Here is a 72,089-nt window from a genome sequence, read left to right as displayed (position 1 = left end):
TATTATTTACGTACGAACAAACCAAACATTACAATTATAAATTTATATTTTGTGTACAGAAAAAAATGAATATACTAAATCTGTGACAGATTTTTAATGAATTGGACTAATTTTATGTGCAGTGAAAATGTACACAATTTTCCTAATAATGTTAATTTACATTTTATGAGACATTGAAAATAAAATAAATATAGCAAAACTTTTAATAAGCAAATAACCAGATTTATTTAAACTCTGTTATATCAATTTAATAAGTCAACTACTTGCTTCATATTTTTTTGATAATTTAACAACACACATTTCGCTTTAATAGGTTCGTTAAATTCAGAAACGTTAGAAAATCTCATTATGAAGAGAAGTAGTTTGTGGAAAGTTAAATCGTCTGTTCATATTTAATTTTACATAACTTTGAGAACGTCTTTTTATATTCAAATTATATATATACATATATGATATTTTTTAGTAATTAGTTGTTATTAAAGTAAAACAACAAATTACTAACTGAAAATATAAAAATAAATATTCAGAAAAATATCTTTTATTATAAATGTTATTTAAATAATACATGTTATTAGTACTAAGTTTATTATGTAATGATTAAGATATTAAATTCAAATTATTATATACAAAATACAAATATAATTTATTATATGAATAAATCAATACTAATGTACCAATAGCTATAAATTTTATTTGATTTGAGTTATAATAATGTAGACATAATGTAGGTATTAATACTTAATAACTTCAAACGAATATTTTAATAATAAATTATAATAATATAGGCTTTGTCTGGTTGCATTGATGTATTTTATTATAATAATCGTATCCCGATGAATTATCAAATTCGATAATCGGGATCATTGACTCTTAAGTATTTTAGTGGTATCACGATTTCTAAAAAGAGTATTAGTAGTGATGACAAACGATTATGATGGAGAATGAAAAATTGTATTTTCAACGATTTTAAAAGCTCGTGATAAGACTTTTACAATCAATGGCTAATTCATACGTATAATCCATTAACTAAGATATCATTAATTTCGTCTAACATCACGTTATAAAGTGAAATATTAGTCGTAAATGTGTACGATATATCCGTTTTGATGAGTAAATATGTCCCCGACATGTTAGTGTTTGAGTGGAAAATAAAATAAAATATAACGTCTGACTAATCTCATCGAAAGTGTTCAACACATTAACAAATCATCTAGACAACTGCAATTTCATACATATACACTGTAACACAATACGCGTGATATGTGATATGATTCTACACATATAGAATTTAAAGTTTTAACCATCATTTTTTTTTTTTTTTTGTAAGTTAACAAATTGCTATATTGTTACGATCATTAAAATGAAAACAGATTATGTTCGGTTTCAAAATTCATCGTATGATGATATACTGAGCTAAAAGCATAATAATAGGTTATAGGTACCTATATAAGTACTTAAATTAAAAGCTTAAAACTAAAAATGTTTGGCTTAAGTAAGCAGAAAATCTCAACGCATAAATTATAAATTTTCTAAATTTCTGAAATGTTTAAGAAAAAATATACAGATATTTAAAATATTTATGATACATATTTTTAGTTTCAAAACTATTGAATTTTTTAAAAACTAAATTTCTGAATTGTACATCAATATAGATTTACTATAAGATGGTTGGCTAAAATTTTGATTTTGATCGAATTTTTCCGTCCTTCTAATTAAAAGTTCAAATTTTGCATTACCCTTCTAAATCAACGTTGAAGTTACCTATACCCTTTTGAGAAAGTGTATTAATATTATAAATTATAATATTATGCATTACAATTTTAATTAAAACGATAATATAATTAATAGAGTTTATCAGAAAAATAATAGAGATCACAGAACTACAGAATCGATAATTTTATCATCGTATTATATACTTTATAAATAATACGTAATTATTTTTTAGCTAAAAACATCAATATATATAACTGTCAAATAAATAACTTGTTATTAAGATTTCGATAATACTGAATGTTTAAACATGGTTGAAGCAGGTAAAAGGTAACTATTATGTTTATTTGATGTAATATAATATTTAATCGGTTTACCAGTATTATACTCACGGACCATGGAGGTACGTGTTCCGTAAAAAATGCAGACAAACAGTAAACATGTACGGGGTTAGGGGTTAATAACACGGCCGTTTAAAACTAAATAAGTAAGTATATGACGTGTCCAGCGATATTTTCTACACAGTTCAAAATCTTTTAATAAATTACATTTAAAAATTAAATAATAAGTGAATTTGGTAAATATATGTTCCGTGATAATAATATGTTGCCGATCTATATAATCGTTTTGTGTAGATCACACGCGCTTGCGTATACGGCTGTATAACAGCGGTGCTGTACACCTTAAAGCTTATAACTCACAATATCACCACGGTTTAGAATGTTTTTAATTTATTTTTTACTTGAAAAAGTACACCCGTTTATTCTTCTATCTTCAGGACGTACCTGCATTGCGAATAAGTTTAATCCTTAATAATAGTGACTTGAAGTAAGGCCTTGGGGAATGGTGTGCCGAAAAGTCAAAAAGTTAATGGGAAGTTTCTTTTTCGTGTTATAGGGTCTAGTGATACACGCGTAATATAAGATCACTTTATTTTTTAATTAAAATCATTACAAAAACCTCAATCTGTTCAGTCGTCGAACAATACGATTGTTTTGTGAATCGTTTTCATTAATCATAAACACAGATTAAACTGTAAATATTGTAATAATGGGCGCCTATATTGTATTGTAGACGTATACAGTATACACCCTATAGGGGGTGCAATGTAAATACTGAATTACACGGCCCGACTGTTAAAAACATACATACACAAGACGACGGCAAATTGAATTTACCTGTAAAATCGAGTCGGTTTTGCCGTGATTATATTAACGAATAGTATATTTACTCGGATGCAGCGTGTGTGTGTGCGTACAGTCTCCGAGTTTACAAGATTTGTGTGAATATAACACGCACTATGTGCGAATTAAATGCACCGCAATAAAGTAGAGTAAATCTCAACTACAGCAGACACGTCTAAATTCACACGTGAAATGTATTCGAATAACGTTTAAGTGCAGAGTACGGTTCACAATCTAACCTGTGGGGCTGAGTGTGCGTCGTAGTACACTTTTATTTTTTAAGCGTGTTAAACGTTTAGCATAGAAATGTCGTCTACGTTCGACATGATAATATTACATAATACTATATACCTAATACATCAGAAGAATAAAACCTTCGTCGCGCTATTGGTGTTTTATTTAAAAATATACGATAACTTAAATTTCTATAAGCGTAATATTGAAAATGATAATTTAAAAATTTATTTGTTTTTCTTTAGATGTACGAGATTTATATATTAAAAGTAAAATAAAAAGAATATGTTAATAACATAATATTCAATTACGCATGTTTATGATGATTAATTACAGTAATAATGTATTATTGTTGATAAGATAATATTTACCAATCGATTTGAACATGCTGTCTTTGAAACTAAAATATAATTTAAATTTGTAATATTGAGAATATTCTATTCCTACATAATAGTATGTATTGACATTAACTTAAATATAATTATTCTAATGCTAACATTTGTTTTAAATGTTTAAAGAAATAATATTACCATTATTTATACATCAATAACTTCATAATTGTATTATATAACGGTACATTTTTACAAAGTATGATTGTCATTAACTAATATTAAATATTGAGTTATTCGTGTTAAATATTTCAAATTTGTTATAATTATTGTAATACTTATTTTTATAAATTTTTGAGCTGCAGATAATAGTGATTCTTGATTCTCTGCAGCTAGAAGATACGGATTATACAGGTCAACTAGATAATACTTGTTATTTATAAGAGCCATAGGGGCAGTAAGGAACGATTTGAAACATTATATTTTATAATGGTGAGGGGTGCTCCAAAACATTTAGTGATTTAGTGTAGGCAGCTGCCCACATTGTCTATATACTAGAATCGCCAAGGGCAATAATTCTGAAAAACAAAAAGCTTTTTTTAAATAGTAATAATAATAATAAAAAAAAATGATTATCTTTCAGAAAGTTACTACTATTTTTTTTTCGTAAGCATTTATCTATATGTTTACCTACGGCTGAATATAAAACTAAATATTTTTTCCTTACTGTTGAAAAAATAACTCATAAACCAACCAATTAAAAATACCAACTTCCTACACTAATTTATAATTATTTTAAAGTTTTTCTTAATAATTAACATTTTTTAGTTCTTATTTATTATTATTTATTTTGTACTTAAAAATGGACACCTACACTGTTTGCATTGATCAATATTAAATTATGTTATACATGAATGCATCATACTATATTCAAATAATATTATAGTATCTATATTCTACAGTGTATAACTTTAAGCAATAAACCTCATATTCTATGCAAACAACATAAACTTATAAACTTAATACGTCTTAATCTATAAATATGTAATATATTTATATACATTGTGTTAACGAAAACCTCCAGGTGTTATACTATCGTGGGATAAAATTAAATTAAAAGCAAAAGTGGAAAGGGCTAGTTTTGGAAATGAGTCGTATAAAGCCAGAGAAAACTAAGATATTCTATAGAAAAACAAATTCTTGTTTGGATAAATTATAGTAGCTTAAGACACTCGTACATAATTACTGATCTCTCATTGTTGTTTATTTACGAACCACATTTCTTATAAAATTTAAGACAATAATATACAATTAAAAAATACTAACTTCAATTATAAATCATTTTTTATCTACATAAACCCTAATATAGATAATAATTATATGAGTAATTACATTTTCTATCCAGAAATGTATCTATATATATTTTAATGTTGTTGATTTTAATCAAACTTCATCTATTCATTAATATTTATTGAGGCTAAATTATAAAAATGCACCATAAACTAATAAATTCTATATTGATTATATAAGTCTCAAACTATTATTTAGAATCACAAACATTTTCAAAAATCTTATAAAAATGATTAATCGAACAAATGGACTGGTAGGATTGTGTGTAATAATAAAACATACTCTAAATAATAGTTATTATTATACACATCGATTTATATCATTAACGTGATGGCAATGTCGATGTATGAAAAAAGTGTCTGTCAGTCTTTCATAGTTTGCTGAGATAACCATTAATGACGATGATAACGATTACGAATATGTTGTCAATGGTTGGCCGTATGATTACTAATTTGTTTCAATAGGTTTTTAGGCACTTTCAACTTTTTTTTTTTTTTTTATCTAATATTAGTTACATAATATAAAACCTAATTTTAGAAATTTAAAATTTTAATTTTGTAAATTTTATTTGAATTAGTGATAACTTATAATATTATAAAATGTAAACTTATTTATTATTATATATTTTTTTAATCTAAAAACTTAATTAAAAATTACTCTTATAAATAATAATACATATTGTATACACTCTATAAATATATAAGGTAGTTTCAATATATACAGTATCAAAGTGTTCTTAGTACTAAATAATATATTTGCCAATCAGTGACGGAACAAGAAGGATTTCGTGAGGAAATTACTTCTCAGATATCATAGGACAGATGGTTAGTAAGACAGTGGGTAGGTCTTATATTATGGTATTACAGTACATTATAATGATTCATCAGGCAATTAGAATGATTCGAATCGAGTCAATGAAGAATACCAAGAAACAATATAATGTCTACTCATAATAATATTGATATATTGTGGTTTTGCAAAAACTTCTGGTTGAAATAAAAAATTACTTTTAATATTTTAAATTTATTCATGTTTTGTCGAATTTTAACAAACCATAAAATAATATGGTTAGGTTAGCATGTATATGTTACGGTTCGTTAATATTATAAAAACCTCATAATATTATATAATTAATGATTTATAAAACACAATTTGAATATACTTTTATTGTGACGGGTTTGAAATCGAATTCAAATTACTAGAATACCACTCTGCATCTATATATTATTTGGATACGCAATTATTGTATAATTTAAATACAGCTTTTACATTTTTACCTGTATGCTATGATAAATTAATTAAATTTATCTGAGCTTTGTTTCGATTATAAAATATTTAGACGTTAATCTCGCTACATATAAAATACATTTCATGAATTTAAGTTATTCAGGTTTAATGTAAAAACAGTAATGTTAAAAGGCTTAATAGTTCATTTAGAAATCCAATTTTATACTTTACTTTGCTTAATAACAAAACTAGACAACCTATTGAATGGATACTAGTAAGTGTTTTGATTATATCTTATGCTGTAAAATAGTGGAAAAATGTGCTTTCCCGTTTTATTTGATCAGCTTTGTAGAAAAGCAGAAAATATTGTAGCACATACTGCATACACATAGTTGATATACCTACTACTACATCATCTTGTCTGCAATTATTATAGTTAATATTTTTTGTATTTAATTTATTAGCACAATGAGTTATATTAGATACATTTAAACGGTATTAATTATATCAAATAATTCACAGTTTAAATTAAAACTAAAATGCCAAAAGTTGATTTATTTGTGATCTTATACAATTACAGTTGGCTTAATTACCTATGGAGAATGTGAGTAATTATACATTGTGCGCAGTGATAATAGTTTAATCAGGTTATTTTACCTCACAGTAAAAGCGGCAATTATTTACTAATTAAATTCAAATGTTAATGTAAATGCAACAATTAAACAATTTAACAAATAATATTTATTAGAATAAGTTTATGTGTTATTATAAACTTTAGTTCATAACAATGAATATTATTATTTGTTAGTAAAATCACACATAATAGTTAATGTGTTTTAAAAAAACAACATTGTTTTTAGCAAAACGAATACAATATATTTTGTGCATAGAAATATATATATATATTAAAATGCGATATATTTGTACTTACAGCTGGTATAGTTGTATAAAATAATTAATTGATTGATAATATAAAAAATATATTTACAAAGCTTAAATATTTGGTTACCCCTTCAAATTGTTATAATACTAACTGATGTTCAATTTATTAAAGGCCGTTATTATTATTATTATTACAATTAGGTACTATTTAGAAGAACATGTTTTCATCAACGTTTATCCTTATTGATGAGAGATAAAAAAATGAAAAATCTGTGTCGACATCGAAAACTGATAAATCATTTTTTTTAATGCACTAAACGAAGTACTTTGTATTTGTCGCCAAATGGTTACACTAAAAAGTCGATAAACTACATAATAATAACATCAAATCAATGATATATAATATAAAAATACCAGTGAATGTTGTGATTTTATTTAAGAACTCTGTAAACTTATAAAAGTGTGATATGTTAATGATAATATTCTCACATTTGAAGAATGTATAACGAAATTCAGATTTTAAATTGATCAGGAAATATTATTTAATAATATAATTATTTATACATGATTATTATAGATATAGTTAGTATTAAAAAACATACATAACAGAATTCTAAATTTTAAACTTTTACTTTTTTCCTTAAAAGAAAATAATGATAAACTAAAATGTGATTTTTAGAAATTACAACAACGGTAAATATTTCATAATTTTCGATATTTTTACTGTCGGCATTTTAATCTGACCTTTTTATTGTCAACGTTTCTTACCACATCCATAATTAATTTCATGGAGTTATTTACTATTAAGTAATAGTAAAAAAAAAAACAACGGCAATTATGCAATCATAGCTTCAGTTTTGTTCGGAAAAAATGCTTATTACGGTTATTTTTTGAATAATATGGCCTAAGCAGGAAATGCTTAATGGGATTTTTTGCAGTTCTCACGTTCCGGATTTTCAGTATTTATATATATAATATATATTTTTTATCTGAATGATATATACATTTTTTGTTTGCTAATTTTAGAATAACACGCATGAACCATATAAATATTATTTTTTTGGAGAAGTGTATTCTGTTTAAAATGTCTCATCTTTTTTTTAAAACTTTTTATCCTGAAACAGATACATACTTACTTGAACGCCATTTTGAATTAAACAATTTATAAAGGTACCTAAAAAGTAAATTTAATGTTTTATGTTAAATTAATAATTTATTATGAGTACAATTACACAAATATTATTTTAAATATTAAAAAAAAAAAATTGTGTATAAAGTAAGTATGATTAACGATATCTCTATAAAAAGATGTGATTAGGAAAAATATAGAAAGCAGTTTAAAATAATAACTAATGGATTATTACAATGGTAGTGTATTTAAGGTTTGAGATCAATAAAATATGTACTTGTATTTAAATAACTAAAAATTACTTTAAACATTAAGAAATAATCTAAAGTAGTTTTACTAAAACTTTTAAAATTTCATATTTTATTAAAATCTAAATTTAATTTGACAAATAACTAATCGATGTCTTATTTTATAATAATGTAGAAGTACAATAAAGTTATTGTTAACAATAAAATCATCAACAAATTTCGGGCCAGTAACTCTGCTTTATAGTAGGTAAGTTTAGAGTATACCTCGTTATAGATGAACTAGGTATATGGATGAGCTAAATTTTGATTCCATGATAAATCATTTCACACTTATAAAAAACAAAATCTTTACAAGTCAATACCACATATCTTAAAACGGTGTGAATAATATGCAACATTAAATTAGTCTAAATATTTTTTAAATTCCTTTGTGTAAATATAGAAAAAAAATATAATTTACAAAATGTTAAAAAGTTTCAAGTCCCTACTAACATTAATAATTGTGCAGTTAGAGTATAATTGGTAGTGTAAAACCTAATAAAACTTCAATAAAGAAAATAAAGTAAAAAAATATTGGAATTGCTTTAACAACGACCAACAAGATGAATTGGACATTCTTTATTCCGGAAATAATTTACTAACATAAAGTAGTAGGTACTGTTAGCAACACAAACTTAAAAAATCTCTATCAGTGAAAACATATATTGAACCATAGTTCAACAAAAATTGGGAGTGCTTCAAAAATATTCAATACAACAAATTTACAATTTTATAACGTGGAAAAAAATTATAACATCAAATTGTGCTATTAGAGTATAATTGGCTGCGAAAAACTTATAAAACAAGCTCTACCGGTGAAATTAAGTTCAACGAAATCACGGAGAAATTTTACAATGTCCAACAAGTTAACCTAACTAACGGATTTTTCACATTTATTTCATATCAAGACATGTTTTGATTGGTGATGACGCAATTTTAACAGTGAAAAACTTTAAAATTTTATCATAAACGTAATTTGTGATTTTATTTTTATTTACATTATACCGTAACAAGTTCTAATAATAAATATATATATTTTTTTTAAAAAACCTGTATTTTGTTAGATATTTAAAACCTTATGATATAAAATTAATGCCTTTATTTAAAAAGGGATAAGGAAGATGAACTCAGACGATCATTATAACTTGAATATTAATATATATTATATATATTTTTCTTATTTTCAGTATTGTTAATTATTATTATAATGATGTGAATAGTAAATTGAAAATTGTTATATTGCTTACACTGCGGTTTATTCGATATAATATATCCACAGTAATTATTATTCATGTTTATAACGAAGTTCCTGAAAATGACTCAAGTATAATAAACAATAATACACAGACATAATGTCTAGAAAACTTAATCTATAGCAAGAGGTAAGAATATAATATTGTTATATTATGAAAACAGTGTTATTCGTAACATTGATTTGTTATCAATATTATATCATAATATTATAGACGGTACCTATTATTATAATATTATTCATCGGCGTTAAATTATTGTATATAATACTATTGTCATGTATAGCGATAGCCGGCGGTGGTCTGTACTGTTATGATTACGATCCACAAGCCTCGCGCGTTATCCGTGGAGACATCAAAACAACTTTATAAGACTTTCTCGAGAGGAAAAATATTTTACTAGCTGACTTAAATGTACGAATTTGTGTTTATAACACCGGTGGGTTCGGTGTGATATATATTGGACCCCGGGTATTATTCGTGGCACCTGCTACCTCAAAATTATAAAGTCGTCTGCCACGATATTTGCGGGAAAATATTATACATTTTTTTATAAAAATATAATCAACTTTAGTGCGGAGAAGAATTCATGACTCCACTACGCTTCGTAAGATATTATTTAAAAATAATATATTTTTACTTTTTCAGGGATATTGATAAATCATCTAAAATTGCGTTGCTAATATAATATTATACATAACAATATAAAAAATAATTTTAGGGAAACCACCTCAATGGTAACTGAAATCGTTTTTCATATATTTCACCTTATTTTATTGAATGCTGTTTTTGTTCGATATTAAACTGTTTAAATCTAGTTGAAACATTTCTTCATAAAACGACAATAATGAACTTTAGTAAAACTTTACAAGTGTCACAACCAACCATTGTGATAGTTGCCTTTTCAACGATTAATGTTACATTTTAATTTCATTCGTCACTTCATTGTATATTAATTGTATACACTGACTCTTTGTATATTGTTCATATTACACATAGCATACATTTCAATTAAAACTAAAAAAAATATATTCTAAAATTTACATATTTTGCACACAATAATAGTAACAATAATGATAATATAACAATAAATAATAGTTGTAAAAATAGGGCAAAATTAAAATTATTTATATTTTTTATTTCGTATATTTTTATTTAAATGTGATTTTCAGTTAAACTTGAACAATAATTTGACCCGTGGAAATAAAATATGTAACCACAAAAAAAAAACTGTATAAAGCTCTAGATTCTATGAATAAATCACATTATTTTCGACTTATGAATATAAATATAATATCTAATATGTTTAAACTAGTAAAAATTAATACTTGGAAGTTCTTTGTAAATTTATAATAGATTTAAAATTAATTAAACTAGTGATAGACTATATATTTTAATTTTACTTTTTTTTTATGTTAACTTACATAGTCCTCAATATAATATGTATTATTTCTTTCAACAACTTACAATTTAGTCATATGATTTATGAAAAACTAGAGAACTTGATAGTCTAGGGAATCTTATAAAGAGTTCTTAGATATTAGAAGTTATATTAAACCCTTTCCTCTAAAATATGCAAAGTTCAATTCTTTATTTTTCACACCTGAAATGCAAATAATGTGACAGTACAGAGTATGTACTGTAGAATACTTTATCATTGAATAGTGTCTTCTGAACCATATGGATTGTACTTGCAGATTACACTGAATAGCGGTAAATTTATGAATACTGTGGTTCGGTGATAGATGATGTTTTTTAAATGAAAAAAAAAATAGCTTTGAAATTAAAATTAAAATAAAATGCACGATTTAATATTTAGTGACAATAGTTTTATAATTTATACATTTATTACATCGTTCAGCAAGTAGATATGGCAGAAAATATTATACTGGCATTTTGTGAACCGTTCAAAACGTAATATTATCAGAGTATATAAATAAAAATATCGAAGCTATCGTTTTATTAAAGGACGGAAATGACAAATACATTAATCATGTCCCTCCTATATAGCTCGTTATTGAGACGTCAAAATTCGTAAAATAAAAGTAGCCACAAATAAAAAAACAGCGGACAAGAACACTTAAACGAACTGCCTCAGCAAATTATACGAAATACGATTGGATAGGTATAGAAAATGGAGAAGTTTTTGATCAATTACCAGAACAAAATTCCATTCGAACGGCAATCGATCGCCATCAAAAAAAGAGGGTTATTCGATATCTCAGTTTCATCACAGAAATATAATATATTAGTATGTAATTAAATTTAAAAAACGGTAAAGCTACGCGTAAGGATGCAATTTTTTATAAGAGATTAAAAGTAATTATTCAGATAGGTATAGTGAATTGTAGTTTAATTTTCAATAATAGTTATAACAGACTTAGAACTCGTTATACTTATCTAGAGTTAAACATGCCAAAAAATATACAATAATATATATGAACATTTTGAATATTAACAATATGAATATATTTTATTATAATATTTTTAAAAGTATTCGATTTTAAATTCAGGCATATGAAAAATCATAAAATATTGAATATGCTTGCAGGAACTTAAAAAATAAACACCATTGCTTATAATATTTTTGATAATTAATTTTTAATTAAAAATGGGGGGCTCTATGATTGACTCTATGGTTTATTTTAAAAATTTTTTTTTCTCGGACTCTGGCCAATGTAACTAACAAAAATATGCTAATAATCATGTTCACGATTACCTACATATTGAACACCGATATAACGATATACTTGAGTTATCCAAATGTGTGGTATTAATTCGACTGAAATTACGTTCAGCCATTAGGTCGTATACATATATATATACCTAAACATATGTCAGTTTGTTTTGTGCGACTAAAATAATAATATATTAACACGCTCGGATGTCATCTGTCCAGCGTACGGGCGCTTATAATATACGTTTTATTACATTTGCATTACACATACATCGGTTCGGACGTCACGACGATAAATTACAGTGTCGTTTTAACGCGAAAAAATACCGCAGAAAATTGTTAATCTTGTTCATAATATATTCTAATTGACGTTTACGCCCGTAGATGTGCGTGTTGCACCGTCGGACCCGCCACGTACACACATATACGACGCACACGAAATGACTGCGTACAACTACGACCGTAGTATAAGTGCGGTTGTCATTTAACTACAATAATATGCCCCCAACACCGCCCACAAAACAACACCGACAAACCCTTCGGATAATGCGATACAGTATAATAATATACCTGCGTAACACGGTAATTAAACGAAATGAAAACCAATTACGGAATTTATCATTAATTACGCCTGTCGGTGAATTGCTGCCTGTTGTGTGTCGTGATGACGGTGGTCATAAACTGCGCCGATAATATTATGCGCCGTAATGGAAAACACTATGGCAATTAGTTCAAAAATTATGCACCGTGCCTACCCGATAAACAATAATATATTATTACATCGAACACAAAAACCTTGACGTCGGCGGTGTACGAAAAGCGATGGGCGTTAGGTATAGTAACAGTGATGGGTCAAAATTAAAATTCGACAGAGCATTATGTATACCGTTACACGTTCGACGTTTTAAGACCAGAGCGGCTGAAATGAAGGGAAAACAGGGTTAATTATGTTTTTTTTTCAAAATTAAGAGCTTATTATTAGGGAGATGACGTTCACATTCCCCAAACATTTCAAACGTGCACTACGGACTGTATTGTCAACCTGTATTAGAACATTTAGGCATATAAATATTTTCAAATCTGCGAAATCAAAAAAAAAAAAAAAAAAAAATGAGTAATTTTCTATGTTGGGCACGTCATGTTAAAAACATGATTTTTCAATTTTAATATTTTATAACACTATTGTACACGCTAATGTTAATTACGAGTTACGATAAAAATGTTGTTTTTCGGGTGAATTAAATTAAAATAGAGTATACATCCAATGTACCTGTTTAATACGAGTATACAATATCATCATTTTTAAAACATGCAATTTATAATGTGTTACTAACGCCAATCAAACGAATCTAATTCAATTTTTAATTCTATTCGTCATCCATAATTAACGATTTCGGCTTACGATCGTAGTACCTATAATGCAATCGGTATAAGGCTAAGTGTATTTTTGTACTGCGGTCGAATTTGGAATCAAAAAAATATTACAAAGTCTAAAATACTTTAAGGTCTGTATAAATAAATATTTTTATATCGCTCTTATGGTTATCGTGACAAATATATAACCCATTTATCTTGTCAGTTTTAACGTGGTGTAGGGAAAAAGTTACGCACACACGTGATATTCGTTTCGCCGTGGACTTTTGAAAATATCGGCGGGCTCGGGTTCCCTCTCCAGTTACGCATAATGCCGAGAAAAGAGAACCCTCTCCGCCGGAGGGGTCGGTGTTATGAAAAATGTGTGTGTCAAAAAAAAATACTCTTCAACCAGTCTGTTCCTTTCGAGTCTATTAAGATAGGAATTAACCTACATTTATATATACATATACATACACACTATTGCGCGTATATACTGCAGTTTGTTCTGGAGATTGACTAATGCCCTGGTGGTAGTCAGTATGCTAACCACTCGAGAGCATGGCCACACTAAACCCCACTGGCGGCGGTCCACGGTCGATCTGCAGAGACTTGCCGAGCGTGCTGGTGACAGCTCGTTTATTGGGCTTCTAACTCCATCACAATGTAATAACACTGCTGTTATACCGCGGTAAATACTGTGTCATAGACACCGCTGTATCATTATATAATTTTACCTAGTGCGTTTTTCACGGCTTCCACGGTCACGACTTACCATAACGAAAACTCGAATAAATTTTAGATTTTTTTCCTCTCCCCCTCACCGCATACACGGCGCCAGGCACACACACACTACTTCTGTGCGCAATAACACATTACTAATATAATAATATATTACAAGTCTCATACATTACGCGGTTAAAGCTATATAATAATAATAATATGTTCGCTTGATTTGGTTACGACGGTTCAGAGCGCACAAATCGAATATCGTTTTTATTTATGTATTTGCAGTCGTTGTTCTTTCCTCCCACGCGAATTCTGTTATAATCAATACATATATATATTCTATATTCACGAGAAACTTAGGTATTTCCGGAAAACCGAAATCGACGGGATGCAATAACCAAATATTTTATTCGGATTTCTGATCATATGAAAGTTGAATAACGTACGGCGGTCACTTATTATAATTTATTGTATTTTAATATAACATAGATTCCGTTTAAGACAATTTTATTTCTCTTTAAAATATCAATGCAACGATAGTCTATAGAATTTATCATAAATGTATTATACGAGTATAAGTTAAATATTTAAAATGTAAATAAATAGGTACAATATGTCTATAATATTATATAAAACCGTTATTATACTTATCAGAGACAAGCTTAACACAAAAATGAATACAAACACTTAAAATCGCATTGATAAAAAAATGTATGTTACATAATTAAAATAATAAACATGATAATATAATACCAAATTGCATTTTGCCAATTGTACCTAATAGTACAACTACTTATTATAAAATACTAGAGGTTTAGTATCTATTTATCATATTTCGCAGTAGTTGCTCGTATATTTTTACGGCTTAAATTTTTGAATTCATACACATTAGATCTCATTGGATAAACTTGCATCATGAAATTAATTTTGTGTTAATTAACGAAAATAGTTCAATATTAAAATCGTGGCTTATTTGTAAGCAGAACGTGTTGTCTAACGACGAGAAAAAATAAGAATTTGTGCATCAAACCTGTTGTAAAACCGTAAAATCTACCATCTTATTTGATTCTTTTGGTTTACAATTTCAATACAAAAAATTGTCGAGATTTTTCGGTCAAACTCGGTGTCCTATTAATCTTCTAACGACAAAAAATGACAATAGTGTATACCTATATAAAATAATACACTAGTGCTCAATAAAATCGTTTCACCTTTTCACAAATAGGATATTCTACTCGTGTATTGTATTCACAATGTGAAAATGAGATTGGAATACATAACACATACAATTATATTAGTGTCAAACATTTCATATAATATGGAAACTTATAACTCTTGGGAAAAATAATTACTTACTACGACGAAATCCCATTTTAGAAAGAGTAACAAATTTTAAAGTTTAAGATATTATTAATCAATAACAAATGTAACTATATTTAAACCAAACTTTAGATTTAACCGACTCAGTAATAAATAAATATTTACTTGAGTGTATTTTAAAAATTACATTGGAATGCATATCATGTCAAATCTTCACTCAATTATATTACCCATGTGTATTGTAGGTAAATATTAATTAATTTGTATTATATTCATTTAATTTTATCCATACGTAATATAAAATATATGAAATAAATATGCAATGCGAATACTTCATTTAAAACCGATAAATACATCCAAATATGGGTAAAAACGTGTAAATATTTTATATAATAATTAGTATTAATAAGTACATTAATTAAATCTCTATTATTGGTATCTTCAAATGATATTATTATTATTATTATGTATATACTATAATAATACAGTTTGTCACAAGTCATTTTTCAATTTACATCTCTTATGACATTTTTGTTTTTTTTTTTACAAATGAACACTGCGCTTTATAAAATACATATAAAACAAGGTTATAAAATTCGAGCACCTTTTATACGTTACCTTGCTGTAATTAAACCGATATTGATGAATTTTCCTAGAAAAAATGCATAATGCTGGTAAAATAATATGAGAATAATATGTTGGAATATAATTGGTTTATTTTTACAGCTAATAACATTATATTCATGTTGTTACAATTCTTCTTTTTATGTCCATATAAAAGCGAGATCAATAGTATTGGTTGTATAATGTTTATCAAAATATTAAAGTGCCATTGCGTTGTTCAGTGTCATTTTGATTGGATAAAATCAAAGTGGTTCGATATCGTTGAAACGTGAACATTATTTTAACATATTATTATCTCTAAACTTTAACTCCGTCCATACGATCTACAACTTGTTAAATATTTTATATTGATCATAATATTATATTAAAATTGTTGCACAAATACGACTTTATGATAAAGCATTAAAATCACAAGAAGATTCTGTTTATAAATATTTGTGCACTATACCGATACAGCAGGTGTTACTGCGGTAAGGAGTAGGTACTTTATTACGTTTAAGAGAAAATAAATTACCTCTCTGCACCATCGTCCGTATAGAATATTTCCAATCGATAGAAATGTTATTTATAACTTTTGAAAAACTTTATTTAAAAGAAAAAAATAACTACCTGGCAGACGAGACTGAACAAAAAAAATATCATCGTAAAATTAATACGTCCGTTGCTTAGTTCTCAATCTATAATAGTAAAATTATTACAATAGAAAGAACGCCAAAGATATAAAAAATAAAATTATTTACAGTTTTTTATAAACTTAGTGTTCGTGAGATATTTTATATAAATAATGGTATTTTATCCTTCAAATCATATAAACAAATAAGTTAAAACCATGAAAAAATTACTAACAAAATTTAGAATTTTATCATTGCAGTTATTCATTAAAAAGCTTTACTTTCCTTTAATTTAATTTTATATTACATTAATTTTGAAAACTTTAAGTGTTGTTAAAATTGTATTTTAAATTTCCACATAGAATCTATAGTAACATTCGTTGATATTATATCTGAGTTAAAACAAACATTCATACATTAACTTTCTATAAAAGTTAAAGTTGTGGAATGTTAGCATAATATTATTATCAAATAACAATTATTTTAATACTAAGTTACAATTTTCATTATTTTCTAAAATAATAATAATAAAAGATAAAAAAAATCAAATACAAACCAATTCATTATACTATTTTCAATTGCAATGTCACGTAAATTCCATACCATTTTTAAAAGTTATTAGTTCTAAAATAGGATAATATATTTGAGTGAGAATTCTGAATTAAAAATTAGATTAGATTAGTTTATATAACTTTATCTTCTAAACTATATAAATATTATTGATTATAAGATTTGAAAATAATAAATGCAATTGAAAAACGAATAACTGCCTTAATACCTTCAGAATCAAAAATAATGATAAACTATTTTATTTAACTTAATGTTTTTTTTTTTTTTTTACTATTTCACATAATATTATACCTGGAAAGCATTTTATTTATTTATTGATTATCCGTAGTCAACAAATATTAGGTACCTACCAATAAAGGTAAAAAATTGGATTTTCATGACGATAAAAACCGTTACGTATATTATATAGCTTTTTGACTGAAATTTCTTTGGCTTTTACGTCATTGACATTGTATGGCCTAATACTTAAATACCTACAGGTTGGTAAATTTTACCATCTTTACACAGTAGAAAAATGTCTATAAAATTATTTAGTACTATATTAATAAATAGTCAAATAAAATTCATTTCATTTTCTATTATAAGTTTTATCAAAAATCTATAGGTTTTAAATCAATAGCTGTAAAAAACCATAAAATTGTTTAACTGTCACCATAAATTGTAACAGATTCCAATTTGTATATCTGTTTGAATGAAGTTAAACACCTCAGAATAAATATAAAAACAATTAGTATATCAACAGTTTTTTTTTATGATCTTTATTAAATACTCAGTGAAAAAAGAGAGAAATGTTAACCTTCAAACTGTTACTAATATTGTCTAACAAATCCAGATAATCATAAAACATTTATAATATTCATAATATTGATAATTATATATATATATATATATATATATATTAATAAATAGTCAAATAAAATTCATTTCATTTTCTATTATAAGTTTTATCAAAAATCTATAAGTTTTAAATCAATAGCTGTAAAAAACCATAAAATTGTTTAACTGTCACCATAAATTGTAACAGATTCCAATTTGTATATCTGTTTGAATGAAGTTAAACACCTCAAAATAAATATAAAAACAATTAGTATATCAACAGTTTTTTTTATGATCTTTATTAAATACTCAGTGAAAAAAAGAGAGAAATGTTAACCTTCAAACTGTTACTAATATTGTCTAACAAATCCAGATAATCATAAAACATTTATAATATTCATAATATTAATAATTATATATATATATATATATATATTAATAAATTAACAGCCGTGGATCAGAATCTCAATTTTGATGGCACGAGGACAAAGGGTATTCAAAACTTTACTATAGACGTTTCTAAGATTTATCGCTTTAAAGTGAGTTGTGAATAGATTTGTTTCACCCCTTCTAATAACCATATGACGTTCACTAATAGTTCTTTACAAAATTCTGATACCACTCGTTGGAGTTAAAGGCACTAAACTCAACGCACTAATTACCAAATCGATATAATGAAAGAAAATTAAGGAAGCTACAATGTCGTTAGGGTGTAGTTTATGGAAGAGCGAAAAATACCACCTTCAATACTTTTTGTGTACATTCGTTTTTATTACAGATATTATATTATATTATATTAAATAAGATTATGGTATTAAATGAAATATGAAATCAAACTTTTAATTATGTAATAATTATTCAAGAATTTTAACACCAAATTTACATTTTATAAAATTAAATCACTTATTTTTTCTATTTGTGCCTTAGGCTTATATTTCTTTAATATAACCCTTACAATACAGTTCTAAGAACCTATAATTGTACACTAAATATAGATATTGCCAATTAAAATATTATGATTTGTTATATTTATGTTGTGTATTAGTCCTAATGAACATCTAACACTAAATTACTTATTAGGTATCTATAAATATAGTAAATTATAATTAATTTAATACTTTAGACGATAGCAATAAAAATTTGAAACCGTGTTTAACAATAAAACCGAAAGAAAATAATATCTAATTCGAATAACTCGTTTATATGAAGTTTCTACATTTGATCACAGTTGTATAATTGTTTGGATATTAACTAATTATTTGATAAAAAATATTTATTAAATTACTACAACTGCATTTATATAATTATATAATATTATAACACAAATGGCCCGTAGTATAAGTTTCCCATTAATATATTTGTAAAATATGATTTATACTTGTTTTTACTAAACAGTATTTATTATAATATCGTAGATTTTAAAAGTAATTAAAAAACACTTGGATGAACGTTCAACTACAAGTATATCTCAGAGTTAATAATAATAGTAAGAATAAAATGTATAGTATTAAAAAAAAATAAAGGATGTAAATGTCTGTTGTTGTTAGGACCAATTTATATTTAAGACCATCTCCTGCATGAAGAATCGATAAACGTATTTGTAGTTTTATTGTTTTAATACATAATTTGCATTCTATCCGCACAAACACTGTTTAGTACTCACGTACACGTTTTAGCAAAACGACGTGTCCAAAATCAATTTTTTTTTTAAACATATTCCGCAACCATTAAATTATCTCTAAAAAGATCACAATTAATAATAGTTGTAATAAACATAATACAACGTGGTAAAACTATGCTACAGTGAATAACGTTTGCTTAACAGTTTAAAATTAATTGTACAAACATAATTTTTCACTAATTGGCCAAATACACTCCAACTGATCTTAATGTCCGCAGATTATATTATTACAATATTGATAATAATATATATATTTTATGTATCCGAAGACATTACAACAATATACTAAGTAGGCCTTGAAAATGAAAACTTTAATTTATGTACAACTTACTGTGTGATTTATTTGTTTGAACTAAATTAAGCCAGATTAATGAACAACATAATATAGAATGTTCTCTTATTCTTACAACTCTCGAGTATATATGTTTTGCAGATATACATAATCTACGCACTATGGCAAAATATGCCAGTAAAAAAAGTTTTCAAAATCCCTAAAGAATATTTTACAAAAAATAGTCTCCCGAATATTTGAATGACAACCACTATCATTAAATATTCAACGTCTTTGAAAGATTCGCGTGTTCGTATATGACTTTTTTTTAAATTTAATTGTTGAAAACATGGTATGTTCTAGGTATTCTTTTCGAACGCTTTAAAAAATAAATTTATCATTGCTTTTGAATTTGAAGAAATCCACCCAAACTCCGTGTTCCATTATTTTCGTTTAAAAATACAGCTATTTAAGACACAATTAAAAAAAATAAAAACAAAAATAATTTATTAACTAGTTCAGGCTAAATGTGTCGCAGTAAAAACAATTGTCAAAATCTCTAAAACCTAGTATATTTTATAGTTTTTTTTTTTTTTTAAAAAATTAAATTACTCTTAAGTTTGTATATATAATATATAACTCCTCTAAGATAAGAAAAAACACTGATATTTACAAAAAGCTTTAACGTGAATAAAAGGTTTCAACAGACTGAATCATAAATCTCTGATTTTGAACTTAAAGAATGGTGGTAGGCTATAAACTAAACAAAAGTGTTTCCGACTTTTATTCTCAATTCGGCGGCATCCCGACGTTTTCGTGAAAATAATAAAAGAAAAAAAATGAACTCATAAAATGTCTTTCAGTTTCATTTTATATTATATATATATATACATATCTTTGACGGGCAAAACATTCCAGCTTGTCTTTTACTTCCATTTTATTGCTATATTTTAGCTTTATACTTCAACGAAAAGCAACAACGAATGACACATATTGTCAACATAAATATCAAATACCAATTAACTCGGCAACGTTTGAATAAATTTGCATAATGCAAATTTCAGTCAATATTTTAAAAGGGTGGGTATGATAATAGTCTTTAATATTTTAATGTGTCATTAATTCTAAACATAGTTTATTGACAACTAAGAATTTAAAAAAAAAAAATGTTTTACTCAATAAATTCCATAGATAAAAACTTCATTTTCTCCTTCTCTGCTATCTTTGATGATTATTTTAAATTGGAGTGTAACAAAATTTGTATTTAAAAAAGTTTCTGATAATATTTGAAACTGAATATAATACTGTTAACATTTTGTTGACATAATTTATATTTTTTTGACATTTTGTCTAGATATTCTCGAATTATGAAGTCTATTATCCGTGTTGTGTTTTAATTAAGTGGAAATTTAAATAGCCAATAGTAGTTAACTGGTGTTGAAAGTAGATAAAATGAAAATAATATTCTCTCAATACACAATTAGAATTTGAAAATCAATACAATTTTTTTAATGAAATTCATTTCAAAATGAAACCATTTATGATAAAGTGACGATATTTTTTTGTTCATATTTCTCCAATACATTTTAAAAACTTAATCCTATATTAATGCATCAATGTTTCTAAAACAAATCATTTTATTTTACTTCAAATAAGTATTTATGAACAAAATGTATGTGCAATTAAATTTAAATAAATATAATATTATGTATTATACTATTTATGTGATGTTAAAAAAGGAATATAATATTTATTTTTCAATTATTACGTTAAAAAAAACAGTCTAAATAATCATAAAAGTAAATTACTCAAGACAAGACAAATATTTTACACTAAAATTTAATAGCAATATCATAATGAATAGAGATTTAAACAACCATAACATTTTTTTTTTTAATAAATAAACATTAAAATTATTGTTATTAAGAAAATCCATTCTACTACAAGGATGGCATCTAAATAGTACAACTATAAGTAACCATATTACCATCGGATATCTTAATATTTAATATTATTATTAGCGTAGTTATATTATGATAATCAACAATTTGTATTCAGTTGACACCATTTAGTCAAACACTTCCTCTACGTTACTAAAATAACAAATACCGTTCATTAAATAAGTATAAAAATAAATAGTTGCTTGTTGTGTCGGAGTGGTTATTATTTCTCTCTTGTATAGTCGTATATAATAGTGTGTACGATGTTCGTGAGACTTCAAGGCTTTTAGATTTAAGGAAATCGAATCGTATACCCCGCGGAGACTCAGTGTACGAAAATTTGCAAAGCAATCAATTTATTGTATAAACATCTATCAAAGGAAACGGAAATAATATTTTTCAAAGTCAATATTCCGCTAGCAAGAAACACGAGAATTGTCTTGCATAATTTTTATTATACTTTGAAAATTTAGCGTTATTTAATTGTATCCTTGGAATCGTTTATTATGATAAATAAACTATAAAATGATACAAAATTAGACCATAACAGTTTATTCGCCACCACTTCTGAGTATACGTGATAACATTTACAACGGTTTTTTTTTCTATCTTAAATACAATAATATTAACAACAGTATAAACGTTTTAATAGTTAATAATGTTTTGTGTAAATCATTTAACGACTAAATAATAGCATCGTGTAATAATTATTATACTATGTATATGTTTACTCAACGGGAAAAAAAAATCAGAAATTAAAACACAAATTGTTTATGCGATAGTATAAAAGATTTATACTAAATTAAATAAACAAGCGATTTCGTAGTGATTTTATGCGCGTCTACTATTTTATTTAAAACGTAAGTTGGAAAGCAATCCTAAATTGACTTATATAGACTCACTAGTGTGTGCATTAAAACCGTATAAATATCCAATAATATGTTTCCATTAAGAACCGATATTTTTGAATTGATTGTTCTTATAATTATTCAAGTATAAAATGCGATTAGTGTTTAAAAAAAGTATAATTTGCCATAAACACTCAACACAATATGGTTACCTAAAAGGAATTGAAAATCCGACAACCTACATTTCGTGTAAAGTGACAGTAACATATCTTCACAGGTAGTTTATTATGCGAAGAAGCAATAGGCTAAAGTACAAAATCCACTCAAACCTACACGAAGTCACAGACCCAGACGATTCGAACATCGTCATATCCTACCTCCTCAAATATACCAGACTGGATAAAAAATAAAAAAAGTATAACAATTAAGCGATCCACACCAAAAATAATATAATAATATAAATACGTATAAAAATAATCTAATTCGTGTATTGTAAGTAAGCATAGTATAGTAGGTTATATGATATAAGATCGACAATAAAAAAAAAAAAAAATAAATAAAAATAAAAATACATAATTATTTGTTTGAGACCGTAAAAACATCTAATATCGGTATATTTTATATTATTATTATAGGCACTATTAGTTTTTTTTAAAGCAAAAACACTTTAATTGAACTTTATCGCCTACCGACCGTTTTGTCATAAAAAGCTTTTATATAATATACGTCTTATATACTTATTAAAAGTTTTCAAATTATCGTTGTAACGTAATAAAACCGAGACGTATTATTATTATTATTATTATTATTATAACACAGTGGGCGACACAGATGAGTGTACAACGGTTTTATTGGTGGACCACTGGTGTGTTAAAATACGCGGTAAACAAAAGTGGCGCGCGGAGAACAACGGGATGATATTATAGCGCACCGTCTGTTCGGCTCGTAGTTATCCCTTTTGACAACCGACGCTGTGGCCAAATAATAAATAATATAACAATAACACAGACAAGATTGATTTCTGCGAGTTTCCGTGCCGTCAGCCTTTCGACATAACGTTTTATATGTATTATACGCTATACAGTCTGCATCGAAAACGACAATTATTATTGCAATTCGACGTCTCGTATCTCGTGTCGAAAAAACGGCGACGATATTTTTTTTTATTAATGCGATACAAACACAGGACATCGTTTTTATCGTTGCGTAAAATTTATCTGTCGATAATGTAAAATATATATATTTTTTTTTCCCCCGATCGCTTACGTAAATAACATAAATCGTATTATTATAACGTACGTGGAAAAAATAAACGAGATCTGTTGGTTACTTATTAAAATTTAAATAACAATATCCAAAACATAAAACACCGGTTTTTGTATAATATGGTCTGATGAGAAAATGATAATGCCATCACATATATTGCAAGTCCGTGGAATAATATTAATAAAATATCGATAATATAATTGTTTTAACGTTTACTTACTCTTCGATCGTGTTAAATAGAACCGAAAATATGCGTTGGCCGATTAATAGATAACGCTAATGAAATATATGTTTTGAAATTATTTCCCTAAAAATAAAAAACCATTGTTAACAGATGAAACCAACTAAAAAGCTAACGTTCAATGCGAAACGATAATTTCGCTCAGAGTTGACGAGAACAAATTTTATTTAGGTACCTATAATCTAATATTGCACATTTCGTATAAAAATATAAAAAAGTAATCTGATAAATTGATGAACAAGCGAAATGCTAAAACAAATACCCCAAAGCAAAACAACTAACGAGAATAAATTAGAAACGTTTGCGAAAAACTGATGTTGACTAATGACTAGCAAAATCCATAAATTACCTACCAACATCTTGTGAGCTCCTGGTTAATTTTCGATACTCAGCTACATGGCTCTAGCATAATGTGCCGGTACCGATTTGACCTTACGACCGTTAGTTGTTCGGTATTATTCAACGATACAGTGTATTACGAGTATTATATCTTACACCGTAAGTACATAATAGTATTGCGTAATAATATAATTCTGTCAACGCGATACTCGAAAACACGGTTCAATCAGCGACGCGGAGGTGGTTGTGGGACATTCGGCAAATATTTTATGACCGTGTCATTACAGTTTATTTAAAAACTAATTTATACCTGCACGATGATCCCTGTAACAAATTAAATTCCCATGGATTTACCTCTTATTAAGCTCCGTCGAATGTAAATTTCACAGATTTTGAACACGGTTTTGGGGTTGTTTTGACAAACTATAAAATACAGTATTATCATAACAACTATTTTATTTTGTGTGATCAATGGCAACGGCATAAAAAAAAAAATGATAGGTTTTTCGTGAGTCCACTGTATAATATTCGACATATATATGTCGAAAAGTAACAAGTATAAGTAATAAAATGCAGCCTATATGACGTTTCAAATATTGACGAATCCATTTGACAACAATCTCGTGGAAATCTGTCCGAAAACTGTGGTGGGTTGTAAAGGGTCATGCGTAGTAAGATCAACACCGTTTTAAATTCCGTAAAATACACACAATATTTTTAGAGCCAAAACTTCTGGAAACTACTTTTTTAAAACGCGATACCTTAAAATTTGGCTTCGAGGAACGCACTTTAAGGATTACACGCGTACCGAATTTCAGAACCACCGTTCAGACGTACGAGCAAAACAAAAACGTCCATTATTAATACACATAGATTATACGGGTAATATTATAATACAGTCGGTGTGGGTTGCAAACATCCGTCTCCGACGCGGTGCGGTCAGCCGTGCTCAGAGTGTCGCGGTCACCGCCTAATTCGACCGCCGTATGACACGACGCCTGCAAGTACGCGTGTATATTATGTAACGACGTATCGTTTTGGCGTACAATTAAAACATTATATCGATTTAATAATTACGCGATGATTTCGACGACTTCTGTCGGCGGCGGTGGCGACGAATCGAAAATCGAAATTCGACCGAGGCTCCCCCGAGGGGGGTAACGACCGGGCGGGCCGCCGGCACGTAGGCGCCGCCGCCGATGCAGCGTGCGTTTAATTGATAGCTCGGCCGGCGGAAGGGTTGTTCGGGCGGCGGCTGCAAAGAGGGGGTTGTAAAGGCTGTAGGGTTGATCGTGAACCGGAGAAGCGCGCTAGAGAGATAGACGACGAGAGAGAGTGATGAAAATAGATACGACTATAAATACACACGCACACGGTCGTACACGTCTCGTCAACGTCTTCGTCGTTATATATTATTATTACTATTATATAACTATCTATGAATACACGAGACCCGTGACGATGTCGCAAACTTTGAACGTGTGTGTGTGTGTGTTCGTATAATATTTTCTTCGCCGCAGCCGCCGAGCGATATTGGAAAGTGTCGGGTTTTCGGACGGGTTATTAAAAATAACTGAAGGGTTGACAAATGACGACTATACGGCGGTGATACGGTCGTCATACAGAGCGTTTACAATATAATATAATATTGTCGTCGTCGCTATACGGTTTGCCGTGCTGGCGATAGGTTAGTATTTCGGCGACGATGCGCGTCGGTACGAAATAATAATAATATCGAGTCGCGGGCATATTATCCGCAGCAGCTGAGTAGTAATAATAATACGTATAATATAATTGTCTTGTCTCGTTTTTTTTTTTTTTTTTTTATTATTTCGCTACGATAACGAGATTTATATATATATATTTTTTATGTACAAAAACAATGCTCCGTCGTTTCTTTAGTTTTTCGTTAATTGCCACTTTTTCTTCTGTATCATCATCATATATATATATTATATATATAAAATAACGTTAACTATATTATTATATATACTTTTCCTTTCCGACGACCCGACAGCTTGACAAAAACTTCGTACCCGAAGTAATAACGGGACAAAAAAAACAGTCGTTAAAGTGCAATCGGTAGAGTAATAATATATTATACAACTAATATATATATTAGCTAATTTCACTTCTGATAAATCAAAAAACTTCATATACGAAATATAAGTACTCGTGTAAACTGTATACATGCACATAATAGATATATAATATTGCACGCATACAAATATCTTGGTATTTTGCAGGATAGTCAGTATAATATTGCTTGGGAAAAATGTTAACCTCGTATAAAATATCAATCAAGAGACGAATATATTCGTATAAATAATAATTTTACCTCGATTACGATCCCATATGTATCGTATATTTGTAGTTCTACAGAGTGGTCATCTGCGACTAATCGTTGTGGTTTAATAATATGAAATAAGGACAACTGTATGCTGTTTGTATAGGGTTTGTTAAAATATATACCAGAAACATGAAGCTAAGGACTTTCGATTGATTGGTATTTTCAGTGACGTATTTAAGGGGTTATCCAGGGGTCATGGACCCCCCCAGAAGAAAAAACTGATGCTTATTCCTGCAGTATAGTTAAGTTATAACTTATAAGTATAGAAGTTGGTATTCTGTGTATTCTGACGATGGTTTCCAAGTTACAGATAAATATAATGTGTCATAAAGACGATAGGTACCTATATAGTTATCATAGTTTACATAAATTATTTAATTACACATAAACTGTGGACCCCCCCAGAAAAATGTTTGAAATACGCTACTGGGTATTTTAATCACGATTTCTTTTTTATTATTGATTTATCTATATCGATTTTTTTTTTAATCAGTAGTATTGCTTATACATCTATTTTTACACAGGAATGATCATTAAATTCGTGTAATTTACATTAATGTATATTATTTGTAAAATATTACATTTATCTTATCTATTGGTATTTTAATATTTGAAATTTTAAACAGTATCAAGGTAATTGATTACAAATACGACAAAAAGTCTATAAAATCATAATAATTCACAATAATTTAGTGTTAGTCGTTTTAATCATAAGAACTTACCAAAAAATAATTATTAAAGTTTGGTTATTAACTTATTAATAAGAAAAAAAATAATAATAATATTTGTTCGATTATCAAACTTGTGTAGTATAATATACTTTTAACTTATCTGCATTTTAAGATGTATTTTATTTCTACCAAAATCACAACACCTAGTTGGATCTGTTTGTCTTCAACAAAACTGATTGAAATAAAATCTTAGACATTTTCTGTTACTTACTAGATTATAGATCATTATGAGTCACGCAACTATTTTCACTATTGTATTTAAACTATTCACGCGTGCTCCTGATATAATCACTAAACTATTATAGTATTATTATAACCTTAATACAAGTTATATCGTAAAACTAACATTTCATATTTTACACCGTGAAATAATACTAATCTTCAATCAATATACCGCATCAACGATTGAATCAAAGTCCAATACTGTTTGTGAAAAAATAAAATTATTTTTGAGCTGGCATTCGACTAGATCAACGTACATGGCTAGTACCTATCTATATATCTATACAATACATATAGTATACATTAAAGGGGTACTTGTGCACTGTCAGTGAACTGTATACAAATGCAAATAATAGCCTGACAGTTATTTATTTGATGTTATTGAATGTTCGCACATAAAACGTATTCAGTAAAAGTAGTGTATTCACATATACTACACGACACACGTATTATACAGTTGGCATATGTAATAAGATCATAAGACTGCGTCGTTCTGCGACCACAAGTAAAGAAATATCTAATTTAAATATTGATATTATAGGAAGATATTTTTACCGAAAATTTGAATACTATTGAAATTCAATAATATGTATTATTTGTAGGTACAGTAATATTTACACTCAATAAAATAGTATAATAATATGTCAACACCTGTGTGTGCAGTTAATTTTTTTTTTCTATTTTTTTTTTTTTTTTTTTTAATTGAAACTAGAAGCGTTAACAAATACAAAATAATTACAGATAAATTCTCAAATAATAATAATTATAAATTATAATATATAATTCAAAGATACTACTATTGAGTTGTCTCCTCTCTCGTGTCTTCCTGTACATAATACATATGAAATATCTAGTTTACCTAATGTACATTTTCATTATTTATAATATATTTTTTAAACATTTGTTTTTAATAAGAATAATTAAAAATGTACCTAACGAGAAGGACATAAGTTATAGGTACCTATCTAACACATTTATTGATTATTAAAAATAAAAAAATTAATTAACAGAAAATATAAGAATTATATATAAATACATTATAATAGATGTAAGAAAAATATATTTGATACAAATATTATATGCATGTTTTCAACGCAAAAAATATTTTAATTTCTAATACTAAATCAATTAAATGTTGAGTTAAAAAAAAATCAATATTAGAGATACCAAGGGGTTAGTATTTTATATGAAAAAAAAATATAAAAATAACAATAATACCCTACGTGCAAAAAATAAAAAAACACAAAAAGCTTTAGGTATTCACCACTTTATTTTTACAATAATAGCAGTGTCATCGACAGCATGCTTTAATCAATGTTCTGCAATTGAATCCAAAATTGTGTTTTCAGTCGTTTCAGACATTTCAACATTTGTTTCTACAAAGTGTTATAATACTCAATTACTCGTACTTATATTGTGTTGATTTAAAATACATCCAGATTGAGACAGGACACTACAGATGATATCGTTGTTATTGACTTTAAAAACGATTTTGAAAACTATGAAATTTCTGTTCCAATCTGAGCTTACGCTTAATGTAACACATATTAAAATGCTGAGTTTTTCCCGTATATTTTCTACAATAATTATTAAAAATGTTTCTTATAAAGAACTTATAAAATAGCCATTAGTCAGATTATTTATTTAATGTTTTTATTATATTAAACTTATTATTTAAAACAACTAAGGAATGCAACTACATAGGCATTACCTAACGCTGTAGCTGACATAATTTCATAATTAAATTCAATTTCAATCAACATCAATATGAAATGTCACTAGAAAGACGCTTAAAAGTTTCTTATATTTTTTTTTTTTTTTTGAACCAAATACGATAAAATTACCTATAATTTGTAATTACGAGGCTAATAATATATTCAACTTATAAGTAACACATCACTGATATTTTAATACCTACACATTGAAGGTACGGACGATCGGACTTACGCTCACTGCAGTTCTAAACTCGACCATAGTACTTAAGGCCGAGAAGTTAATTACTATTGAACGGTGCAGGTATAGTATTTGTACATAAACACGTATAATATATAATTCTGCCTGGAAAATTTGTGAGTCATGGCGTTGCAGAGTAGACGACCGCAATCGGTTTGGCGGTCCGATGTTTATAGTTTTTCTACGTTATTCCAGTATGATCGCCAGTTCGGCATGCAGAAAAAGTCTCAAAAAGTTATTTGTTGAAAGCCGGCGGTAGCCGACGATCCCGCAGTACGGCCACGCCGCCCCCGCGTTTCCTCAAATACAATTAGACCGCAGTGCGAAGGAGCTCGAAATCTCCATACGTATAATAATAATAATAATAATAATACAGGACGGCCCGACCTTGAGCGCGCATTAATTCCAGGCGGAAAACTCCACCCTTGATATAATAAATAACGATAAAATGCATCGTAAATTGGACTTGCAAAAAGTTTAGCGCCATCAACATTTTGGTCCGACGAACGGCGGATAATTTATGGACGGATTTGAACCGCGTTCTCACCCCACTAATAAATCACTTGTCGTCGTGTGTACGCGTACGTGTGTGAGTGTGTTATGTGTGTATGTGTGTATGTGTGTGTGTGTGTGGTGAAGAGCAAAAGTATTGATTTTTGATTACCCGTAACGTTAGTTATATTGACGAATTACCGTAGGCGATTAAGTTTGTGGTCTGTACGATGTAACAGTGTGTTTACCAATATGTTTACATCGGAAGCCAGTGTGCGTGTGTGTGTGTGTGTGTACTCACACACGGAAACACATTTATCTATACATATATATTGTACACCGTACGCGTGTCTGTGTGAGCGTGTGCGTGTACGAGGACTGGATGTTATAAATTAACAATAATTAATTCATTGGATTATATATATATTATATGGAAAGAGTAAACACGCGCGTCTGTATTATTTTTCAAACCACGTCGAATCTTGTAATCGACAACAGATATATTATTGTTGTATGTATCGCAATTCACATTCCGCGAGAGCTTCCGTCAGCAGTCCCGTTTAGACGGGATTGTCCTGCGAGGAAAGCGGCGGTGGTCGCGGTCAACTCGTCGCGCTTGCAGTCATAATAATATTATACTAACGCGACGATTTATCGCGTTGGCAGAAAATTTTATAACGTTGTGGCGGAGGCAAAATCTGAAACCCGATAAAACGTTTTGGGAGCGTGAGGAGGGCTAACGTGTCAAATTATAAACACCGAAGTACAAAAAATAATTATTATTTCGCTCCAAAACATACATTGCTACGATTTCGAAACAGATAAAATAACAAAAAACTAACGTCGTTTCTGTATTATACAGGCCTCTTTCGTGGTAGCGATCTATCACTCTAATTTTTCTCACGGCAATTGCAGGATTCTGATCTAAATGTCTATTACCTCGTTTTGAATCAGAACACTTGCTCCAGTCATCGTCGACGAAAGTGTTTCTTGGTAGGTATAGTATTTTGGATCCAGTTTGCATTTAAATGTCAAGAATATTAAGGGATTTCTATTATAATTTCCTTAATATTGGAAAAAATTTACGTGAAAACGTAAAAATATTTACACATCAGTTTTTAACAGATTGCATAAGTTTCTCGGTTTTTATAATTAATTTTTAAAATGATATCGTGTAGTTTTCCATTAACTAACGTACACATTTCATGTAATAAAGTATTTTTTTTTTGTTTCAATCAAAATGTTTAATACTTTAACTAGAACAATTTGTTTATTTATAGTACTTTTCTATCCTAATTTTGGACAGTTTTAGTATTGCAAAATATTGCAATTATTATTCAGAGAGGAATTATAGAATGCGGAAGAAAACAGAATGCGGAATAAAACATAATTTCATGATTTCAAATTTACCCGAAAAATATACACTTATTTGAAATACCTTTTAATCAGCTAAAATGTATTCTAATTTCAAATTTCGTATATTAGCTACTTTTTCAAGATAGTAATATATATATATATATATATATATATTATATATATTAAAATAACGTCAAACGTAATATTTTGTTTTTTTGTGTTCAAGTAACATTTTATAATGGCAATTAGGTCTTTATTTGTACGAATGTAAGTTTAAATTAAGTTGTTATTAGTTATTCGAGACTACAGCCCAAAAAGTAGATTCAAAATAATTTATTTTCAGTAAAAAAACAATATATATATTTTATATTTATAGAATATTTAAATTATAAATTATCGATTTGACAGATGTCTTATATACTGACGTCAAGAAAAATCTTTTATAATATCATTTGTGTCACTAAGATATTATTACAGCTGATATTTCATAATTTATTTTTCTTCGTTTAAATATTCCGACTACTCTAATTGAAATTTATAATATTTTAAAAACATACCTGCGATATGAAATGTTATGTTTTTAAGAAGTTTATACCCATATTATAGTATTATGACATCTTAGAATAAGCATACATTAGAAAAACTTTATAAGCTTATATATCTAAATAAATTCAAAACTTTGAAATGATAAAGGTTATGACGCTTATAATAATATCACATTTCATGTGCTCACATCACACGGACTATTACTTTTTATTTTACATAGAAAAAGAAATTTAAAACACACCGTATACTGTAATAAAATACAACGTAAATAATAATGCTATCTGACACATCTGTTTCGAATTACAATAAACCCGAAAAAATAACAAAAATCACTTTAATAATATGGTATCTTCTTGATGAGGTAGGGTTGTATCATTAATTAACATAATATTTTAAAATAATATAAAACTAAAAGCAGAATACACTCAAATACTCAAATTACGATTCGAGTATGATTTGTAAACTAAACTATAACGCTTAATTAAATGTAGGTACTGATATTTTAAACCGCATCAACATTCGAAGCCACAAATAAAAGATATTTCCAATTGCAATGGTCGATTTTCTTAATGAACGATTTAATTTGATATTGAATTTAAATATCATATCTTCAAACTTATGAATTCTAATATAATATTTTTTTTTAAGTGTATAAATTTATTTTTTTTAAAAGCATAATTACTGTAATATATATGTATAATTGTAATTCTGTTTTTGGTCATTATTTTCAGTAATATAACATTGACCTAATTGTTTTTTTATTTACCACATTTTATTCAAATCTATAGTAAAAAGTTCAATATTGATCAAATTCTGTAAAAAATTTGGTTTAATTTTTATATTTTAAAAACTATTGAAATGTTAGTTTAAAAAAATAAAGTTAATTGTCTTTATACTTTGTCTTTAATTAATATTAAATAAATTATTAATAAATTGATTCATTCCGTTTTTATGCGTTCAATGTTATTAGTTACTATTTTTTTTTTTATGTAATAATTAGGTAATGATCAATATATTATATATTTTAAACAATTATTTCATATTGATTTACCTATTCACTTTAATTAAACATTTCACTAACAAATTTAAAAAATATAATTAGCAATATAAAAATCGGTATCGTCATATAACTAAAAAAAGCAAATAATATTAAACATAATATAAAGTTATTATTATTATTATTATTAATAATTATTTGACTTTGAATAAAATTAAAAAAAAAAAAAACTAAATACTCATTTGCAGCCAGTGATCAAAATTATAATTAGTTAATTTGTTTATTCAGCGACGTCCTGGACAATGAATATTATCATCAGTAGGCAAGTTATTATAATATTATAATTTGTATAGATACTTAGTATTATATTATTGTATAGAGTGAACCAAAAATGCGATTATTATGTTGATGTATGCTAGAACAACAATCATTTTTGAAAAGCGATTTTAAAAACAGTTGCGTTGTAATAATTTTCAAACTTCATTAGTTGTATTATTTAACACGGTTAACTGCGGTTTGGAAACTGAACATTATAGGGGTAAAGTAATCGTTCAACCCATTCATCATCGTTATACTGATAGATGAACGTACACCTATACCAACTTTAGGATTATTTCGGAATAACGATCGTACACACGTAGGTTTAACGTAGTTACCTATTTGAAATGCTCGTGTTATTTTTTTGTTTAAGTACAAATTATTACTATAGGAATTAAATATTATTTTGAGTGACTATAGTTTATTAAAAATATCAAACTTATTAAGAAAAGAAAAGAAATTATTTATTTAACTAAAATAGTGCAATAATCTATATAATATGTATTGTAAATTTGTAAATTATTTAATTATGTAGGTACCTACGATGTTGATCCTACATATTAAACCTAAATAGTTAAAAATATGTGTGTACATATACGTCTGTATTTAATAAAAACTTTTAGGAAACAATAAATGCATTATAATTTTAAATAAATTACTTTTACGGTTTTTATATTATTTATTATACGGTTAAAGCTAAATAAATGATGAATAACTATTTTAATTATTATTAAGATAATATTAAAAGTCATGAGTAACTATTACATATTCAAAACAATTAAATCAAATACATTACAAAATAATAAAATATTCAATCTAGTTCTATTATAAGAATAATTATTGTTTATCTGTTTATGATGACCTCTTAAAATGACAATATTTACCAGTTAGTTAACATAGCTAACCTAACCTATACAAAAGATCACAATGGAACACAAGTGGTTTTCCATGATTATATCAAATGTAACTAGTAATTTTACTAAAAAACATTATTATTTGAATTTCCACTTATTTGGATAAACAACACGCCACTGCTATATAACCAAAGCAGTAGTTAAGTATACGAATCAAAAATAAACAACAGGTATTATATAACTTGTTGTGTATTGTTCAAAAATAGTTTATTTATTCTATTATGACTTAACTAAAACTTTAAATTAATAACCATTGTATTAAAAGATGGCCAGCTTAAATAGTGACATAATAGTAAGTTGAGTTTCCTTTTCCTAGAAATAAAACACAGCTGAATTAATAGCATACTATTTTGCTCTAAATGAAAACATTGTATTTTGTTACAAAAACAAAATATTTCATTCATAAAATAAAAAATTTAGTTTTTATTTTATTTCTATGTCAAATTTTTTTCTTAAGCTGTATAAAAAAAAACTAGCTCGTATTTTAAGACTATGTTTTTCATTTGCATAATATATTGATATATTTAATTAATACTAAAAGATTATTTAAATGTAATTTGTATTATAATAATAATAAGAGATTAATGAAATATTATAATAATAAAATAGTTCTTTGATTGTTATAATTAAATATTAATAAACAATTTTTCAAATAAATTTTAAATTGAAATTTAATAACTGCAAAAGTACAATCTTTGTATGATATTTAATTTAAACTAATGCATTGAAAATTTGAACTGAAAAAAATTGCCTATCACCACAGTTTATCGACGAAAAAATAAATATTTATTTTACTTTTATTAACTATATCTAAAAAAAATTATATATATATATATATATTTATTATTTATATTGAACAGGAAATTGTATTACTATACCAATGAATAAATGTTTGTATTATTATGCAATTATTTTAATTTATTTGTGTATATAGCCTTATTTATTTAACATTTAATTAGGTACACATTAGCTTCTTTAATTCAGGTAGTGTGTACAGTATATTTATAAAGTATGTTTTGAAACACCTAAAACGTATAACGTATGTTTAGCTACAAATATTTGTTACAGGTAAATATGTATAATAATAAGATACGTACGTTATGTAATACAAATTTTCAATATTTGAAACAATTTAAAAACAAAATGTTTAGTGTACAAATTACATTTAAATTGTATTATAATATATTGGAAAGTACCGTCTTAAAATTTAATTTGGATTTAAGTTGTTAAACACGTTGTGTGTGTATGTGTGTATTTTATTTTTTCCATAGTCTAACTTTATTAAATTCCCTAGATAGAAGCTACTCTCAAAATCACTCTCAGATGATTTTAAACAACAACTAGTAATATAAAAACATTTATCTCCTTCAATAATTAAAACTTGAATAATAAATATTCGTTAGTGGGTAATCACTTTTAGAATATTGTAATGGTTTATTATTATTTTTATTATTTTTGCTATCATTTATTTGAAACCCGATTGGCAGTTGTACTATATAGTTCTCTATGATCCATCATACAATATATAAATCATAGGAAAATAAAAATAGGATACATATTTTTAAGCGTACTCACATTTAGTAGATTTGTATTAAATTTCAAGTGCGATCGTTTATCACTTTCGATTAAAAACTTTTTTCGAATCAAAACAGTTAAAAAATTATTATTATTACTATTATTATATTATAACATTAATAACGAGTAAATTACCTACACTCTTAATTTTTTTTTTTTTTAATATAATTTCTATATATTATATAGCACAGAAAAAGTAATCTCAAAAAATAAATAAACGAAACCGCACAAAAAAACTAAAAAACAAAAACCAAAACGAAACGAACAACCAACGAATTTTGTCAAATGCGAATTGTAGTCGTCGACCGGTACTGTCGCGAGCGCGCTACACTACACACTGACTGCTCCTCTCGAGTACGACGTGACGCCGCCGGACAAGCTAGTAGATGCACGACGACGCTCTCCGGGCTCCAGACCTTACCCCCCCAAAAAATATAAAAAATAATAATAATAATAATTGCCAGCCTCCACATCACCACCGCCACACTTTGATTCACCCAGTCACCATAACCCTCACACTATAATATAACTATCTCTCAAATTCTGTCTCACCCACAGACCCACAGACACACATACACAGATTCTCCCACTCACTCTCTCTCTCGCTCGCTCGCTCTCTCTCTCTCTTTCCTCTCTGTTTCTCTCACACGTCTCTCGCGTATTAACCTTTTTTTTTTTTAGAGAGAGAGAGAGAGTCGTTATAGGTTAGGCCGCTTAAAAGTTTTGAAAATGTGTACACTAATTACGATTAATTCTCGTTGTTGTGTACGTATATGACCTTTCAAAACGCGAGAGATAAAACCACAATACGATTACATTAAGCTCGGTAGATACTTCAACTTGATCGCGATCAAATCGGAACGTGTAGGTATAGTGTGTATAATAATATACTTCAGTAGTTTGTAAATGCTCGTTACGGCAACTATGCACACGCATATTGTTATTAATATTATTATTAATAATATCTCATATTATGCGCGCCCTGCGAAATTATAGTCATAATAATGACAACATGGCAATACATCATACTATTATTATTATATTAATATTATAAATTATAATTTCAGATTACTTTAGACGCGTGTACGCCGTACGGTTGTACTATATGTTGTACACATTGATATTAACTTAACATTATCGGAATACTTAGGCGAAGGACCGCGCTTATTATCGAAGCGATAACACTTGAATTTCATCCGACTTTAAATTCGATCTAGAGAATTGCTGCTGAAGAGCTTTCAATTTGAACGGGTTATGAAAAACACCGTCGCCCGTCACATCAATCTTTTTAAAATAGAATTTTTATTATTTTTTTTTTCACTTTTTACGATGCTTTTATATGTTTTGTTTCTAATTTAACAACTCATGCGTTTAGTATTGTACGATGGAGGGTAATATTTAAAACGTTTTATTGTGAGGACATTTATATATTATCGTATTATTATAACATACTAATTAAATAAACACCATTACAATAAGTATATTGTTAATATTTTTTAAAGCATAAATACGTAACGATACAAAGGTTTATAAAGGAAAAAAAAAATTTTATTAAACTATTATAATTTACTTAAAACTCATTAGATAAGTAATATTAAAAATTTAATTTATACAATGTAAGTATAGATATAAATTTCAGTTAAATACAGTTTGAAATTTTGATTTAAGGTAACAATGTAAAGATTTAAAATCATAAGGTATGCTTAAAATGTTAAGTTTTTCAAAATTATTATTTTTGTTAGGTAAAAAAAAAAACACAAAGTCTTTTACTTACATAAATAACTTCTAACATATTTAAAACTAAAAATGAACCATACGAACATTTAAGCCAATATGTTATTTGTCATTTGAATATAAGCATATGAAAATATTACATTAGAAATTACCTACAAAATTCAAATAATAACTTTAATAATAGGTACATACTTATTTTGTAAAACTTCGACAAAAAAAAATGTATAAATGAATATAACACTTATAACAGTAGTAAAATTTAACTTGATAAAATGTTTTGGAAATACAATAAAGATTAGAGATATTAAGATATTTAGTATGATTGTATACATTGATAATAATAAAAATTCTTATTTTCATTTTTTTCAGCAATATATTATAGAAATTTTTTTACCAATAATCAAATAAAAGAACCATAAATAAGTTTGTTCATTTGTGTAAACCTTTTTATTTTATTTTTTTTACATTTATATATTTGATGTTAAATTAATCAATATTTTTTTAACATTGCACGTTTTGAAATCTAAATTTTTTTTTTCTATTTCATATTTTAATATTTCTTTGAGGATATCATTATTTTCCAATGAAAATGACTATTTAAGTTTTTAAAAAATATACGCAAGTATTTTTTTATTGTTATTATTATTTAACTTTTCCATTTATAATATTATATCGAATATTGATCCAATGTATAAAAATACTCGTATAAAATTATGTGAAGGCGTTTAAAATAAAAGTAGATGAGCTAAGCAATAAGCAACATTTTGAAAGATTTTTTTTATTAACTTTAACTTAAATGTATTTAAAATTAAATAAAAATATGGTTTTCATTTAATTTAGGATAACAACTTAAATACATAATACTAATGATTAATTATAAATTTATCAAGTATTAACAAAAACAGTATATTAATGATTTCTTATCTAATTCACTTTTTAATATTATTTAAATAAAAATATCATTTTTTTTATTGATAAAAATATATAACTAGCTATTTTAATTAACATTTCAATTATAACTAAAACCAAATAAATCTATATTCTGTAGAGATTTTTTTTTAATGAATAAATAATCAAACAAAATCATAAAACTTAATGAAATAATTCGATTATCTACTAAAATTAAGTTATTTACACAAATTATTCAGTGTTCACAGATATAATAATTTGCTTCTTATTTTTTTTTTTTTGCGAGAAGAAAATGCATAGTGTGTAAAAGTAACAATAATATAAATTATATAATAAATATTCCCATAGTTATATAGTATAAGAGAAGTATTTTCCTAATGGTGTAAAATGTATATATTAATTATTATTAAAAAATTAAGCTAAATATTTAATATCTACATAAAATAAAATAATTTTTATCATTATTTTAACTCACAATTTACATTTACATTATAATTTATAATGATCCCTGGTTAATATTCATAGAAAATAACTATAAAATAATATAGTTATTTTAATGTTTAAATTTGGGAAAAAAATACTAATTTAAAGTTGTACTGTTGGAGTTTAGTTGGCAGCACTAAAAATATATACATACAAAAAAAGTTCTACTGAAAATAAATAAAATCCAACAAATCGTGGTAGTAATCTGAAAATGTCCCACAACAGTTACCAACAAATTTGTTTAATATATTTTATAATATGTGTATTTTTGGTTATTCTGCAAACTTAATGGTGGTTAGTTTTCACCACATTTTATTTTATAAAATTTTGCGATTTGAATGTCAAAGTAGTTTCTATAATATTTAATGATTAGATATTACCTAAAATAAAGTACTTGCAACTCTGAAAAACGTCATTGGTTATTAGTTTCAATTTCCATTAACAACATATAAATCAAGAAAGTTTTTAAAAGACTTCTGAATATGAAGTTTAAAAGATAAAACGATTCGATAGAATGAACATAGAAAAACTATTTCGATTTTTTTTTGAAGAAATCGAATGTTTAAAAGCTAAACAAGTGTATAAAATTATATGAAAATAAAACTAGAAAAGTATAAGTAAGTGTTGTATAAACAATACACATGCGCAATGCGCAGAACAAAAACAAAAGGAACAGGTAACATGAATGAATTTGTTTTTTTTTAATAATACCTACACAATAAAAATGACATAACCGTGTTCCTACTAAACGTAAATAATTTTGATATGTAATAAAGACAAGCATAAAAACATTTTGTCAAACTAAAATTTGCGAATATATTTTATTTAGGTTATTATGCATGCATAAATGACAGGCTATTGCAGGAAATTTTCAGATCATATAATGTGGTATATTATACTTAATATTGTAGTAATTAATGCAATTTAATATTAAAATATTGATAGGATAAAAGCTATTTGTATTGTAATATTAATCAATAAATTATAAAAACGACATGTAATCACATTTCTCCCCACATAAACAATCAATTACAATATAGTTATAATTAAATTAAAATTCAAAATGGGCTATAATAAAATTATATTGAAATAAATGTATAATATAATACAAGAAATTCAATGAAAAACAGTACAATTTCAAAGATAAAAGATACATTTTAGTCTAAAATGTAATATGGTCACTACAAATTTCACAACAACATTTATTTAAAAATGTTTACTAAAATTTACTTTTATGTATATTTTTTTTTATACAGTATACGAAAGATCGAAAAATGACTTCTTATAAATTTTTTTCGTTTTAACATTCAAGCGATTAACACAAGCTACTTAGATGAAAAATGTTTAAAACCTAGAAGTTTTCGTAATATCTTCAGGGACATTCGTTCGATAATCGTCAAAATATTTCGTTTCATGAGTCAAAACAAAATATCAATGTACAAAAAAGAATAAATAAAAATTTCCATTTTTAATTATAGTTAAATATAGAACTTAAATATAAACATATTTTATCAGGTTATTATTTAATCAAAAAAAAAAAAAACTAAATTAGACTTCGCGACTGTTAATGAATGTTTCTTTATAACTTACGCACGTCAATAATATATAATTAACGATGAAATTAACAATATAATTAAACGATTTCTTATTGTAAAATAGAGAAAATTAATGAGCAATTAACAAATATTAAAAAGAATTTTAATTAATATGATATTATGATTTTGTACGTTTTTAGGTTTAAAAGTAAATAGGTATTTATTTACTTAATTAGTTCATTATTCATTTATCGAAGACTATTTATAACTGTCATAACCTGTTAAACTTGTATACATCGTAGTTATAAATAATTGAAAACATTGAAACAGTAAGTGAATCAAATTTTTTGTATAAAAATAATTTGTACATGACGTCGGATGACTCCTGTTAAAAATTATGAACATTTTAATTTATGAAATAATAATAATAACGTTTGCTAGTATATAATTATTAATTAGGTCATTGTTATGTATTGCTGTAATAAACAAAATTGAACAGTATATAGGTACCAATGTTTCATCGTTAATGGTTTTTAGAATTTAGCTCCTTAAACTAAAAGCCATATGCCTACAATATAACATGCAGTATTGATCGTATTTATGATTTGTACTTAGGGGAGCATTAAGCCTCATACTAATATAATATGTGCAATGTACATGTAAGTTTTCAAACCTTAATTAGTGAAATGTATTATTACAAAAATCTTGCGCTATGTGGGATGCAAGCCTCTTGGCTCTTATACCAACTAATCCCATCTCCGACATATCTCTGCGCACTGGTATTAAATGATCCGTATATCATCGAGACACTTAAAATTCAAAAGTACAATAATTGTCAATATTATTACGACAGCAGCGACGTTTGTGTTATTTGTAAAACACAATATCGGCATAAGTATACTAAGCAGGTATGTTTCAATCATTTCGTCAACTTAGGTACTATATTGTATATAATATTATAAAAATATGAACTTGAAGTAAAAAAAAAAAAAAAAATCATAAAAATTATTTATTTCAGTCGTCACGAAGCAATTTACATCAGATAACGTAACGATGAAGACGAGAATAACTATCTTACTTAACAATCTCGTATGTACAGTACATGATATACTAACATAAGTTATCGTAATTGGAAATTCCAATCAATTTCGAGATCAAAATATTAATGATTTTCAAATACTTATTTTACAATAACTTAGCTATTCGTTTTTATATACTATTATGATGTATTATAATATTATAATGTATTATATTATATGCGAGCTCTTCAAACACCTATACTATAAAATTTCAGGAACTCGGCTACAGCGGATAATAATACTCCACAGTACATTTACAACTCATTCACTCGATCTGCAATTAAACGATTAGTCACAGTGAATAATCAATTTAATGTATTACGGAGTTCAGTGGAATTAGAGCTTCTATTCGGCAGTCAATGTACGGAATTAGGTCGCAGACCTAATTATTGGTAAATAGTTAAGTAACATTTTGACTATAAGTTATGCGTACCTAGATTATTACTTATTAAATACACTCAACGTATTACACCCGTATTGTTTGGAGTGATGAAATTATTTAGTTCGTTTTTCTAACGAAACCGATTGAAATATAAAAATAAATATAATAATGTTATAAGTATATTACATTATTAGGCATATTAAAAAGAAAAATTGCGACAATTTTATTAAAACAATTATGAAATTTATGTGTTGTGTTGTGGGCCGTATTTAAAAAATATATATATTATGTTTTAAACAAAATAAAAAGTTAAGTACACTATTATTCATATTTTAATATTTTAATTACGTAATTGGATTCTATTTTTTTATCGATAGTAATACGATTTAACAATACACGGCAGGCGAAAAAACTGTAACTAAAAACATTAAAAACTTTTCGATTTTATTGAATTTATACCAGAAGCTCGTCCTGAAACAAAAATTACCAATTACCAATTTATAGATAACTTTTTTTCGACAAAAGCACAGGGGACCTTTGTAATTAAAATATTATTTTTATTTTTAACCTCGATAATTGACAAAACAATCATCTATTTTTTTTATTTTATAACTATGAAAAAATGTAAAATATTTTACAGGTTTATAGATGAATCCAAAAGTTCTCAAAATTACATAGTTAATACTTTTATAGATTAAAAAATAATGTAAACTACAATATTGTTTAATCTTCAAAATTGTTCAATTGATTTTTTAAAGATAATTTACGACTTACGAAATAAAAATTTCGTGAGAACCTAACATGTATTATATTTTTAAACAATAGAAACATTTTTGCACTATTTTAAGAATTTTCGATAATCTTACGAATACACAAAGTTAACACCTTTTGTATTGTATAGTTAAATTATTATTAAAATATAAAACGTTCAACGTAATAGACTCAAACATTTCGGCATTATGGAACTTTCACAATTTCGAACATTTAACAAGATTTCAGTTTCATTATTTGTGTTAAAAAGTTACAAGTTTTAATTCAAAATCAAGTACATAATAATATTTAAAAAATTAACTGACCACTTTTATCAAATTAAAAAAATGTACATTTTTTACAAACATTTTTTTGATAGAGGTTTTTTTTTGAAAACCTAGCGAGCACAAACATTGGCATTATATAAAAAAAAAAAACGACTTCGCTCAAAAACCCACATCGAATGTAACGATAATAATGTATCATCCATCACGATGTCGTCGTTCAATCGTGTACTTATACAATCCACACTGTATAATAGCAAGGCTGTCAGCTATATCCTCCAACGCGTATCACTTCTAAGGAATATAAAAATTCCGAATCCAACGTCACACGATCTACTCGAGCCACGAAACCTGACGATGACCTGCAGCGTGTCTATTATAGTGGTTTTCAACAAATTTCGTTTCCGTCAAAAACCGTCATCGTCGAGTATAGTCACCGGCCGATTCGTTTGGTGCGTCGTTTTTTTTCAAAGGTTCCATCTGCGTGTCGAGTTTGTTTTTATTATTCGTTTAATATTATACGTGTTTGCACACGTCATAAGCAAACGTGAACTTGTCGCGGATTAACAAAATAGAATTACATAACGTTGATGTCGGATATAATACTCGTATTATTATGTAATGTACGCTATTATTATATTATGCAAGTATAACAACCGTATTAGACAACGATTTACTGATTATAATACGACTGTAAATAAAGGTGAAAAACGACGTCGATATTAAAATAGTGCTTGCAATGATATTGTGTTTTAACACAAAAGTTCGGTTAGCAAAAGTTTTAACCATAAGTTCAGATAAGTGAAATTTGTTTTTCTGTCGAATATGTACACATGTAGTTCCGAACGTAAGTATATAGCCCGTTATAAATATTACAATGTACAACCAGCTTTTGTTAAAACTACTTTTCCATTTTCACACGTTGACTTTTCTCACATCGATGCTGTAAAGTCGCGTATAATATATTAAACTTATGCAATACGAATATATTATTTTTTAAATAAAAATATGTCACGTACTTATAAATGTATCGACTATGTAGGTGTTCATAAAATAAAAAATCTAAATATAATTATTTACGTCAAACTTGACAAATAGCAAAGAAATAATGCTTATTACAGAACTACAAACAACGGTTTACCGATGTGGTCACTTTTGTAAAAAATACAAAAATATCATATTTAACAATCCAACAAGGTAGGTAAGCACTAAAATAGAAAATGCTTTTACGGAGGCGAAGATACTTAGTCAAAATCGTCACGTTAGAAAAATGAGTATTTTTCACATCAATTGCTATTGTGTACAGAAAATACATTTCCCTATAATGTGGAAGAATTTTCGTTTTTATATATAACACTGAAAAAGAAGAGATTGTTAATTTGTTTCATTGAATATAATTTAACATTTTACTCGAAAACCAAATTTAATGATTTGTACCTACACGTTTAAAATAAAAATAAAATCTTAAGTCGTTTATATATAGAAGAGAAATTAAAGAGAAATTTTATTATTCATTCAATATACCAATAAATAATAATATGTAGGGTTTGTAACGTAAGAAATTGAATCGGAAGTACCTAAAACCATTTATTTTTTCTTCTGTTTAAGGAAATGAATAATATCGTCAACAAAAGAAGTTCGCGAAAATAAATTTAAAAAGGTCAACCATTGTTACAGTATTCTATGCACAACTCTGGTATCGGTATAAAACGAATGTATAAATTACAATTATTGTTACCGAGTAGCTAAAAAAAAAATTGAAATGCCCAATCTATATAGGACATTAATAGTTGTGAATATTTTAAAAGTTTAATCATTCGTTTTTTTTTTATTAAGTAGGTATTCAAATAGTATGTTGTAAATCATACACCGTTCATACTATTTGGGTAGATACGGAAGAGAGGGTGTATTTGTAGCTTTACAAATACTAATGCGTAGGTACACAAGCTGTGTAATAGTTTAATATTTGATCAAATAATTTGCAAACCGTTTTGTTTTTATTTGTCACCCTCATTATCGATAAACTACGTTTAATAATAATATTGTTTATTACTGCGTATCGCTAAAACATTGGTGTTATATAATATTATATTATGGTTTCCTGTAACACAACAATTTTCTGTAAACATTTTACTACGGTTATTTATATTTGACTGTTTTGGATTCCGTGCGAAACCGATTGAATCTTGAAGATCGCCAATTCGTAAGTACTATTTCATCTATTTGTGTAAGAGTTAAGAGTGTTAAGACGTTTTTATACTTTTCATACAGCACATTAAAATATAACGTCACAGTGTCGTTATATTTGGTGTTTTATATTTAGTTAATTTAAATCACTAATTGACAATTAGTGTTTGTTTGATTCTAAAGAATAATAATAAAATATAGTATCGAATACTCGCACAATTATATTTTAATAACAATATTCAATCGATGCGTAACACTATCCAATAGTGCATAATGTATTTATTTTGCTATAAAACGTATAAAAAAACGTCTACTATTTTATTCTGGAAAAAAAATCAGAGCTTTAAATTTAAACACGTTCGACTGAAACTATATAAAATATTAACATATTGTAATGTACACAACATCCCGCAGTCGAGATCGAAGATAAAACGCGTGTTTGGCGCTTATTTCACATCAGATCAAAGTACCGAACCTGATTCAACTTGTTGTAGTACGTCTGATCGCCAAATCGTACGGAAGCAACAATGCGTTCAATCTTGATGTTTACACGTAATAGTCTGATATTCTTCAGAGTTATGCATCGCAATTCAACAAAATGTAAAATCGCCGAAAACCACGTGCGATCGACGGCAAACGGATTGAATTTAAACGGTGTTTCTTTTCTTTTAAATTTAACTCAACGAAAAAGAAACTTTTAATTTCATAACAGTCATATTTTTTTTTAATTTGTTATTCGTGATTTTTTTCATATCGACGAAAGGTTGAGTTGACCAAAATCGTGTTCGTGAGAAATTCGAAGACAACAGATATTTGGTTTTTATCAGTCGCCGCTAGCAGCCACGAAATTAATTAAGTAAAAGAGCATTTTTTTTTTTTAATTATTTATTGAGATTAAGCCTTGGAAACTAAAAAACGATGTTATTAAAATTACCCAAATTATTTCAAATTTTATTTAAACCGATACGATATTATTTATAATTTAATATGTTTATTTATAAATAAAAAAATGTCATGTATATTATTATATTAAAATAAATAATTCAAAATAACTTAATGATATAATATTATATGCATACCAAATATGTTCCTCTAAACCTATTTTTCAAGGTTGTATAATACTTGATTGTATATTTTTAATTAATTATTTATGAAGTGTTTTTATGTGCACGTGTACTTATAATTATATATTAAGATAAATTTGATCTTAAACAAAAATAAAGTAAAAATGTTTAATCAGAAATTGTATATTATTTGCGTTTTGTGGTGGTATAATAATGGTAGAATTACGTCAATTTTTCTACCTAGAATACATCGCCAACTGATCGGTAATACTTTACTGAACTACGAAATAAAACGCATATTGTTCGGTTTATTTTATGTCTGCACTCTCTCGCTCTTAGTATATTTATAATAATATTATATATTTTCATAGTCACACCTTTTTTTTTTTCAATCGTTATTTATTTACAACGCTATAAACCACCTAGGGAAAATAATAACAAGACCTTCGATGAATATTCAGACACGTGCCCCACGTGTACACACATTTCAATATTTTGCTATTTTCGAAATTTGATAAATTATAATAATAAGACGCCTTGAAGTTTGCACGTGTTTAGCAGAGTCAACCGAAAATGAAATTCCACAATAGAACATTAACACGAACCAATGCTCACGAAACGTGATTTGTAGTTGGGTTAATGAAGATCCTTTATGATCCAATGACGTCAGTGTATATTAGTCGATTTCTCCTTTTCTTCGCTGTTGAAGTATGATTTTACTATTATAATATATATATATATATATGTACAGCATATCCTCTAACCTCTATAAATGTATCAACTAATTATATTCTCTGCATACACATAATTCATAGCAAAAAGATCTTATTTTAGTTTCCGTCAACGTGTGCTGAATTTTATAATTTAGTCTCAAAAATTACAAAAAATAAAAATAAAAAGTATAAAATTAATATTTATCGAGAAAAACAACGTAAATTATTCAGTTGTAGGATAATTATCCTGTGGTGGATAATATAAAGTTAAATTAAATTAAAAAAAAACAATATCAATATTTATGAAAATCAAATGTAGTGAAAAATGTTGATACATCTCTTTTTTTTTCTGCTTACGTTTTCAATAAAAATATAAACGTTTTGCAATTTTGTCGAAATATACTTAAACGTACAACAGACCTCTTGGTGGGCTCAATTTTCATAACCAAAAGAATACTTGATACACGCCAGTTGTTGGTGTCATATATTAACTCGATAAACTTGATTAATTATTAGTGAATTGTGAAATAAATGTAATCTAGATACATAGTATTATAATGTAGAATTATATATTATCAACATTAATTTACTATAAGAAAATGATCATTTGGGATTAACTGCTCGAGAAGGCAAACACAAAAGTATTAATGTTTAGTTTATTGGTATTAATGCAAAACATTTACTAATCCTTCATATGCTATTGCAGATATGGTATTACAATATATCGTTTAAACAAATTACGATAATTAATTATCGTTTATCATTAAATGTTAGACATAATAAGTTTCATCAAAGTAGATTAAAAACTTTCACGAAGGAAGGATAACATTATTTCCTCAGTACATTATATTATAGCATTATTATTGAGTAAGTTCATAATTTAATATGAACCATAATTACATGTCATTTTATTTTAATTCTTCAGATTATAATTTTAAGATCAAGGAGTCTAATTTTAATAATTATATTGTTATTGTTTTTATTTTACACACTGTAAATTTAATTTAGTTAAGATATCATATTAAAGGTTTTATTTTATTTTCTTAATAAATGTATGAATCGATTGTCGAGTTTCTGTTTAGGTCCGAGTGTTGCATGCAAGTTATGTAATATGTCGAGGATAGTTAAATATTTTTGTGCATTATGTTATTATACGTTTGGAATGTCCAAATTTTATTATCGTTCCCAAAATTTAATTTATACATAATATTTTGTGTTGTGTCTTCACCACATTTTAACAACATTTTCGTATAAAATATAAGATAAATCGCAAATTTATGATGTGTATTGGGACATATATTATATTATATTCTATATTTAATAACCTTAAAAACATAGAGTTGATATTTTTAAAGCTCTAGTCGTAAAGGGATCTCTATATTATTTTGTTGTCGTGTATTACAGTATGAGTATTAAGGAATAAGTTTCATACATGTTTAATATTATTTTATTCATGCTTTTTGTGTTTTCATCATTTTATTTCTTGCCATGTCTAGACCGCTCCATAGTTGTCCTATTATTACATTGCAAAATCGAAAATTTGTAGTCCCATTTTAGGTGCTGGTCAATAGTTTAAAAGTTATTCCTAAATGTTGTGTATTCTTTTTTATTAATGACATCGCATGCACAAGTATTAATCTTTCAATTTATATCCTGAATTTTTATTTCATTGATAGTTGATTGTGTTTTCTTTTTATTTTGTGTTAAGGTTATTTATTTAGTAAAGTTATGTTTAAAAAACCAAGTAATTATCAAACGCATATATATATATAAGTTTGGCCATTATAATGGGCTCCTTCCCAACTAGTTTCAGATATAAGTAAAGCCGTTTCGTATGAGTAAGGAAAAAAAGTTTGCCATATGCATTACCGAATGCAACTACATAAATTAAGTATAAAATATTATAATACCACCTACGAATCAATATTTATAATTTTTAAAGAATATAAAATTCGTTTATCGAATAATATTTAAATTTACTATATTTGTATATGTTTTTCATCTTACTTCATACTAAAATCACTTAATACTCTATATAGTATTGTTAGTTTGAAGTAGTCAAGTAAATATAAAGCATACATCCAAGCTAAGTATACTAAACTGACGTCATTATCATACCCTAAATCAAACAAACCTTTGAATACTCAAAATAAACGTCATTATCTATTTATTAACTCGTGAATCTATTTAGAAAATTTACTTTTATTGACCCTAAACATCAACGCACACAGTAAGTAGGTAAGTACCTTTTTCAATCTTCCGAGAAAGCTATTTGAACAAGTATTTTGGAATTTTACCTTCTGTTATTTCCTTAAACTTATTATATTATTATTATGATAAATACCTTCTTTACTTTGTGTTATTCGATACTTAATTTATTGTAAGCTATTAATTAAAATTGTCCAGCATTATTTATTTAATTTTTTGTAAAATAAAAAATATTATTTGATTGTCAATATTTCCAAGAATATTTGATTATTCAGAATATTATTATGGTGCCTAAAATTTCAGTTATTTGTATATTATTGTATCTTTATTGAAAACTTATTTATTTTTACATACACTACTTTACAAAATAACCCACCCAAATACGCATAATTCTTGAAAAATAAGTTTAAATTAAAGCATAATATTTATTTTTCTTAAAAAAAAAAAAAAAAAAATCACGCTAAAATGAACTATTTTTTATTATTATTGTAGCGAATTATATTTTCAATAACATTTGTGAATATTTTAAACGATAATATTAATCGGAATTATTTCCTTACTGAGTTTTTTCACGATTAAAATATGTTAAAAATAATCGAAATTCTCATAGATAAAAATGTTACAACAAGTTAAGGGACTAGGTTAGGTTATAACCACCACACACAAATCTAACCTAACCTATCTCAATAATTTATTTAGCTCTGCTTCAGTAATATTCAGCTGCAACTGACTTTATTGTAAGACAAAACAATTGTGTATTAGGTATTTGTGTACACTGGATAATAACATTATAAAAAATACATCGAAATATCTACATCTTTCTTCAAATAACAGACACAAAAACCGATATCTGAAATTGAAGACTTAACAGTGACAAATTCGTCTATTGTTTGAAATAAACGATGTTGCGTGTCACATTATTTGAGTCTGACGGTAACAGATGCATGTGAAAAAATAGTAGACATTTATCACATAAAGTCGTGTTTTAGAACGATTGTTATTGATTCTGTATAATATGCCCATCATTGGTTAAACAAGTATTATGATAAATACACTTAAGTTTATTTTTAAGAATATTCACCAATATAGACTATGGGTTCATAAAAATTAATTTAGATAATATAAACAATGCATTTTTATTGACTGAGCAATCGAAACAATCAACATACTCTCAGGTTAATAGAACCATTGTAACTAAGGTTGATATCGAGGTATACATTTAGAGTACTTTGAATACCTTAGTTAGTGTGGCTTTATTGCCTGATTTAATATCTATCGAATTCTCAAAGAATCTTAATTTGCATTTTTTTTTTTTTAAAGAAATCACAATTGTTTACACAATAGAAAAATAAACATTATAATACTTTTACTTTTAAATTAATCTTATCTTTTAATTATTTTTTTGTCGTTAAGGAAGTTAAAATTTACATTTTTTAAGCCTACAAAACTGAATTTATGTTTATTTTAGTTCACGTTTAATTTTGTTATTTTTAATATCAGATTCAATCGACCAATTTTATGAAGACGACATTGTCTATATCCGTTTAAATGATTTTATAAATATTTTAATTCAAAACGAATTAAAAGTTTGTAAGGAATTATAAATAATATAATACAAAAATATTTAATAATGCGTATAATCATTCTGATTTTGATAAATTTAATCAATATTTGATCTTCAAATTAATAAAAACAAAATAAAAATTGTGCTTATGTTTACTTGATATTATAAAAACTTAATATATAACTATAAAATATATTAACTTAATAGAACTATATTATATTTCCAGTAAAAATAAATGAAAAATTAAAATATCAATGAATAGGTCAAAAAAATAATTAAAATATTGTAAAAATTAAGTTTTGTTTATAAGTAATGTGTTGAGATTTCGAGTAGAGGTATGTAAAGTTAATTATTTTTGAGATACAACAAAATCGATAAAAAAAATATATTTTTTCTTTCAAAAATATAATTTCGATGTGATTTTAAATAATTTAAAATAAATAAACATAAAATGTTTTTTTAAATAATGAGTATTTCCTGATAAAATAAAAATCACCCTACAGAATAGGTACTCAGTCGAGACGTATATTTTTTATGTCCAGTAAATTAGTAAATTAATTAGCCGCTGTTGACGATTTTTCATCACCCAAAAATCATAATACACTCATGCATGTTATAAACGTACTTATTACACGCGTATTTATAATTTCATAATTTTTTTCAACCAAATCAGTAATTAGAATGTAAAACGATATTAGTGTAAATATTGAGTAGGCTTAACGTCAAAAACCATATTATTTTTCACCCCGTTGACATATAATATTTTATGTAGTATTACAGTTAATGTAATTGAATTTGCACTATTATGTAATACGTCAGGACGTAACTCGTTGTGAATTCCCTGCTAAAATAGGAAAACGACAAATTTAATCGGTGGATAACAAATGAATATATATTTTTTTATGGATATTATCATAATAATATATTATGGTTTAAATGGTACAATGATGGAAGAAATTGTTTTTAATTTAATTAAATTCTCGAGTGGTATCTTCCGAAATGCCATGATAAGACAATATTGAATAAATTTAAACAGTAATGGTTTTCCTTAATCACGTTTTACTTTTAGTAAATGTACTTACATTAGATGACAAAGTTGTATTCAATTAGTTGTACGTCAATTTGGAAATAAACTCGAATAAGACAATCAACGCCTAGATCGCGTTTTCATAGAACTAGCTAACATAAAAATAAAACTGCGGTAAAAACATATTACAAATATATAATTTATTATGTAATAAACACGAAGCTTATAGAGAAAACTATCTCATTAAGTTGGCCAGTGTATTTGTGTTCGTATCCAATTTGTTTCTAACGTGACTGAATTTTAGAAACACCCAAAAGAAAAAAAAAAGTGATGGCTTTAAATTATGCTGAACATTAGACTACTATATAGGTACAGAAAAGCGTATACGAGTTAAGTACTGTGGAGTTATTATGTATTTATGTGACAGGCGCATAACTACCTCCTTTCGTTTTTTACAATGTCAAAAAAACCTGAACACAAGTAATTTTTAAATATTTTATACGAATGTTATAACAGATTTCCATCGTGTAATTGACAGATTAATTGCAATTATAAACTCAACGAATTTATACTACGAAAAAACTTCATAAGGTGTAAGTATAGGTATGTAAATATGTGCTATATTTTATATTATGATTAAATATTTTAAATATTAAATTTATGATAAACAATAATCAAACTGTCGAAGAGCTGAGAAATTAACGTGAGAATAGTACTTGGTACTTATATTGTAGTAATTTTACTAGCTCGTTTGGAAAATTGATTTTAGTAAATGTTTCAAAAAAACGCATCGTCAAAATAAAGCAAAGATTATTGGGGTAAAACATATTGTAACCATTGATTCTCACCAGCATTTATTTTCACTTGAATGATGATTAGATATAAAATCATCACACTTGAAAAGATTGGAAATAGGTAGTAAAAAATAGCCTTTAAGTAAAAAAACAGACGATAGATATTATATTTTGATTTCACGCTCTTCCGCGTAAATTTATAATGCCTCTTCTCTGTTTTTACAGTTTGACTACAACAGTTAATGTAGCTGCTAGTGAAAATAGAAAATCACGAAAATTGAGCAACAGTGAAATGTTAAACGAACTCGAAATAACATTTCAGTATTAGATTTCCAAGTACAACACAGAACAATAAAACGAATTATAAGCCAGACGAATTGCGACGACCGATGTTGGATGCAACAATATTCATAGAATACCGCAATGTTTGTATTATTTATGAATTGTATTCAAATATACAAATTTTAATACTGAGTATCGATAAAACATCGTAACGATAACCGCATGATTGACCGAATAAAAAAAAAAAAAAACGAGTCCAACGATTGACAGATGCAATAAAATACGAGATTCGAATTTAACGTAAAACATCAATGCTTTTAAATCAAACGATTTGAGTAAAAATCGTATAATTAATCGATTATATTATATTTATATTATTATTAACTATATTTTAAACGGGGAAAACATTATAAAAAAAAAAAAAAATCAAATCTGTTTACGAGTATATTTACCTATTAATATTCGAGCAGAACACTATTTACTTACGTATATTTATTTATAAGTGTTTTGTTAGAGGTGCAGCGGTAATGCTACTACGCTACGAGAATTTGATGCGAATTTTTACGAGTTGCGTTTTGTGCGGCAATGGCAATTTGCAATCTTCGATGTATATTAAATCGTAAGTGAAATACCGGATCTTGGTCGGAAAATAATAATATATATAAGTCTTATCGAGCTTGTCCACGCACACATGTTCAAAACATAACACCCGCCGCCGACTGGCTAATCAAATATTATTTATCGATTATTATTAGATACTGTTTTTGCTGCGTTCTCGCGAATGAATAATAATCGCTCGCCCGATGCATGTTTTAACTAAATAATCATTATATATAGATACGTCCTAACCTAAAGATTTTTATCATGTCACGCGTGAAATGAAAACGTATATTTCGGGGAGAATCAAACGCATTTCCACGTTGCATGATAAACAAAACACTCACACACGCAAATATCACTATAGATATATATAACACCCATTAACATAAGTAAATATAATAATATATTATAACCTCGAACGTGTGTATGTGTCTTGACTCTTGAGTAAACCGTGAGCGATGTGCGTATGATGAATGTATAAATTTACAAATATCATATTATCAATCCACACATTATGCATAATATTATTATTATTATTATTACACGTCTATAAAATACATGTCCGTCTCGTTATTATCGAGTGGGGTAGGCATAGTGATGCGTCGTATATACCGTCTGTTTGTTTATTTCGAGTGTATATCATCGAAGATGACCGACCCAGGCCAGCGTGTTGTTTTTACAAATAACTATATATTATACACGAATGTATATAGGGCGGTGATCAATAAATCTGAAACGTCCGTTTCGTTTTGTTTCTACAACACACAGTCGAGAAGAAACGACTTATAAATATTGTGCTTTGAACGATCTAACAAACCCTTTTCGAGCGTTATGTTTAATTTTGTTTTATTTATATATTGCATAAATAGTACGTACCTATATCATAAATAGTGGTAGAGCCTGCATTTTGAACGTTGTGATTCCGGTTGGCTGCGGTAGTGCTTGTGATTACTTCATACATCTCGATAGTAAAATATTTTAAATACATCTATTTTGACTGTGTAGGTATAAGAAAAATTACTTGTTTTTAAAGAGGTACGATTTCAATGGGTGTACCACAGCTATATATGTACCCTAGCTGGAGCTCCCGCTTCTATGCTGACGTCACTCACTATGTACTTATTATTTTACCCAAATGATAAATAACGCACCGTAAATATCGTACGATATATTACGCGACGATGTTTATAGGAGAAATCGACTCGTTTTATCCCGCAAGCTAAGTGTTTTTATTTCAAATTTTACGTTTGAAAACATTAGTTTTTTATAAAACCGAGTGATTTAAAATTATAAATCTACTGTTATCGCTTTACGATTTAACGATCATTATAGTTTTTTATGTATCACAGGCATTTGATTTCAGTTCGCTACTACATCAATTGACTCTAATATTATGTTATTATAAACGGAGCTTTTGAAATTCGGCGTACGGAAAGATTCGCATATTATTATGACGCCGTCTCTTGTAGTTAAATTAAGTTATATATTCAAATACAACACAAAGTTGAACGCGTACAAAACCTACACATGGTTTAAGTTTCGAATCGATAATATAGGCTTCTAATAGCATTAACGGTACCACGCGAGTGTCTTACGCAACAATATATGCATAGCGTATGTTATTAAAAAGTTGTTGTTTTTTTAACTCGAATAATTATTATACTTGCTCGTGTTGTTGAAATTATTTCGATGTCAATTTTTCGAAAGGTTTAATTATTATTTACAACACCTAACTATTTAATACACTCTACATTTTTTCAACGTGGTTACAAACGACGGAATTGGTTTTTAAAGGAACAGGGCAGAAGCAACGACGCCTAAACCAGCGATTCTGCAGATGAAGTGCATTCGAAATCATTGGTGATTATGGAATACAGCGGAATTTTCCGCATACCTTTGCGGTACCCCAAAAGCATATCCGATTATTTCCGACGTTCGTATCAAACGGTGCACACCGTGTTTTTCATCGCGTATCCTGCAAAGAAAAACACACAAAAATATGTTTAATAAAAATAATATTTATCTCGTCTGTCGGTGTACGACAAGCGTAAAGACGCGTATACTCTGTACATATTGCTTTCGAATATTTCAACGCATGTCTTTAGGGCACAGTACTCTCGTGATGGATTTTCCGTGTCTCCTAAACAGATTAGCAATACGCGAGGCGCATTTTTCGTATATGTGGTTTTATTTGATGAAAAATTAATGTGTACAAATGTAGTATTGCTTTCTATTGAAATCAATTTATTTTTTTTCAACTGCTGCACCCACTGTATCCTACACATTATAATACGAACTATTGATTGTTTCAATTTTGAATTGGGTTTTCAAGATTTTCATTAAAACAGCTCAACGAACGCCACCTGGCAATCTGTCAAGTTTACTTATTTATACATAATAGAATATTAAATAATGATAATGATATTCAAAATTCCAACGTAATGTATTATTACCGTCTAGTCATAATGTTATAAAACAATTACCTTCTAGTGCCTTGAATATATTTGCTCAAAAATGTGTTTTCTTTTTTTTTATCTTCATTTCATAAATAAAATATAAAATTTTATAAAATTTCTTCCATAAAATTACTGATAAAAAGTCTTGAACGAATATATTTTGATATCTTGCCGCCGATTCTTCCGGAATATATTTCGTAAAATATAAATATAATATGATGTAAGGTACTTTCAATTGAATATCGCATATATTACTATATCTCTGAGAAAAACTCAACAACAATACACATTTTCGATATTTAATATTTATAATATTGAATCGATAACTGTTGAACGAAAAATGACATAAAATATGCTTATTTATAAAGACGATAAAATATCAAACAATGTGATTTAATTATAATTTTTAAAGAAAAAAAAACCAGGATCTTAAAAGATATTAAATTTAATTAATTTGTTTAATCAATGATTATGGTCCATTATAAATTATAAAAATAATAATTAAAGTAAACATATAAAATAAACAATATGCTTATTAAACTGCACGCCTAAAATAATTATACACATTAAAATAAGTATTCCACATTAATAGTATTTTGGTTTGATTTCTTACTCTGTTATTATTCGTGTACCTATGCATTTATTTGTGGCTTTTTAGAGATATCTGGAAATATTAGTGTTGTTGTAATTTGTTTTTATAATCTACTTGGTGTATATTATTGCAACTTGACTTCGCCTATGAAAAAATAAACATTAATAATATACAATTCTATATTGGCATGTCTCTGATTTTATTTACCTCAGTTTACGAGCAAATCGATGTTGGTGTACATTACTTTGTGAACTAATTCGACAGAGATAGACTATTCGCTTGTGGTGGATTGTAAAATTGTAAATAGAACTTGGTGTATTTTTGAACGTGATTCACTATACTTTCTAAACTTTTCTGATATCTCTAAACACAATTTGAAATTTTCGTCAAAATCTGTGGTGTAATTTTGAGTATATATACTACAAACATACATTCATTTATATTTCATATAACAATATTATATAGATTATAAAAAGTTGCTTTTATTTCTATATACATATGGCAACCATATATATATATATATATATATAAAGGAAAAGATATTTGATTTTCGTAAGCTAAATCGAAATATATATGTAAGTACTGTGACCATCCTTTATAACTGTCTATAGGAATCTAAAATCGAAGCCACCACTTTAACTGATCCTCAATCAATAAGTACCTATCTACAATTTGAAATAATAATTGGTTCAGTAGATAGTTTTCAAATATGTAATATACTATTCATTCATTATTTTTAATGTTTTCCTATAATCCAAATCCTAGGTGATCTAAGTATGATTTTTAAAAAATGTCAGCATTCGTCATTATTTTTATAATATTTTTAGTATATTTTATTGAATTTTTAACACAACTCACCTGAAGACGTTTAATGATAATTAAAATAATCAAGTTCGTATCCTGTATATATAATATCAAAAATAATTGTTATTCTTATATTAAGAAATAAATTAAATTTTAAACACATTTATTTGTGCTATTGGAAACACTAAAATCTTTCCAGATAACCAATACTTAAGTGGCACCAGATCAATCATAGCGCGCGACAATCGCACTTAATCCATAATATATTATATAATAATGTGTTATGAATATTTGGCCCAATTTACACATATTTTTTTTATCGTACTGTAATATTTGTAAGGATATTTTTCTTATCCAAGTCAATCTTAATTCTTAATTAATATCATTTTTCTTAATCCTCGTCTTATTATAATTTTCAAAAAATTCAATTTAAAAATACGTGCATAATAAATTATTTAAAACATAATATGTTTATTTTCGTTTTAAAATTAGAATATTATACGATAATGAAAAAATAAATTAAGTGTTATCAGTGTTGGCGGAAAAGCATATTAAGAAATACAGAAAAGTTGCTTTTTACGGAAGCAGAAACGCCAGTTACAAAATCTAAAATTGCACCAAAGTTCCAAGAGCTTTAAACAATATATTAAATATGTTATTTGATTTACTCCTTAAATATGATTCGTATTAATAATTTATAAACAATACTATTTCAAAATTAGATAACGGAAATGCGTTTGTGTATATATTTATATATAGGTAATATATATTGATTTTATATTTTTAAGTCATAAAATCTCTGTTATAAAATTTAAACATCCAATTTGTATCAATACTGAAATATATCAATTTCTCAATCAGATCAAACGTAGTTTTGTAACTGGTAATTTGAACTTGTATATTTTTCTTTAGTGTTTTTAGCGTATATATATAATATTCGCGTTTTAAATCGAGATAAAAAATTTGCCGAGCATACAAGTATATTCATATATGGTGTAATCAAAAACATTTATTTGTCGTGTTTTAACATTTCTGTAAATAAAAAAAATCTTTTTTTCGGAAAGTCATAGATTATTCACTGCCACTGTGCTATTCCAGACGTATTCAATTTTATAGCAAATATTAATTTAATAGATTATATTATATATGATTTTCTCTAATATTCCAAAATTCAGAATTTACATTACATAAAATTGCCAGTACAAAAGTATCGATGTTTAAAAGTTATTATACATGTTTTCCAGTTCAGTTTAATGTCATTTAAAACTGAAGTAAAGAAATAGACTCAAAACTTTTTAAAATATTCGATCAATCCAACGTAGCGCGTAACCTTGACTACTTCGAAGAGTCTTGGAATGAGCTTTTTCCGCCGACATAGTAGCTCATTCGTAAGATATACGTACAATGGAAATCAACGATTCTAAGAAACCCGAATCGGAATACAAACATGTAAGTATATGATTTATATATTCACATCAAATTGATTTTTAATTTAACGTTAAAAAATTAATAATTGTTCAATGGTTATTTAAGGCTATTGAATTTGTTACGGATCCGCCTCTCACAGAAGCGCTCGCTCATCTGTGGGCGGCTGTTCGGAAACTCGGCGAGGAATCTGTAAAATGCATAGAGGAAAAAAAATCTTTAACACGTATAATGGACAATTACAGGCAATTAATGCCAGAAATCAAACAGTCTATTTTATCGGAGCAAAACACAGTGGAAAAACTAAAAGAGGTTAAAATAACATTTTTTTACAATACACAAACTATTGTGTATAATTAGATTATAACCAATAAACATTTCATACTTTTGTAGGAATTAAACTCTGCGCATCGTATGTTAGACGCTTCCAATCTCCGAGAACAAATAATTCAAGAATCCAACGATAATTTATTAGCACAAATAAAGACCTTAAAAACCGAACTGGATTCGAAAACTAAACAAATGGAAGAGGAAAGCTTGTAAGTCTGATTTTTACCGGCGTATTTTTTTCTTTTGCATATATTTCTATTATGAATTCGGTCAGGTTTTCTTCTATGGGTCAAGGCGATACTAGCCAATTAGAGTTGACAAGAACAAAACGAGAACTGGCTAGAATGGATGTGGAGAACAAACGTCTAAATAATCTCTGTGAATCGTTAAAAAAAGAGTTAGACGGGGCCGAGTATAATGTCAGAGATCTCGAAGCCGATTTAGCTGTAAGTGGTCGTAAACAGTGTATATCCGCATTAATTGGTAAGTCATTAATTATTTCCTATATTACTTTTAAGGCTCAAAGTAACAATCTAGTGAAAGAAATAAAAACAAAGGAAAAATTAGAGGACCGCATAAAAACCGATCACGATCAAATGGAAAAAATAAAAACCGAACTTGGTATCACTAAAAACAATTTCAAAAAGGCTGAATCCAATATAGAAAAACTTAACGAAACATTAAAAGACTTAAAAGTAATCTAAAATAAAAAGCAGTTTTCATTATTTATACATTATGTATTAATTTCGTTTTTAGATTGCAAATAACAATTTAAACACAAAAAATACGTCGTACGACAAACAAATAAAGAAATTAACTAGAGAATTAAAAATTAAAACTGAACTTAGGGCTGACAGCGTTAAAGAAATAAATATACTTCAAGATAAAATAAATGTATGTTAATATCGCCATTAATCTAATAATACACGTATTATAATTTGGCTAAATTATTTATTTATTTTATCGTTTTCAATCAACATTAGTATCAAGAAAATGAATTATTAAGAGTTCAATCCGAACTAACACGTTTAATTGCGACTCATGAAGCATCAGTCAGAAAACGACAAGAAGTCATGGAGGAGGTCGACAAAATTTCCAAGGAAAAAAAAAATTCTGAAAATAGCGTAACTATTTTAGAACGAAGTTTAAATACATCGCAAGAAGATAATGTAAAACTCAAAAAAATATTGGAATTAACAGAAAGAGAAAAAAAGTTATTAGAAAAAAATATGACTAAAGTTAATGGTAAATAACTATTCGATACAAATGTACTGATTTTACTGTAACGAATTCGTTTTTTTATACAGAACAAATAACCGCATATATAGAAAAAATGAATATAAAAGAATCAGCATTTCGGGCTTTAGAACAAGAATTTAGAAGCGCACAAAAATATATTGATAAATTAAATCAAGATATAATTACAATGAAAAATAATAAGGAAAAGTAATTATTAATATTTTTTTTATTATAATATTATTGATTTCATAAAATACTTCCATGATGCAGGTTACACCAAGAAATAATAACCTTAAAACAAAAAATTAACGAAGATTCGGTAACATTAAATCATAAAGAAGTGGAAGTACAAGAGTTAAAAAAAGAAGTAAATAATTGGAGTGATAAATTTAAAGAACAAGATCATGATCTACACACTATAAAAACTGAAAGAAATCTGTTTTCTAAGAATCTTGCTGAATCTAAGGTTTGTTTCGCCATAATACTTTCTTAAATGGCACATTAATTTATTAATAATAATTTGTTTTGACTTTAGGATGAAACAGAAGAGATAAAAGATAAAATAAAAATGATTTCACAACAACTCGAACAACAAAAAGAATACGTCGCGTACAAAGAAATGCAATTGATGAAAAACGATACAGGTAAATCTACGGTGGTCCACAAGTACACTAAACTGTATTCACTAAATCCTCGATAACTTGTCACACAGTATTAAAACAAACTGAGAAGGAACTTCAGAAACGTCAACAAGAAATCGATGAGTACGAGACCAAAGTGGAAGAAATGTCAAATTTACTAAAGAAGAAAAATGAAGACGAAAAGTCAATGATAATGACATTGAAATTATTGCAAAAAAATATAGAAAAACTTCAGAAACAAAATGATGAAGTGGGTAAAAAATTTTATTTTATTTTTTTATTATTATTTTTTTTTTTTTTTTTGGCTCCAATGACAGAAACTCACTGAAATTATAAATAAGCACATTTTTTTTTCGATGCATTAACTTTGATAAAACATTTTCTCGTTGTAAAAGCTTAAATTGTACATAGGGAAACAAAGACAAAAACAAACTCATAAATCAAATAAACAAACGCAATGAGGAGCTATTGAAGCAAAAAGATGCTAATGACATATTAAGAACAACATTAGGCAAGGGAGAAGTAGAATATAATAAAAGGATGGACGATATTAGATTACTCAAATCGGAAGTAAAAAGTCTGAGGTAATTGTATTTATTATCCGATTAAAATATATGTATTTAATTAGAACACATCAATATGCCACGAATTAACGCCAGCTTTATAACTGTTTAAAGTGTCAAAATAAATTATACGGTTATTAAATAGGATATAATATGTACAAGTTTCATTAAAAGAATATAAATATGATAACATTATAAATGTTGTCACAGTACAAATATTTAATAAATCGTATTAATGCACGCAGCATGTTGAGTTTTAACAATTTTAATTTATGCTTACAATAAACTGTAAATCGTCAAATACTATATCTATACCTACCATAGACAATATTGTTATAGTACCTACCTATTATAATATTTTTTGATAATTATTTATTATTTTATTTTTTTTATTGATTTAAATTTCATCGTCAACTGTGGCAATAGGTTAAAAGTCTTATTTATACAGTTGTATTTTATTATTTATAATGTATACTTAACTTAAATTAAATTGTTTGATTTTGTTTCTTTTGAAGTTGATGATGTTTGTTTACTAGTAGGTCTGGTGTAGTGATTTTCTTATCTGTTGTAGGTGTAATTTATTTATCGATTTTGTTGTTCATTATTATAAGTCCAAATATATTTATGATTCAATAGCTGTCTATAAGAGATATTAGGTACCTACATGAAATTAAGAATGAAAATGGATAAATAATTTAATTGATTATTGTACATTTGTACATATACATAAACATAAAAAATATGCTAATATAATTACATAAATGTAAATCAAATCTAAAACAACAAAAAATAATCGCATCACATCAGTTATTAAAAATAAAATAAATTAATTTTATCAATAAGTACAACATTTATATACATTGTATTTTATACTAATAATACTTTCCAATCCATGGCCCTGCAACTGCCGATAAATAAAAAATATATAGTAATAATAAAATTATTTTTCTTTAAAGTTTTAATAAGACGGATTATATAATCTACCTATCCCTAAAATTCAATAACTGTTTGGTTATTTTTAAACTTTTAGTTTCTATTTTCTTATTTTTTTCTTATTATTTACTTGGATTTATTTTTATAATTTTTATGATGCGTTATTTTCAATTTATTAATAAAGTATTACCTAATTGATTAACGAATTATAAAAAACAAAAAAAAAACTACAGGATATAAAATATTTTTTCTCGGTTAAATGTATTAAAACATTGCAACTTCCATAATAATCATAGTTGACAAGAACTAAATTTTAAAAAAATGTGCTAAACAATTGAAATAACATCGATTAATTAAATTGTTACTTTGATAAAAGCAGTCTTGGATTTTAATCGGCAATGGGCCAATAAATCAGTTTAAGTATTTTTGTTTTATGTTTGTATATTTCTTTTTGGAAAATACGTTTTCCAATAAACTCCTTCGACGAAATTAAAAAAATATGAACTCTATATAAAAATAGTTTATTTAATTATAATAGGTAAATAAAATAATTCAAACTACCAATTTCAGATTTACACTAATTATGCGCTTGTATATTAAGAAAAAGACTTTATTATAGACATAATATTATAAATTGTCAATAAATTCGTGGGTTTAAATTGGGATTAAAATCTTACTCGAGTGTTTAACGTGGTGTACAATCATTATATTATGATTATGATGGTATGTTTTCTTCTTACACTTTCAGATTATAATATTATGATGGCGGTGAAGTAGTTAATATATTATTATTATTTATGTATATATAATGTGTTTCGTGATTTTGACATCAATCTATGTAGGCTCATCAATCAAATGAAAATTTAACAGATCTTTTGGCATTTCTTAGAACGTTAAAGATTTTCATTAAAAAGATTTTAAAACGATTATTATTATTAATATTATTTTTACATTCTTAACTGATTAATTATTAAGTAATAAATATAAATTTATTACTTCATAATAATAATAAATCTTCACAAATAAAATTATTATAACAATATACAGCAAGTATCTTCTAGTCACTAGGTACACATAATATTATTTTTCACACAGTATTTTCATTCTAAGGTGTGTAAAAAATTAATTATCTACGATAATAAGACACAATATTAATATAACACTTGTTGTTGTACCTATTGCATTTTAGCGTTCAGAAAAACTTGTTGATGAAAAACCTATCGGAAATAAATGACATAAGAGGCGAAGTGCTTAAATATGAACAAAAACTTAACAGAGAACGTTTGAAATGTCGAGCTCTAGAAGACATATTAATCAAACCCACAAACGTACACCGATGGAGAATATTAAAAGTAATAATATAATAATTATTATAATGATAACGTGGCAGTGGCGTTTTTTAAACTATTATGACGTGCGGATCATCCCCCTTCTCTCAACCGTTTTGATAATTGCGAATTATTTTATTTTGTATTATTATTATTATTATTATTAGTGTACTAATAATATATAAAAATTGTCAAACAAAAAGGGTTAAAAAAGTAAAAAAAAAAAAAAGTTATAAATACAAGCGATTAATTAATGCAGGGCGTGTAGGGTAAGCCCTTCGTATCTTGATAAGTCGTATTAAAAACAAAAAAAATCCCCACCGCCGCTACTGTAGGTTATAGGTTAGCTTCATACACGACAACGTGCTAGTCGATACCTATAATACGTTTACCCGGAGAACGTAACCCGTCGTGTGATACTTTCTCAAAATTTGTAAACCGACGGCGGAATGATATTAAACGACTGTTAACATAGGTATCTTCGTGACGGTGAGAATTAAATGGGTTGCAATAATACTGTTCCAGCTCGCACGGGTGATCTCCCGACAGATGACGGTTGAATAAAGCGGGATGTTGATTTATTATTATACTGTAAATAATATAAACAGTGTTTATTTAACATATTATAATTTATTGTAAATCCGTTTGTGACAATATCGTTACGTTTAAAAAATAAACACGACTTCAATATTATACCTATACCCCGGTTACGATTGCACTCGTCATCATAACACTGCTATGGCTAGAGTGACAAAACATTATTCTAAAACTCTCGTGCCAGCGGTCCGCTCGGAAACGTATAATATTTGCAGCAGTTCAACATAATTGTCATCTGTCATAAATAGTGTGCCGAGATCCCCGTGGCACCACGCCACGCCGTATAATAATGTTAAATAATTTCAGTTGTGACAATAAACATTAATATTATACTGCACTGTTATCGCCCAGAACACTGATCCGCCGGCTTACGAGATGACTGCCAAAGTGAAAATCCTTCAAAAACGGTTACTCGAACAATGCACCAGGGTATTCGACAAGGATTTGCAAGTCCAAGAGCTGCAGACTAGGTATGAAAAACTAAAAGATGAATTCATTAAGCTGCCAGGCAGAGATATCTTCAAAGAAATGAACGATATCAAGAGAACTCTATTGAAAAAAGACGACAAAATGAGGGTAAAGTCGGTTTAAGTGATGTGGTTCAATTATGGTTTAATTATTTTTTACATTAAATAAATGTATTTAGAGCTTATCCGGAGAATTAATTATCAGTCAACAGACAACAAAAGAGTGCATGTTTGAACTGGAGAGAACGAAAAAAGACTTGAACGAATTCAAAAATAAATATTATGAACTGGTAATAATTTTTAATTATACCTATTTAAAAACCAAATGTATTGTTTTGTTTTGTTTTTTTTTTTTACGACTTCGTAGACGAAATTACATTCACAAAAATATGATATAATAGGTATTATGGTAGTTTAAGTATCAATTAAGCAAATATCAGTGAAGTTAGTGAAGTTAGTAAAATAGTAGTTCTTTTTTTACTATTAAACTTTTATAGCAAGACATTTTTTATTTAATTATATTCATCGATCAACAAAATAAAGTTTAAACTTTTGATTTTTAAATAGAAACCTGTAATATTATTTTTATAAAATTTAAAGAAAAATTAATTTAAAAAAAAATATGTTTATATGTATATTGTATATATTTATAAATAATATATACCTATTAACGAATTATAATTCAACGTTTTTCTACCGGTCAAAATCCTACCATTATAAACAATATTTTATATTGTAAAATACTTAATAAGATATTAATCTACGTGACTTGTATCGTATAAAGAAATAGATAGTAAAACTAAAAAATAAGTAGGTAGGTATATCTATCACGAAAAAATTTCATCGATGTTGATAGATTCCAAAATACAAAATAATAGTTATTATTATATGATGCATAATACAATAAAATAATATTACGATACCTTTTGAATTAAACATACGAATACATTAATGATAATGAAGTTTTTTTTTAAAAATAATGTGAAATTTATACTTTTATAAAGACGCTGAAATACATTGAAATACAAAGTTGTTCTATACAGGTTATATAATAAATATACCTTTTTCATTATTGTTTCAGAAACGCATCATGACGAAAATCAAACTAAAAAACCAAAATACTACAGCATTAACCAAACGAGATTCAATTCCTATAAGTCGTAACAAATTTTTAGATATGACTGTATGATTAGTGGTTTTCAATTTTTTTTTTTTCAGTAACATTATAAATGTTCTTTTAAATTTGATTATGTATTTTTTTAACACTTCTTTTTCGAAAAAATAGTACAAGAAATTAACTACAATATTTTAATAAAATTCAAAAATAAAAATACGAATTAAAAGGAAGAAAGTCTTCAGTGTGCTAAAACTCTAATATTATACCATAAAATATTTTTTCTTAAACATTTATTATTATATTACGCAATCTATATTGGATTCACAAAAATTTAAGTGAAATGCAATAGGGATATATGATTGGTGACTTGTTGAAGAGTCCATTCGTCGACGGAACTTCAGGCAGTATAGGAAGTTGAATTTTATTCAATTAACAATTCACGGCATCAATTGCGTTTTGAATGACTGTGGATCACCTAGAATATTGAACGGCATTAATAATTCGGTGACTAATATAACTAAACAAATTTCTGTAAAGTATATCATTTTTAAAACTATAAATAATAAATTTTAATTTAGGTAAACAATTGATTAATAAAATTATTATAAACCTATTATATTATTATCAGGCGGTGTCTAGTGATGGTTTTTTTATGTTTAACTACTCCCAAATTTACTTTATGATTGTAAATTGTATATTATAACTTTAAAAAATTAAAAGCATCACCCCCCCACCCCCCACCAAAGGTTAGGTTAAAAACAAACAAAGTGCTGGGCACGTTCCTGTTATGCATCTATATATTATTATCTTTAAAAAATGCTGTCTTTTATTAATGTATTTAATTAATTTATTTCCAACAAAATAATAAAATATAACAATTGTGTACTTACTCTTTTAATCTTTTATAAAAAATCTTATATAAATTATAAATATTCCATGGAGACAAATTTGATGATTTACTGATTAAATTATTAGTATAATTAACCATTGAATGTTATTACATTTTATAATAATTATAACCACATACCTATTAATAATAATTTTTAAAATTTAAACATCTCTAATTCAAATGCCATAAGCTACTTCTTATTTTACATTTAAAGAATTATATACATTTAAAATTTGAAATAAAATCAAAAAATCGTCCATACGTTTTAAATAATTGTATGCAAGCATAATTTATACATAAAGTGGCGTGTATCGTAATGTTTATGGTTTATACGTTCCTATGTAAGACGTACACTGCGGACATTTGTGGTCAACTTTTTGAAAAGATTTCATGAAGAACGGTAGACACGAACATAAAGTACACCTAAAATATATAAATAAAATAATTAAAAAGTTGAAAGTTTTAAATTAAATTTAGTACATATACATTATCAATTATATATAAACAGACAAATAATATTTATAATAACCATCGTAGCGATCAATCATCAATGTATTATAATTCAACAAGTCTCTTATTTCATCAAAATTAAATTTTTACCAAATATAATATAATATTTATATTATGACTATGTGAGTAAAATTAAAAATAAATCTAACGGACGCTAAGGGACCATCGCCTCAACGCAAACTAACTTCTTCATTTTTCAGTTAGAATTATATTAATTTAATAATATAAAATATTATATTCATGTATATTTATTTCTAAAACAGATATTAGATACCTACCTATTAAATGATTTATAAATATTAAATATCATAAAAAAACAAATTAGGTATTATGCGTGAAAATTGTAAAAGTTTACAAGGCGGTGATTCACGACTATTTTATTTGTGGTTTACGTGTATTAAATTGATGGGATCTCACAGATCATTATGCAATAGTTCGGTGTTTACTATTAATAATATTAATGAATAGTGACTTTTCACGTTCAGTACTATGTTTAATAATCGATAATAAATAAAGTAAGTTTTGACCTTAACCTTTCTGTATAAAAAAAACATTTTTTTTTCCTTTTACTTACAGGCCACAAAGGATATACCACTTTCACCGAGTCTCTCCAAAATGTCCAATCATCCTCATCTTCGATATTCTCGTCGCTCTAACCTTTCTAAGTACATAAGTTAACTCAATCAAGCCATCGTTGAAGAGGCCTACCTTTTGGTCTCCTCCTGATGGGTTTATTGTTTGATACCTTGTGTATTAGCTTATCCTTTTCCGACCATACTCTGTCAGCCCACTCTAGCCTCTTAACTGCAGTCGGACATATTTATATGATTGATCTATTTAAAATGGTCTCCATATCTCAATTTTTTTTCTTAGCTTCCTGGCTCCAGGTTTAGCCCATTTATCTGTTATTTATAGATATGACAACAATAGTATGTAGTATCGAAATGCATAGAAATCTGACAACAAATTAATCATCAATGTCGTAGCAAGATATTTTACATCCTTTTGTTTTATAAATAAACAGAACCACCACATACATGATATATAAATACCTATCAAAGGTTAAAACGACATTGTTTATTACTCTTTTTGTTGGGTTCTGATCGTGATGTGTGCAATATAACTAATCCTAAAATCAAAACCGACCTCTTTAACACATATTATGTTTTTAAAGTTACAAAATATCTTTAATTATTATACCTACTGCGCGACATTTTACTCGGTACCTCTATAGGACAGTGTATGACAGCCGAGTTTAAAATCCATACTCAACCTTAAAATTTGCAAAGATAAACAGACACATTGAACTTGTTTCTTTAAGACATAATAAAACTTAATTGTATACCGTACACAGTATGAAGCATATTTACAGACACCAACAAAAACACAATATCACAAAACAAATATCTCATCTATTGGTCTTTTCAAAAACTAAAACTTCTTCAAAGCACCAATAAATACATTAAATATTATTCTGTTTTGACGACAATTGAATTCCGTCAAATATATTTAATAAAGCTTTATTTGCATTTTAGTTTTTTCAATTTTTTTTTTTTTTTTTTGTCTATTATTTTATACTTATGTGAGATTATACTCAGATCAAATAAAACTTTTAAGTTCTAATATGACTTGTTTAATTCTATTTTTTTGATCCCTCTTATCATAAAGTATTAAAATCTTAATTCTAAACAAAGAATACATTAAGTTTAATACGTATACACAACTACATAAGATATAAGATACTTAAGTACATTTTTAATCAGACATAATTATAAGCTTTTTTATTATAGAATTCTTGATATATTAAAATAACTTAATGTTAATTAGCTTGAACATAACTAGTAATTTTATCCAAGCACATAAAAACATCACTAAATTAAAACGTATGTCTGGTGAATTAAATAAATAAATGTTTATAAATGTATATTTAAAAACTAATAATATCACATATCATCACTATTATAAAACAATTTTGATATTAGAAAGCTTAGGAAATCATTGAAAATAAAAAATATGTAAATACGAATATTTTATAATACGAACAGTGTATAAATAATGAATATTTGTACAAATAATCACTATAGGCGTGTAAATAATTAAAATCATCAAATTAGAATGTTCTTTAATCGAAAAAAAAAATTATTTTGTAGCATTTTTCTCTATACCTATTTATTTAAAATTAAGTGAAATGTCGTATAGGTAATTTACAATTTAATATGTTTTGAAAAGTGATCGTTAATACCTAAATATATTGGACAGGTTGAAAACATTAAAATAACAAACTCAAAATAATGACTTGTAGATACGTAATATTCTTCACATAGATATTTTTCAAAAGTTCAATCTTCACACAGACAAGTAGATACCTAATGCATAATATTATAACCAGATTCGCCAAATTGAATACACTCGCTACAATCATATTTAATAACGAAAAACTTCAACCAACCTAACCGTACTTATACAAAGTCAAAAGTCATCAATATAGCAATAATCTCGTACAAGAAGCATACAACGCATCGTTATTCATAAGCAACAGGACTGAACAAATAACTCTAAAGAACACTCAAAATGTCGGTCAGCTCAAAGATTTTTATTACGGAAACATATCGTAAGTGCCCACCCGCGTGTTCCGTAAATGACAACACAATATTAATTTTAAACAATAAATTCTGTTACAAACGGGTTTATTGAATGAATATAAAATATATATATATTATTATTATTTAATCATAGTATAGGATATGCCAAACGGTGGTACAAAAAAAATTGTATAATATCACTATAAAACGACTGGCATTAAAACAAACGAATTAAATCATATTGTGTTTTAATATATTATTATACATATTATATACATACCCTACGATAAATATTAGCATGCAACATAAATACGCTTCGTTTGACGGCGATTCATCGGTTTCGGTAATTATATAATTATGGCACGTCGGACAAAACATATGAACTGGCATTGGACCCAAAGCTAGAAATAATACACACACAATATTTTTATTATCATTATTGTCATAGCTGTTTTATTCGACAGAAAAATAAAATTATTTTGGAATCTTCATTGCATTATAATTAGGTACTTGTGTAAAATACAAGCTTGACTACGTAATAACTGCAGTTTTTATTATTTTGTTTAATTATTAAATTATATAATGGACACAACTCGTCATTTATTGTTTATTTATTATTAAAATCTCATATACATAAATTATGTAAATCGTATACTACAATAGAGTAGAAATGATTTTGGCATAAATTTGTGACATGTTGGTTGGATGAAAGGAGGTGCCCACTTATTTTATCAAAAACTCCAAACTTTAAAGTTTAGATTATTATATTTATTATGAGTTACAACTTTTATTAAAAGAAAAATCGTCATACTAAAAACCGTTTTATTTTAAATAAAATATCTCATAGCTACTTGCCGTTTTTAATATTGATTTGCATGCAAAAAAAAAATGTAATCATATTTTGAAAATTAAAAATTATTTCCAACATTATTGTTTAGCCTATATTTTGTAATAATATAATACTTTTTTAATTTACTTTCTAATCGATTTTCATCGTTATTTACATTTAAGAAATTCGTAAAATACGTACTTGATTCTATTATACACTCGGGTGCAAAATTTTGATGTTGCGTTGTGTAATCATTAGAGTAAACAAAACCTGCTGGATAAATTCCTGGACCTTCGTCGTACGGCGGTGGTGGAGTGTTTTCTCTTGGTACGGTTTTTGAATTGTTAGGATCCATGATCGATATTTTAGATGTATTTAATGGTAAACAATTTATAATTATATAAAATGTTGTAAAATACTTAACATTTAATAATCATCGACACAAGACATTTTTTTGTGTACGACTGATCGAATTCATTTAGGCATCTACGATAGTATAATGTCTTCTTCAACTTTTAAAGTGAATATGATGATGATGCGTTTTTAAGAAACCACTCGAGTCTTAAATTGTTATTAAACTACGTAAAAATAACATAAAATGTACACTAATGCAAATCACAAATCGTACAGATAAGATAAACAACTGTAATAACCTATAATATTATATGTCTATGGTAATAACTATATATACAGATAAAATTATTTCTTAGCCACAGTAAACATTGTAAGCACATGTAAAATGGCACATATAAGTATTGAACGAATAGTTATAATATTGAATTTCGTACTGAACATCGAGACATTAAAATGATTAATAATTTTCTATATAATATTGTTAACATTTAAATCGAACAGAAAACCACATATGAG

The 72,089-nt window shown here is 26.7% G+C and overlaps 3 protein-coding genes across 10 annotated transcripts in view; 1 reads left to right on the top strand and 2 right to left on the bottom strand.

The window, feature by feature from the left end:
- Positions 1-36,675, bottom strand: part of LOC114132898 (cyclic nucleotide-gated cation channel subunit A) — a 173,225-nt gene extending 136,550 nt beyond the window's left edge. For 3 of the 6 annotated variants that reach the window (XM_050198932.1, XM_050198935.1, XM_050198937.1), the window contains exon 1: positions 36,323-36,674. The gene's annotated coding sequence lies outside the window, so the exon portion shown is untranslated. Of the gene's footprint in view, positions 1-24,508; positions 24,596-36,322 lie in introns of all 6 variants that reach the window. The other 3 variants (XM_050198933.1, XR_007603648.1, XM_050198936.1) reach the window with 3 other exon arrangements.
- A 22,416-nt stretch (positions 36,676-59,091) lies between these two features.
- On the top strand, positions 59,092-66,631 carry LOC114132895 (cilia- and flagella-associated protein 58-like). Of its 2 annotated transcripts, XM_027998496.2 has the most exons (16): positions 59,092-59,218; positions 59,303-59,506; positions 59,588-59,733; positions 59,799-59,970; positions 60,043-60,219; positions 60,281-60,418; positions 60,508-60,769; positions 60,832-60,970; positions 61,034-61,229; positions 61,299-61,407; positions 61,476-61,654; positions 61,816-61,988; positions 64,090-64,252; positions 65,177-65,401; positions 65,472-65,582; positions 66,374-66,631. In XM_027998496.2, exons 1-16 carry the CDS (start codon positions 59,174-59,176, stop codon positions 66,479-66,481), a joined length of 2,547 nt encoding a protein of 848 aa, XP_027854297.2. In that variant the 5' UTR covers positions 59,092-59,173; the 3' UTR covers positions 66,482-66,631. The 2 variants fall into 2 exon arrangements, with proteins under 2 accessions (XP_027854297.2, XP_050054888.1); XM_050198931.1 differs by having other exon boundaries at positions 59,799-60,219.
- Positions 66,489-71,781, bottom strand: LOC114132903 (lipopolysaccharide-induced tumor necrosis factor-alpha factor homolog). 2 transcript variants are annotated; one of them, XR_003593089.2, is made up of 4 exons: positions 71,421-71,781; positions 70,671-70,791; positions 67,561-67,721; positions 66,489-66,884 (listed from the first exon to the last, which is right to left on the bottom strand). XR_003593089.2 is itself a non-coding variant. In XM_027998509.2 (4 exons), the coding sequence occupies exons 1-3, from the start codon at positions 71,572-71,574 to the stop codon at positions 67,619-67,621; spliced, it is 378 nt and encodes a 125-aa protein (XP_027854310.1). In that variant the 5' UTR covers positions 71,575-71,781; the 3' UTR covers positions 66,489-66,884; positions 67,599-67,618. The 2 variants fall into 2 exon arrangements, 1 of the variants encoding a protein (XP_027854310.1); XM_027998509.2 differs by having other exon boundaries at positions 67,599-67,721.
- Between the last annotated feature and the right edge of the window lie 308 nt (positions 71,782-72,089).

This window comes from Aphis gossypii, chromosome 2 (assembly GCF_020184175.1).
Source record: "Aphis gossypii isolate Hap1 chromosome 2, ASM2018417v2, whole genome shotgun sequence".
Taxonomy (NCBI): Eukaryota; Metazoa; Arthropoda; class Insecta; order Hemiptera; family Aphididae; genus Aphis; species Aphis gossypii.
The sequence above is the reverse complement of the archived record's forward strand: the minus strand, read 5'-3'. Positions and strand labels throughout refer to the sequence as shown.

Coding starts and splice junctions, on each gene's coding strand:
- LOC114132903 (XM_027998509.2), bottom strand. CDS start 71,574: ATGGATCCTAACAATTCAAAAACCGTACCAAGAGAAAACACTCCACCA. Junction 70,792..71,420: donor CGAGTGTATAATAGAATCAA/GTACGTATTTTA, acceptor TATTATTTCTAG/CTTTGGGTCCAATGCCAGTT. Junction 67,722..70,670: donor ATGCTAATATTTATCGTAGG/GTATGTATATAA, acceptor TATATATTTTAG/GTGTACTTTATGTTCGTGTC.
- LOC114132895 (XM_050198931.1), top strand. CDS start 59,174: ATGGAAATCAACGATTCTAAGAAACCCGAATCGGAATACAAACAT. Junction 59,219..59,302: donor CCGAATCGGAATACAAACAT/GTAAGTATATGA, acceptor TGGTTATTTAAG/GCTATTGAATTTGTTACGGA. Junction 64,253..65,176: donor ACCGATGGAGAATATTAAAA/GTAATAATATAA, acceptor GTTATCGCCCAG/AACACTGATCCGCCGGCTTA.